The 60948-nt window shown below is 41.4% G+C and overlaps 1 protein-coding gene and 1 pseudogene across 7 annotated transcripts; both read right to left on the bottom strand.

The window, feature by feature from the left end:
- Positions 1–2303: 2303 nt before the first annotated feature.
- LOC104017611 (3-hydroxy-3-methylglutaryl-coenzyme A reductase-like) lies at positions 2304–24458 on the bottom strand. Of its 7 annotated transcripts, none has more exons than XM_087762591.1 (21): positions 23018–24458; positions 22208–22347; positions 19285–19480; positions 18962–19073; positions 18321–18408; positions 18138–18222; positions 16608–16713; positions 15392–15498; positions 14858–14974; positions 14233–14384; positions 13142–13386; positions 12830–13002; positions 12065–12259; positions 11313–11471; positions 11008–11165; positions 9809–9914; positions 8667–8837; positions 5113–5253; positions 4853–5011; positions 4400–4554; positions 2304–4248 (listed from the first exon to the last, which is right to left on the bottom strand). In XM_087762591.1, exons 2-21 carry the CDS (start codon positions 22231–22233, stop codon positions 4194–4196), a joined length of 2706 nt encoding a protein of 901 aa, XP_087618717.1. In that variant the 5' UTR covers positions 22234–22347; positions 23018–24458; the 3' UTR covers positions 2304–4193. The 7 variants fall into 7 exon arrangements, with proteins under 7 accessions (XP_087618717.1, XP_087618720.1, XP_087618719.1 ...); XM_087762594.1 differs by having other exon boundaries at positions 22208–22284; XM_087762593.1 differs by having other exon boundaries at positions 23053–24458.
- A 20777-nt stretch (positions 24459–45235) lies between these two features.
- LOC148055138 (beta-1,3-galactosyl-O-glycosyl-glycoprotein beta-1,6-N-acetylglucosaminyltransferase 4-like) lies at positions 45236–46634 on the bottom strand (annotated as a pseudogene).
- Between the last annotated feature and the right edge of the window lie 14314 nt (positions 46635–60948).

Raw genomic sequence — 60948 nt, 5'->3', positions numbered from 1 at the left:
ATTGGATAATGTGGGACCTGAGCATGACATAAATGGTATGGAATAAGGGGTGGATACTGTCCTGGTTTCAGCTGGGATAGAGTTAATTTTCTTCTTAGTAGCTGGTAGAGTGCTGTGTTTTGGATTTAAGATGAGAATAATGTTGATAACACACTGACGTTTTAGTTGTTGCTAAGTAGTGTCTACACTAGTCAAGGACTTTTCAGCTTCCCATGCTCTGCCAGGTGCACAAGAAGCTGGGAGCGGGCACAGCCAGGACAGCTGACTCAGACTGGCCAAAGGGCTATTCCACACCATATGACATCATGCTCAGTATATAAGCTGGGGGAAGAAGGAGGAAGGGGGGGGATGTTTGGAGAGATGGCGTTTGTCTTCCCAAGTAACCGTTACGCGTGATGGAGCCCTGCTTTCCTGGAGGTGGCTGAACACCTGCCTGCCAATGGGAAGTAGTGAATGAATTCCTTGCTTTGCTTGTGCGCGCGGCTTTTGCTGTACCTATTAAACTGTCTTTATCTCAACCCATGAGTTTTCTCACTTTGACTCTTCTGATTCTCTCCCCCATCCCACCGGGGAGGAGCGAGTGAGCGCCTGTGTGGTGCTTAGTTGCTGGCTGGGGTTAAACCACGACACAAGGACACCACCTGAAGCCCAAACCATCATCATCTTGTTTCAGCAGGTGTCATTATGCAGTGTAAGCCTTCCCTAACTAAAGCCAAAGGGAGCAAGCGAAAAAGCACAGAACCTCAAAGATGGTAAGCCATGTCCCAGAAGAGATGGAGATAAGATGATGACATATCTTAAAAGCACTATGAGTATTAAGAGCTCTCACTCCACCCCAAAAGGCAGCTGAAACGAGTGGGAGGATGGGCCATGTACCACAGATTTTCTGAGCGCTGTATTTGCCTTATGAGCAGGGTTTATGCCAAGAATGAAAATCATCCAAACAGTGCTATGGATAGATATACCCAGAACTTGCATATACTTTAATGCTTCTATAAGAAAGCTGGCTGAGAGAAATCAAAGTGGACCAAAATTGTGTAATTAGATACAGCTGGAGCTGCATAACTTCCAAGCCTCACAACTCTGAAACTTCCACATCAGACAGCAAGACTAGGACTGGTGTGTAGCAGGGGGGAAGTAGATTCAGGACACGAAAGGAAGGAGGTAATCTAGGTAGAGAGAGAAGCAAACTAGTTAGAGTCACATATACCATTTTTTACAGTTTTAAAATATTTGAAAAACTATATCAATCAATTGTAGTAGTATAGCATTTAGGGTGCTGCAGCTCTAGAAACTTGATTCCAGACAGCTGGTTTGGTTTTGCCAAGGACTCAAACCAAACAGGACTTCTTGTACTGAAACAGTCTTGCTACACAAATTTTGCAGTGATGTTGAAATACTCTACTGGAGTATATGCAGGTAAATAAGAACCCTTCAGCTCCCTAAACTTTCTAACAAACACATATGAAATGGTAAACTCTGATTCTGGTATAAAACCTGTAGTGCTGAGGAGACTGAAAAAGAATGCAGACTGCATTGTATGTCAGATTACAGACTGATGGACATTACCAGGATCAAACATGGGAGTTGAACTACAGGCAAGGAGAAGAGGGAAAAAAGGGAGGGGGGGGGGGGGCAGGGAAAGAGTCATATTTGTTCTTTTAGCCTTTTACAGGAAATGCAGTTACAGGCTGGTGAATCTCTGTCCTGGATTACAGCTCCAAATTTTTGATAGCTTCCAGGATTTGTAGTGGGGTACCGACTAAAAGCTTAACCACATCACTGCTAATGTGCACTATGATATTAAAAGTTCTGATAAGAATTTCAAACAGTTCTTGGTATGTACTAACAGGTTCTTTTACTCTTCCAGCTTAACCTGTCTTGCAAGAATATATAGTACTGTGTATTTTGATAAAATTACATTTTCCTGGTGAAAGCAGTGTTTAAAATTCAGGTAGCAAGTTAACAGATTAAAAAGCACCTTTGAAACTTTGGTTTTGGCAGACATGTGAGAAACTACCAAAAGTATAATTCAACAATTTTCTGGAAGATAGGAGAAATGCTCAAATAGGCCTCAACAGAAGGTATCACTAATGGTGAAGTGAATTAGTTCTCCCATTTGGGCAAAGTGCATAATTCAGCTTCGAGGAGAATAAATGTGTACAGGCTTCTGCAAACAAGGTGAGAGGTTCTGGTATCATATCCCTGCTGCATTTAGTACTGTATCCTTAACCTTCTTATTTTATGTTAAAATATTTCACTAAGCCATGAAGTAAGCTTAAAATATCACAATTAAGCCAATATGTTTTCCATTGTTTTACTGAAACTGAAAAAGTAGTTCTGTACCAAAATGTACACAATTTAGTAATAATACAAAATGTTAATTCTGCAAGACAATGTCAGTTAAATCCACCAAAATGAACACCGAACCACTTATTGCTAGTACAGTGTTACTTTAAATAAGATCACTGAATGAACATAGAAACAAAGTAGCTCCAACTTAAATAAAATGGTAGCTATTAGCAACAATACTTCAGGAAGATAAACATTAATGATATTTACATGCTGTCATAACATATCCAGCATGTAGTATGTCTTCATGCTTGCACATTAGCTTTATGAGCTCATTACAGTGGTATTAGTGTGTTGATGTACTACAAAACAACCCATCATGATTTATATCAAATTTGCACATTAGAAGAGCACCTCTGCTAGTCACCCCTTTAGGAATGCTACTGCATTCCTGTAAGAAACCCAGTCCAATCCACTAATTCCCTCCCCCCCCCAACAAACCCCAAAACAAAAAACAAAACAAAACAACCCATCATCAAGCATATTAACAATTTTCCTCCTGTAATTAACTAGGCAGGGTGATGCATTTAGCAATCTTCCCAAAGGTGAATCAAACCAGAATAAACCTGGGTTTTCTGTATTACATTAAGAACACCTGAGACTGCTTCAGTGGTCCAAGTACAGTATTTTAATACAAAAACTGCTTGTTGCATTAACATGTCATTTCACTGAATTCCCTTAATTAGTACTTTTCATTGAAAAAAAAAAAAAAAAGGATAATATTTCTTCTTCACATAAATACTCCCCCCTACAAAAGAAAGTTTAACACTTTTTTTTTTTATGTTTTAATTCCTTTTAAAGAACAGTATGATTTTCTGGCTTCATTTTATCTCAGCTTAAGCAGTGGATACACACTTATTCCTGGGGAATAAGTGTCAAACAGTTAAAAAAAAAATTAGGAATACACAAACACACTGTACCTTAAGAGACTTCTTTTAATAGAAGTGTAAACATCTGTTCTTGATTCCTGGTTTGTTTTTTTTTTTTTTTGATAGGAGTGCATTCAAACAATTTTGAGAAACTTCATTTGCTTAAATTACTAAGCTGTCTGACCTGTAATTGGTTTTGGAGTTACTAGTTTCAAAATCTGTTATTTCTACCTGAACAAAATGACAAAACAAGTTGAAGACACTGTTTTTCCCTACTTCAGTACAGATTATATTTAACAGTTTAGCACTTTGTAGGTCACAAGTTTTCCATGAAGGAATAACCTAAATTGTGGAGTTAAAACATTGAATACTAAATTGCTGCTGCTTCAGCTAAGTAAGTACTATATATAGATAGAGGTTTCTATAAAACTAATATGATTCAATAAAATTGTCTCAAAGCCTAAGTTTTACATGCAAACAAAATTAAAATTGGGAGTTCATGGAAAGTAATTAGGATTGCCATCACTTTAAAAAACATACTTGGCTAACCAGAAAATAAAGATGGCAAGGACTAATGCATTCAAGCCAAGTTTAGACCAATTTTTTTTTTCCCCCAAATGTACAAAGCACATTACATCACTTTTCACCTTGGTAGTTACCAGGAGCTTACTAGTCAAAATAATTTCAACCTGTAAAAACATAAGACGAACCCTTCAGAAAATTATGCGCAAGAGTAAGAATTCCAAAGCCGTGTTCAAGACATCTGACAGGACTTCTTTCATGAAGTCATCTCTAACCACTGAAGAAGGTCAAAGGCATAAGTAGTCTCACACAAGTCCATTGATATCTCAGTTTATCTTCCACAGAAATCATTGAGTTGAAGGTGATTTTCATTCTAAACTTCACAGATCCTCGATCCTCCCCCCTGGTCAGCTGCTAGAACAATTCTTCATTTCAAAGCTGCTTTAGTATTCAAGCTGCCTTCTTAGCGCGGGTTCCTCGAAGATCTTGTAGATTTATTTTTGACCTAAGAAAAACAGTAAGATAACTACATTAGATAGTTAAAATGATACACTTCTATTATATTTTACAACTATTCATGTAATTATTATTGAATCTTGTTTACTTGGAAGGAGGGCAGAACTGCAGAGAAAGATATGAATTTTTCCATTTCTTACCTGTTGTGAATCATGTGGCTTTTAACTAGATGCCCAGCTGCAAGAGCTGCCATTAGTGATAATTCCCCTGCCATCACTGTAGCACATACAATTTTAGCAAGCCGACGGGCATTTTCACCAGGGTTATCTTGGCTTGCACCTTGAACCCCTAACATCTGAAGAGAAAAATATGCAATATTATGCTATGGAATCTAAGTAAATTTATGCTAAATTTTAAAGTAAGTCTTTTCAAATTATATCCAATCAACTAGCTTTAAGTCTCTCTTAATATTAAAGATCTTGAGCTTTAAAAAACTAGATATATGAAGACAATTAGATAATTCTAAAATGTTCATGTCAAATCCACCAAGTTTCAAGAAGCCCCATTCCCACATTACTCAGACACAACATACACAACATGAAAGCGAGCTTTGATTTAGGAAGTTAAATTGCTTTAAACTTTCTACTTTATACCTGCAAACAGGCCTGCTGCGGAAGCAAGTTGGTGCCTCCACCAACAGTTCCTATTTCTATAGAAGGCATTGTGCAGCTGATGTACAGGTCTTCGTTGGTGAAACCAGTTCGCTCCATCAAAGTGATGCAATTAGAGCTGCCCACGTTCTGTGCAGCATCCTTTAGATCAGGAAGAAGAAACAAAACAAACAACTCAACTAAGTGTTTGGTTAATAATTACTGAATTTAAGAAAAGTTGAGTTGGTGTAAAACAAACCTACCTGACCACAGGCAATGTAGATAGCTGTCACAATGTTTGCTGCATGTGCATTGTAGCCACCTATGCTACCAGCCATTGCAGAACCCACTAAATTCTTGTTTATGTTGACTTCAACTATATCTTCTGTAGTGGTCTTCAAGACCTAGGCAGAGTGATACACTTTTACTACACCATTCCTTAGGCAGGAATAGAAATACCTCATTTCATGTTTAATAAGCCCCCGCCCCTTGTTTGCTTCCATATAGAATTTGGCTCAATCATTGTCCTAGATATCTACTTTTATGTTTGTTCAAAAGGAACCCTTTCAAATGCAGACTGCATCGTCCAAGTAACAATGGAAAAGTCAGTGCAAAGGGTTTGAACTTGCACATGCCTTTAAGAAAAATTCATCAGCTACCTTCTCAGTTTCAAATTCTCATTTATCTTCAGTATGAAACAAACAAAACCAACTTGGCAGAAACGTCCCATTAATTCACCTTGACATGATAGTGTCTTTCCTCCCAAGTTGCTCCAGACAGTAAACCTTCCCCAATTTTGCTCTGTATAAGAATACAGAGCTAAACTGAAGAGCTTAAACACAACACTGCTAAATAAACATTGTGCACAGTAATATCAAATTGACATATTTATACTATGCTGACTGTATTTTGAAACCTTCAGATATTTACATTGAATTTAGTATAAAAATGATCAAAGAGAACAAACAAGATAGTGCTGCGAACAAAATTTAAGATATTCCAATGCAGTAGGAATAGCGACTGATGACAGAGATCTGCACAAAGTCTACAATACTTAAAAAATATAAAGTTTAATATATTAGAGTTCAATGTAATTAAGTTTAGTGATGTACATAGTTGGGGGGTGGGAAAAAAACATCCCAAATTTACTTAAAAACTATCAGTGCCAATTACCAAAGGATGGGCTCCCCATTATTACTCTGGGATGAAGTCTTGGGGTTATAATAGATATTGCCACTGAATCAGCATCAAAAATGCAAACAATCTGAAAGTTAGGAAACTACTAGGAAGCAAAACCAAAATACATAATTATGCCAATGTATAAATCCAGCCTGCACACACACACTTTGAATACTGTGTCCAACTCTGTACTGAAAGGGTTAAAGCCAAGATAGACAAAGCCACTGCCTCAAAATGCCTCCTGAAAAGCCTAGGGGCAAGGAGGATATTTAAATATCTTAGTCACTTAACTAAACAAAAGAAAGGCCTTTGTCATTTAGGGAGTAGTTAGAATGGTTGTAAGATAAGGGGGCTCCGGGATAATCCCATCTCAGACAACTGGGCCTTGGGAGAACAAATGCACCGAAAATAGGAAGTCACAATAGGATGACTAACAGCCTTTGAAGGACACCGTTTACGTGATCCTAGGACTGAGTTTGCCCAGAAGCAAAGGTCAATCAGCGACCACAGTGAAGAAAACTAGGAGCCTTCATCTGAAGACCCCCAAAGACCACCTGAAGACCACTGCGCATGCGGATCGGACATTTGCATATGTTAATAAGTTCCAGGAAATCTCATGTTTATGTAAATGATTTCTCGGAAATCCTGAGAATATGTAGGATTTTATAGTATATAATCTCTGAAAGTCTACCAAATCGGTGGAGCACTTATGGTGGAGAATCCCCAGTGCTGCCCAGCGCTGCAATAAAGGATACCTGCTTAATAGTGACTTCGTTGCTATTGAGTTTCATTTCAGGGACTCTCTGAATATTCTGTTTCTCCCTTGGGGAGATTCAGACTGAGGAGAAGCATCCGTGAATTTTTGTATCAGTACCCATAATTTTAGAAATTTTATAATTGAAAAAGATCCAGAGAGAAGGACGTTCAAAGACATGCTAGGATAGTCTTTTTGCTCATTCCTCATGGAGAAACTAGTACTTTTCAGTCTGAAAATTAGAATAGTTGGGAAAGTGGAAGAACTTTCTAAGAGCTATAGAGCTATAAGATCTTGAGCAGTAGAAAGAAGATAAGAGTCTTAAGTATTTCTTCCAGTACAAACTAGGGCATCATCAAACAATATCAACAACAAAAAGGAGGTAGTTCTTCACACAAGGTATAGCTGCACCGTGGAATTCTGCTTGGTGTATTAGTACTAAAAGTTTATGTAGTTTCACAGAAGGGACTGCACAAATTACTGGGGGGGGGGGGGGGGAAATCCATCTGTCCTGGTATCAGCTGGGATAGAGTTAATTTTCTTCTTGGTAGCCGGTATGGGGCTGTGTTTTGGGTTTAGGATGAGAACAATGTCGATGATACACTGATGTTTTGGTTCTTGCTAAGTAGTGCTAAGCTGTTGCTAAATAGGTGCTAAGTAGTGCTCTCACTGGTCAAGGACTTTTCAGCTTCCCATGCTCTGCCGGGTGCAGGGGGCTGGGAGGGAGCACAGCCAGGACAGCTGACCCAGACTGGCCAAAGGGCTATTCCATACCATATGATATCGTGCTCAGTATATAAGCTGGGGGAAGAAGGAAGGGACGGACATTGGGCGTGATGGCGTTTGTCTTCCCAAGTAACCATTATGTGTGATGGAGCCCTGCTTTCCTGGGGATGGCTAAACACCTGCCTGCCGATGGGAAGTAGCGAATGAATTCCTTGTTTTGCTTTCTTTGCATGCACGGTTTTTGCTTTATCTATTTAACTGTTTTATTTTACTTTACTTCAATTATTAAACTGTTCTTATCTCAACCCACGGGTTTTCTCCCTTTTACCCTTCGGATTCTCTCCCCCATCCCACCAAGGGGGGAGTGAGCGAGCAGCTGTGTGGTGCTTAGTTGCTGGCTGGGGTTAAACCACAACACCGTCAAATAATAAAGCACCAATTCACACAATCTTGAACATGTTGGTGGAAGTCTATTCCGAGTATGGTGTAGTAAACTCCTCCCTAGATATTGTCTGTCATAGCCAGTGCTGGCAACCAGGTAACAGGCAATGGGTTTGGTCTGACACACACAGCCAATCTTCTGAACTCAGGTGGAAGAGAATCTAAGATACCTCTTATGATGTAGGACAAGTTTGCCAGGGGCTAGGACTGGCACTGATTATAAAGGTTACCCTTCATCATGCAAGAAGCTAAGGCAGCTTTGGAATTAAGTAAAGCACCTGATTATCTGTTTTCATTGTAGTAGGGGGCATATAAAATTTGAAGAGAATGCCAGGTTCATGCAAGAGACAATAAATGAGTGAAATAATCAAAATGACTGGGTATAATATCAGGCAAAAACTTCATGTATAAAAAAAACCCCCCACACTATCGAACTGTAGCATAACTTTTTCAAAAGTAAAAAGGGAAAATCCTCATGCCTTCAACTAGATATCCATCATTAAATATATAGCACATTATCTTAGAAGAGACAGTGAAAGGAGAAAAAAAAAAATCTACTGTAAGAGGTTCTCAGGAAAAATGACTTATCCTACAGCAGTAGTCTAAAAATACATGTAGGGATCATCCTTACATGGAACACAACTTACAGTTAATATCTGTGATGGAAAATGTACACATTTTTATAAACAAATTAAGTAAAATAAAGCAGACACTTACTTCTCTAACAACCTTAGCTGGAACAACTGCTTCACAGACAACAGACTTCCCTCTTCCTTCTATCCAATTTATAGCAGCAGGTTTTTTGTCTGTACAATAGTTACCACTAATAGCTATAACCTGGAGATCAGGAAACTCTTCATTCAGCCTTTCCAGTGCTTTTTCAGTACCCTGTTAAAAGAGAAACAGATATAGGGCTAGTATATCATTATGGTTGTAAAACAAGCTACTCAAGGACAGTAGAACAGCAAGATTAGATTAAGTCTAATCAGATCATCAGTTACAGCTGAAGAAAAGAACATGATTTCAGGAAGGAACCTGAAACAGGGGGGGAAATCTATCACTACCCTTTTTCTAACCACTTTGGGAATTATATGGGGAATAATTGGTTCTTCCCAGTACATATGGACTCTCTGGATACGTTCTAGGTGAACGGACATATGCTTACCATACTGAAGATACAACATGAACCAAGGCAGACACTACAGGCATGAAATGAATTCACTTTGAACGTAGTGGAAAGAGCTTCTCCACACTAGGAAGTCAGACAAAAGGTCTGCTATATTTATTACCTTTCTATAGCCAGACCCATTTATGTAATGGTTCTGATAAACTTTAATACTGATTGCCTATTCTATTTACAATTTATCATCTCAAAAAGCACAAAGCACCCCCCAGTCTATGGGTCATGTCTCGGGTTCTTCCACATGTTTGCATAAAAAACAAAAACAATCAAACAAAACTAGAGAACATCCCCCTACTGCCACTCACCAGATTTCTAATCCCTTATTTACAAGGAGTGATAAACACAGTAACAGATTAATTACTGCTGGATAAAAATCTTTGGCCCAAAGCAACAGAGCAAACAGCTTAACTTCCATATTATCAAGAATACTTTGTTTAACAAATAAAAAAAATTAAAATACAAAGTTACTTTAACCTTTTTTCTTTCATTGTTCTCATCGTATTCTTGTTTACACTTGACAAGGTCAAACACTATTATTTTATAGCGCTGCTTGCAGTACTATTGTCTTGTCTTTCCATCTTCACATGCCAGGTAGTCACAGATTGGTAGGATACAATTTATTTATTTTTAAAAGCAATACAAATTTTTAGAGAGACTTAAGGGGACTGGACCTTACTTTTGAAATCATATTCATTCCCATTGCATCCCCTGTTCCAGACTGAAAACGGATATAAAGGTTACGACCAGCCAAACTGATGATAAGTTTTTGTAGGCGGGCAAACCTGCAAGAAAATTTAATTACTTCAATCCTCAAGGAAAAAGATTAAATTAGTTTTAAGTGGCAAAATGACAGTAAATCATTGCAGATAGCACTGTTAACTACACTGTGCTATCTGTACTCCTCCCTCAGTGCAGGAAAACAATGTCACAGCTACCATGCACATAGTTCTCTCAAGTAAATACTTTAAAATGTTCACTTTAAAAGTGTTCACTGCCTTTTTATGTTTTCTATCCCTGGACTTCATGAAATAAAATATCCCAAAATGCTAACATAAATTTAACTCCTTTGTATTCCCCAAAACATCTGGCTACCAGGTATAAACTAAAAATGAGGCCTTTGGAAATTCTTATGTCAGTTTTACAGCAAGGCAAAACCCATGCTATCTTCAACAACAGTGCAAGCTCCACAAGTCAAAGCTTTATTCATACAGAGTAAGAGTCAAACAAAAACCAGGAAACACTGCATTTAAGCAGCAGGAGTTGATTCTCACCAAAATATACATATGTCCTTCGGTGCCACTTGTAAAATTGGTAATAAACATAACTGATAAGGAATTCTCTTTCCAAATCTTCCTAAAGAAAGCAGGTAATCTTAAGTCTTAGAAGAAACTCTAGGGCTTAAAATAAACTTACTCTTAATACTGTTTTACATTTTTTAAGCATTTCAGTTCTAGCATTAGTTTATCCTGTATTCTCTGGAATCTCACAAATTAATTCAAAGTTTGGAATCTAGCCTTTCAGATGATATTACTAATGTTAATAATTACTTTTTGCATAATAACTACTAAAAATCAAAAAAAGCTTTTATGTTTATTTTTAAATGCTTAGATAAAATTATGAATTAAGTATTACACAATGCAAATGTATTTGTTGCTATGATCTAGTTGTTTACCACTTATCATCAGAAAACGTTTATTACTAGTCTTGGTATATAGCCAGAGTGACTTTTGTTTTCTTAGATTCACACTACATGGGATAGCTCAAATGAGCATATATTTTCCTGTACTGCAGTACGCAGAAATACAATTAGGAGCTTTCTACCATCCACAGAAGTCTTATATCAGGAAATAAGGCTGGAATAGCCATTGTACTAACCTACTTGTGTTGTCAAAAGCTTCCTTCATTATTTTAAAGCCTTCAGGGCTTTCAAGCCAAACTTTCACTTCTGCAGCCTGGCAAGCAGTGGGCAGTCTTACAACAGGTCCTCGAGTCATTCCATCTGCCAGAATGCGGCTACTTGCTCCTCCACCAAGCTAAAAATCAAAGCAGAAGGGAAACAAAGTAAGATTACTGAAAGTAAATTTTATTTTTTAGGAAGTCAAAAAAACCCACACCTTGTATCACCCCCAAATATGTTTTATAATATAGAAATTTTTTCAAGCTAGCCAAACAATACTTACACATATTGCTCTACATCCTCTGTTTGTGCTTGCTACAAGACATCCTTCTGTTGTTGCCATTGGAACGTGAAACTCTCTGTTATCCAGAAATAGTGGTCCTGCTACACCTACAGGAATAGGCATATATCCAATCACATTTTCACAGCAAGCTCCCATAACCTTACAAAAATAATAGAAAAGGTATCATTAAGGTTACGTGTACAGTGATACAGTACAGCATGCTACATACTATGCACGTGACAACAAGGTATCTTAGCAAAAAACCCACAACCCTACCCATAAAGCAACCAATTGCCACCTCAAAAAGTTACAGCTACAGCTATCAACAGCTAATACTGCTAAAGTCTAGTATTTGGCAGACCTATTGAATCTTATTAAGTCTTAAACACTATTAAATAAAATTAATTTAATACTGTTAAATTAATTTTAAATAAACTTCCATTTTAACTTAAGCTCAAGGTAATATTTTCATTCAGCTGAACTCAGGCTCAGTATGAGTAGAATTCTGCATTTAGGAGATAAGGCAACTGCATACCTTGGTAGGAAATATTTTTTGGGTAAGCTACAAAACTTACCTACCTCTCTAGGTTTAAAAACCTCAAAAACAATAAAAGGTAGTGCCTTATGTTTGCTTCCCCCCACCCCTTCTACATCAGGCTCATTGTTAATTCATATACATCACTTCGAGCAGATATTTCATAGATTTGGAAAATGGTTTTACAGTGAGTTTTGCTTGTATGCCTTTTACTTACCAAAGAATAATTGTAATTCCTATAAGGAAGATATTGCAAAGATGAAGGTTCAGGGAGTTTCTTAGATAACATCTGTCTGCGAATGGACACACCTCGCTCCTGAGTTTCCATCACAGTTTCCAGTTTGTATGCAGGAATATGCTTAGCATTAACTAAGCTGATGACCTCAGCATCAGTGAGGAATTTTGCTCCCTTCTGGAAATGTAAAGGGTGGAGAGAAAAAGTATAGATTCTGTTGGTGAAAATCCTTTTAAATGTTTCCAAATGAAAAAGGGTAACAACTTCACTTTGACAATATCAGAGAACATCTAAAAGAACCAACTGCCAATGCCAGGTTTTATAGTAGGACAGGATAGGATAAAAAAATTTTTACTCAGACACCAACTTATATGCATACATAATGAAGCTTCAGTTACTTGGTACATCATGAATGATGAAGCTGCTCCCCCCCAATCTTGGGGACAGAGGGAGACTCATAATAAAAGATTATTTCTTTACAACTTCAAAAACATACACCTATCTGTTTTTCTCATCTGTATTGAAGAAAAAAACGCAACAGAAACTGTCTAGAGCAGAAGTGACTTATGAAAGGGTGTTGTGTTGTTGTTCTCCCCCCCCCCCCCCCCCCATTATTAAAGCCATATAATTCTCTGAAAAATGAAATTACGGTCAATAGGATCATTTAAAAGCTGGAAAATGAACTGTAAGAATTTTTAAATCAGATGTTGCAGTAGAGGTTAAAAAAAAAAAAGTTATTTTTCATACCTCTGCATTTTCAAGTATGCAAACACATTCCGCAATAGAACGTGGTTCTTTAGGTAACTCAACTTCTTCCTCTTTTCTATTAAGAAATGAAGAAGTTTCCCCAGGATTGCAACTGCCAACTACAAATGTAGCCTTGGTTGATGACTCTGCTAATACAGGTTTTATGACTTCAGCTGCATAAAGACAATTAAAATGAACTTTGGTTTACAAAAATCTTAAATTTTGATTCCAAATACAACATGCTAACACAGATTTCGCTATTTGTTCCAAATATTCAGGAATAGGTTCAGATTTTAAAATGCCAAAAATTACCATTTCTATCTTTGGGAACTAAAGCTTCTTCTACTGTGTTAGATATCTGATTGTTTTTCAGAAGTCCAGATTGCTTCCTATAACAGTTCTCAGGGACCTTTTTCTGGACCATCACTGGAGATGTTATGGGATTCTTCAGTGAGAGTGTGGATTCAGTCTCTGCTTGCTCAAAGAAAATATATTTCACAGCAAGGAGAAGGGCTAATCCAAGAGTGATTACTTGTTCAATATCCATACTGGCCATTCTAAAAAAAAGACAAATTAAGAAGTAAATACATGGTATATACAATTTGTTTGTTTATAACAACATTCTGACATCCCTTTGCTTTAGAAAGGGTAATAGTTTGATCATCATTTATACAGTTACTGAAATTCCTGTCAAAAGGACATTCAAAAATATGCTAGGTTAGGGTAGGGTAGAGAAGTCATTCTTTGTATTAAGTATTTTTAGATTTCATTAACTATTTTCTAAATCTTAGTTAAAAAAACAGTCCCAGTAAGAGAAATGACTGAAAAATATTCACTATTTAACAGCTACATCAAATTGATTTAACATCTATCTCCCAACAATAAAGTAGAAAGTTTCAATTATCATCTTCTACCAATAATGACTACTATGATGGAAGCTGAACTGCTGGGGGGGGAATGGGACACACCTAAAAGACAGTTCCAAGTTTTCAGAAGTAACATGGAACCACAGCTGCCACTAACTTCAGTTGAGCTGAAGGAAAAGCAATAATGACATGGCTTTTGCACTCGTATGTGAATGGTCAGAAGCTCTGCATAAATGATTAGTGCAGTCAGAAAATTTATTTTCCAGTGTGCTCTGAAAGGTGTCAGTGCTAGTGGGAAAAGATAGCATTATGATGCATACAGGACAGCTGGCTCCTGATCATGTTCTTATTACTTCAAGGAGATTGAACAAATGGCATAATATTGAATTATTTCTTATGAAATGCCATCTCTGGTTCCAAGAAATCTTACAGTGGTCAGATCTGCAAGTTTACAAGTGTTGTACCCTAGGACCACAGCTTAGCAGCACTGGAGAACAGACCCTAATCGAGGAAATACACTTCTGTGAAGTTGCCTACCGAGAAAGGTAGAACTGCCATAATGAAACATTAGGTTCAATTCTCTTCGGTGCATTCTCATCCAATCCCACTGCATTTTCTACAGTACTGTTTTGAGCAGCTGGTTCCGCTATCCAGCGACTGTGGGCATGAACAAGAACCAAACCCAGCGACTGTATTAAAAACACAAAACAAATATTAATTTTTCAACTGTAACCTACCAAGATTAAACTTTTAGGGTTTTTTTGTTTGTTTGTTTTGTTTCCCATGACTCGAAAGTCTAAACCTAAAGGCTGATTTTCCACACCTCTCATCAACACCATTTTTGGCCATCATAACACTCATAGCTTTGAACCTGTCCCACTACATCCTTCATCTTGGCTCAAGTAATAAGCAGAGGAAGCTGAGGGCACTGTAGGGCTAAGAGGGAAAGAATTAGTACACATGAAAAAGCCATGAGCGTTTTGCACAGAAATGGCATACACAGGAAGTCTTTAGGTATAGATACAGGGGATGTTACTAAAAATTACCATGGTAACCTAGACTAATGGGATGCAGAACACAAGTCTATAGAAAACAAAAGCTTTATTCATTGCACCAGGACACCTTACTGATTGCATAACTACAGGTGAAAAAAGCCACAAACCATAATCATTTTGACCCTCTGTGTTACAGGATTTGGTTTATTTTCTTCTTCTTCCAGAACACGAGCAAAATGGCTAAGCTGCCATATAGGACGCCCTTCACGACTCTCTCTCGAAAGCTGCAAAAATAACAAAATTAAAAAATAGGTCCTATTTAGTACGTATTAGAAGAACCAACAAGTGAGCGTCAACGCTGTATTTTTATTTGATCATTAAGAAATTACCAACAAAAGAGTTAGCCTACAGTCTACTGTTTAGCCTATGTTAGACTTCAGTGAAAAACCCTGGACAGCCATTAATTTAAAATAGAATTTATTTACTCTGCTTTAGATCAGAACTCATACTATTGCGTGTGACTCATTTACAGTGGCATTAACAAGTTACTGTCAGCTGAGCCACCATAACTCTTTCTGTGCATTCCCTCTGTTCACCTCAAAATGAAGACAAACATGCTGGTGTATACCTCAGTGAAGAAATGCATAGCCTACAAGCACAGGGTCTGAATAAGCTTGATGTTGTCTCAAAGTTGGTCTTACCTCTAATACCAAGGACACGCAAGCTGGAAAGAAGGTCATAAAGACAAAGTAGTTGGCAAGAACAGACATACAGCCAAAGCAGCACATAATTTCAAGTTGTCGTACACCTACATAAAAAAAAAAAAGTTTTAAACATTTGAATATGCATCAGGCTTTCTATATACTTGAAGAAGTGTTGCAGAAGGAAGAAAGAAACCATTAAACTGACACTGCAGACTATAGAGGGAACTGTCTAGATTAAAGAAAAACAAGCATGTTAAGCCCTAGTCCTTTTGTATTAGCTTATTCCAAGCACAATATGTATTTATGGTATAGTATTTACAGAAAATTTTTAAAGTGTAAATCTAAATAAATATAAAATAATTACAGTTTACTAAGATTTTAAAGCTTCACAATGAAAGCTTGAAACTCCCTCCTTATCTAAGCAAAGAACAATTAGCCAACATTATGTATTGAAATCCCTTGTGAAAGATGGCCAATTAAACGTTCAGGGAATAAAACAGTATACACCCCACCTACTCTTTCACAAGTCTGGTATCCAGAAAAAGTCAATATGCCATGTCGCACATGCATTACAGAAGCCCCTTAATAAAGATGAAAGAGCTAACAGTATAAATAATTAAAAAAAAAATAAATCAACTACATGCTACACCAAAACGAGTGTTTTTTTTCCCTCTAGATGTAAACAGGAAAACAGCTTATTAACACGCATTTCCCCCCCAAAGGTCCAAAAGAATTTAAAAAGCAAATACTTTGAAAGATGCCTTTAAGGTATGCAAGGTGGTTTAAAAAACAAACAAAAAACCAAAACACACACAAAACCAGACAAACAAACAAAAACCCCCAATTTAGTACTTACTATGGAACTGCAATTTATTTTACAAAGAAATTAGTTATTTGCACATGAAAATCCTTTGCTTATTACATTTAACTGTTCTCTTTTTAAGGAAAGACAACTGCTACCGGATACAGAACTGATGAAGATCAAAGATGGGGGGGAGGGGAACAGCACCACAGTAAGGTTGGTTATTTTTAATTGAACTAGAATAACTTTCCTTCACCTGGAGTCATTTTTAGAAACACTAGTTTTTGCAAGAATATGAAATAGGTGCACATGTACTGAAAGTGTCATTCATTTTTAAGAATGCCCAAGAGAAAATTTTAGCAGCTGCTTTAAGATGTTAACAGGAACGATGGGAATGATACAAGGTCTCACCTGACATAGTACCAACACCAATCACAAGACATTCCACAAGTGCATCCAGTGTAAACGTAGGGCCTAAAATTGCCATTCCACGTGAAATATTTTCTCTTACTTCATCCTAAAAATAAAAATTTCTGTACATTATCATAAAGACAAAAATCAAAGGGAGTGCACATAACACGATTAGTACATGATTAGTAAATGGAGTAATATTATGGTGATAAGGCCTTATAAAACAGACGTGGAAAATGAACTATTATGAGAGAACACATTAATTGCTTCATTTCCCATAAGCTATTATACTTTGACAGTCTTTATCTACACAACAAGATTATTTAATTTTGAAAGTCTCCACCTTTGGCTCATCAGTATTCTAAGCTCCTACAACACTGATGGGCACAGACTTTAAAGTACATTCAGAAGAACAGGACTTCTACACTTTAAGATATAAAATAGAAGCCACTTATGTCATGGCATCTCAAAAGTTCTTGCAACCACATATCTGTACCCTAACTTTTATTTATTTATTTTTTTAATTATTTAACTCTCTAGACTCAGCTGTCAGAAAAGAGGACATAAAAGACACTAAAACTTTCCCCTGGGGAGAAAGGGATTTCCTCCAGAAGCCAGGCATGGAAAATTCTAGAGGTCTGCTGCTGTTTTGTTGTTGTTGGTGGTTTTGGGGGGGAGGAAGAGAGAAGTTATGGTGAAAACCTATTTGTGAAATACTTTCTTGAAAATTAATAAAGAATTCTGTACTCGTATATTATTATATAATAATATACAACACACTATAATATCGCATATATAGAGAATGTACAATATACTCATATATACAATATGTTATAGTATATTATTGTATGTTATATTGTATTTTTTGTCACAATTATTATGCTCAATTACCATGTACAGTATTTTGTAGGTATAAATTAATTTCACTAAAAATACTTTTCAGAACTTCGAATATTAGATGACCATTCCAATGTATGATGGGCGATCCTTCATGCTGTGCTGTGTTAATTGCATTACAGCATGAATATGTATCTATCTACACATATGCCATGTTTGTTCTGCTAAGACTTTTGTCTAGAAAATATGCTTTTTTCTGTATTGGCATTATAACATTAAACGTCTATTTATATACTGCTCCTGAGCCCTACAAATTAACTTTTTTCTATCAATAAATGGAAGACAGGTCTAGGAACTCTAGCCTCCTTAATAGAGCTTATAAGCATTGCTGTTTAAAGTTCTGAACCTATAAAGTACTCATACGTGTAATTAACTTGGCTCACATGATTATGCACACTAATTTTACAGTGTTGTTATTCACTTGAACACTGATCTGAATAAAAGACAATACAGAATATAGAATATGGATTAAATCTGATCCTTTTTATGTATCGCCAATACATTATTCACCTGTATGTGTCTCCACCTGGATTATTCATCTTTGAATATTAAATTCAAAAGCTCCATTGCAAAAACCAACCAAACAAAAAACCCAACTAAACAAACAAAAAACCAAACAAAGAAACCCCCGACCTGTGAGTTGGAACTGAGCGCAAATTTGGCTAATGCACTTGCTCTTGAAAGATCAATCAGAAGCAGGAAGAATGGTAAAGCTTCACTGAAAGAGAGGCATATGTTAAGAGTAAAATTCAAGGTTTACTGTACAAAAGAAAAAAAATTCAAGCAAGAAATCCAGAATAACAATTCATTACTTACTTTAAACCTGTCAATTCTTTATCCAAGAAGTGAATTACCACTGTACTAAAAACAAAACTTGAGAAGATTGTGAAGAGGCCAGCAATACCTTTTAAAAAAAAAAAAATTGGAAATTTGTTTTTTATATATATTGGGAGAGAAAGGAGAAAAAAAAAAAAAGGAAGAAAGTAATGCTATGCCTTTAGATCAATTCTGAAGCAAACAAATGACAATTCTCAGAGTGCATAAACAGCAGTTGAGGTACAAACTGATGAGGATGCTATTTTTACACAGATATTTAAATCTAAAATTTGTACTGCATTCAAAGTAAGACTGTGAGAAATAAAAGCCACAAATCTTCTCATTTATCAGCAAAAATGAAAACTGGCTTAAACAGCTCTATATTTTTAGAGTTTCACACAATAAACAATTACATTTCCAATGTTTATATAATCCTACACAATCTCTCTTAAAAAAAAAAAAAAAGAATTGCACTTTGATCTATGCAGAACATTTATTCTGCTATCTAGCAAAGAATTAAAATAACCCTGTTCTGTACATAAGTATTAAAACTCTCATATTTATTACCAATTTATATCTAAAAAAACCCAACTAAAATGCATACAGCAAATAAAAAAAAAAAAAAAAACCAGATACAGTACCTAAAATGTATTTTGATCCAAGCTGCCTTAGGTTCTGAAACTGGAAATATATATAAAGGATTGCTATACAGCGCGTGATTGTCAGGATGATGACGTCACTGCTCAGAACATTCTGTTTGAAATACAAAGTGATTTAGTTTTCCTTCTGTAGGCACATCACTGCTTGCATGCAGCTTTAATATCCAGCATGGGAAAAGAAGGCAATAAAAAAGTTTCTGTATAGCTACTTTCCTCCTAATACATCACAACCTGATCTTATTCTACAGAAAACCCTTAATCTACAGATTAACAGTAAGTACTATAACATGAATTTAAATTCTTACTTCTTCAAGTCTGGGGCACTCATAATTCCAGCCACATATCTTATCATTCCCAGTGAACATCTTCATGGACATCATACAGATGGTGAGAGTCACTGTTCCCACAATGACTTCCCATGGGTGAGAGGCTACAAAAAGGCCATGCATTCGAAAGAGTCTGGACAACATTTTCAAGACTGTTTTTCTATACTTAGCAAACCTGCAACAAAAGAATATTTCATATAAGCAAGTATGAGATTCAGGGAAAAAGGATAGAGCTATCTGAATTCTTGCAAGTCATCTCAGGAAAAAAAAAAAAACAAAAAACAAACCAAAACCGGTTAAGTAACAGATGAGTAAGGAAACTCATCTTCACCTTTCAACTCTCCATGTAAAACACATTAGTTTCTAATCTTCTGAAATACAATATGATCTGCTCCTGCCTTCTCAATCCTTTTTTTTAATACACATCTCCCTTGTTTCTTCAAAAAGTTTTACTAATAAGACTCCACCACTTTCATGACATCTCTTAGTATCTTCCTGTCACACAATTTTGATAATACCACTTCGACTCCAACTTCTTGTTTTTACCACCTCTTTATGTAAGCACTCACTAAATTCTGTTACTTCTTTCTACTCATTCTTCCTATCAAAAATATTGATTAACTTTATTTTAACTATATAAATTACCAACAAACCATTGTTGGTAATGCTCAACTTCAACAGCAGGAATTGCAATGTTATCTTCCTCTAATTGTGTCTTCTCTACTTTCTGCTCAATATTCTTCAGTGGTTCAAGTTAATCACATTTAAAACAGTTCTTTCTTCATCTGAAACACATGAATCCTTCTCACATATAGTATTCTGTGACAGTTTTCTTGTACCCATAACTAATTCCCAGGTTACTGATGCATTTCATCATCCCCTTTGATTTAAATAGATAACATTCAACAGAAACTCTCACACCTTTCTCTCACATAACTGAGAGCATAGATATTCTGTACAAAAACTGCATCCTAGTCTTTGCTCTGTGTTGCACCTTTAGACGAGTTCATCAAGGATGTTTACTCATGAAACATAGATAGAAACAAAATGCCATAAAACACTCTCTTAAATACATTAGTACTGGGACTTTGCTTTTCTCATTGCACGAATTCAACAACTTATAAGACTCTCTGATGAATGTTAACTATATAACTATATCCTAGAGTTCAAAAGATGCTTAAATAGTAGTCTGACTTATAGAGACATTCTGTAGTTCAGTATTTACATGTACGAACCTAGCACTGCGGAGATTTCCATAGAGGACTGAGGGCTCTACACACTGTCACTTCAAAGTGCCTTAAAAGTAACAATCAGGCTTCTGGGAAGACAGTCTTTCTAGTATTACTTCTTTTGCTTGGATATCATAAATGAAGCTGTCATTCAATGGAGAAAATAATAGACAGGGCAAATCTATCTGCTTAGTGTTACTGAAAATACCAGAATCATCTTGATTCCCTATCAATGCCAATCTTGATCATATGAGCATCAATAGCACCAATATATTTTTTTTGTCCTTCCATGGTGAAGGTGTGGCAGGATTTTCACGGCTGATGGAACCAACTGGGGAAAATAATTGAGAGGACTGCCTTCCTTATGAACAAATTCTTTCATTTCCTGACAGAAGGCTTTTTTAAAACAAAACAAAACAAAACAAAACCCAAAAACCAACCAAACCACCCCCCCCCAACAACAAACACAACAAAACTCCTTTTAAAGTCAACATTATCCTTAGTTTTTCCCTGTGTAGTATAATCTACATACTGTTTTGTAAATTTATGTTCTGTTCCAAAGTGGTATTATGGTTTTTCCTTAGCAGCATAGAAGGTATCTTTTAATTAGGAGAACTAAAATAAGACATAGCCAGAGGAATATCTTAGTGCCAAAGATTTTGAAACAAAGCAAAAAATAGAAAAGGCATAGCAATATCGTATGAAAACACTAATACTTTTGAATACCACACTGTTTCAGGAAAATCAGAATTAGTACTTACTACATGACTATATGGGGTCCTACCAGTCCTAAAATTAGTAATACAATTCCTAAATTCTGACAGTTGGAATTATTATCTAGGCAATTAACAAACTGTTATTAGATCTAGAAAGATTCCAAAATCTTTCTTCAGATATTACTTCTCACATTTCTAAGCAAAACTAGTAAGTGTAAAATGGCTTCACAAAAATCAGTTACGGAAAAATACATTCATTTGATGATGAAAGTAACTCTCCATAATATCTATTATTAGCCAATGTTTTATAATTAACTGCTGCTATGAAATACAGGATGCCTCACTGCTGATGCTGGGGTTAACTGAGTAGCAGTAACTCCTAATCTAAAAGGGTTCTTTAAAGCCTTCATGTTCATTTAACCTGCCTGAAGTGCATCTTTTATTTTTTTGCTATGCAATTGGCATTTCTAGAAAATATTGATGAAGATTTCATATACTCATTCTGCTCTACTGAGTGCTGTAAAAGAAAAATTCAGTGCATATTATCAGCTCGTATTCTTAATTCTCTTTAAAAATATTTTTATAGCTACACTGACTTATAGCTTGAAATTAGCAAGACATAACTTTATATTTAAAGCTGAAGTTTATCATTAATATAATTTGTTAAATTTCAAAATGGTGGTTCAAAAGGGATACTTTATAAATCCTATCCATTTCCTGCTTGCCTTTGTTTTCAATCAAAAATTTCCAGGAGATTTACATAAAGCAATCCATTCTGGGAATCAAAACAAAATACAAACAAAAAAACCCCAACTGCAACCCCTTCAAAAACCTAACCAGAGTGTAAAAAGCAAACTAGATTGGTTGTATGTAATGCTTATAGAGCATTAATCTGCCACTTAACTGTATGACTATTCAGCTTAAATAGCTAAGATTTATCACACAGCTCTCACTAACCTCAGAGCAATCCTCTGCAACACCATCTATTAGTTCAGCACAAATTTCCCATCTCTTGTTGGCTGAGTCAGCAATATCTGCAGTATTATAAAGGAATCGAGTAGCAAAAATAGCTGAGCAAAAACCTGTGCGGAGCCCACCTGAAAAGCATATGACACCACACAGACCGTGTCAAACTGTCAGGTAGCGTTGTTTGTTTTTTTTTAAAAATGGAAACCACACTCACGCAGGCCCATCACTGTAGCCCCTCAAACCCCTTGCGAAAGGCTGGGGATACAGCCCTCCAGTGTGACCTAGGCTGGGCCGCCCGCAGCCCGCTGGAAGCCAGCACAGGGGCCGGAGGGGGGGCACAAGGAAGACTAAGTTTTTCCCCTACAGCCGCAGAGTCCCCGCGCGTTGCCGGGCAGAGAGCTGGCGAGGCCGGCGCAACTGCAGCCCACCCAGGGGCGCTGCAGGTGGCAGGCACCGCAGACAGCCTTCCTCGGCTCCGCGGCCCACCCCGCGGGGCCACGCCCTCCAACGTCAAGGAGAAAGCACCGGGACAGCAGCTTTGACTTTTCCCGCCCGCCACTCAGGGCAGCAGGTAAGACAGGCCGGGACGCAGGGCCGCCGCCGCTCCCTAGGGGCAGCGATAGCGACAGTGCCCGCGCCCCCATTATCCGGCCGATCTCCGAGGAGCCGCTCGGAGCCCGGAGCCGCAGCCCGTCCCCCGGCCACGGAGGACCCGTGACGAAACGGCGGGCTGTCCGCACCGCGCCTGACCCAAACGCGGCCCTCATGCCCTTCCCTGCCCTGCTGGTCCACGCTCACCACCCTGGTACTGCACCACCGCACGCAGGCTACACCTTCTTCCTTCCCGCCATGCTGCGGACTGAGGCTGCCGCTCCTCTCTGAGCAAGGACACCTGGGGCACGGCACGACACACCAGCCGCCGCCATCGCCCGATCGCGCAGCCAATGGCGAAGGCCCAGCACGCCCAGCCCGCGCCGCGTCACTCGCTGCGTCGCCGGGGCAACCACCCGGTGAACGCTGTATAGCTCGAGACTCGATCAGGAGCGAAGAACACGCCATCTCACCATGGACTGTCCGCCAATGGGCCACCGCGCTCCCCTCTTCTTATTTCCTGATTGGGCGGCAGGATGCGGCTTATTTACATATGCTGATCGACCGACAAGTTAGCCGCTCCGAGCTGCATATCCGGCGCTCAGACTCCTTGCTGCCCACGGGTGCCCTGCTCTGCTTCATCTCCTGTTGGTAGCTTGGTACCCGTGTCGTTCCGGGCAAAGCAAGCAAGCAAGCGGGGCGCCGTTTGTAAGCTCTTACTGTCGTGGTGCATCTACGGCTCATACTGATGCTAACCCACGCTGTGTGCCTGTAGTACTGCCCGGGTGTGCTTTACCAAGGCATTCAGAAGTACCATAATAATTCACAGCTCTCTTATGGAAAGCAGTGGTGCCCCCTGACATCCAGAAAAAATGCAATATACTTACATTTGTGGCTTTTGGCCAAAGAGGAAATACTTTCTGGGATGCAGCTATGCATGGTCGATTTTTCTTTGCTTGTGAAGCATAGGAGGCTCCTTAGTCTCTTTGGGCAGGTATTGCCCACTCTGACTCAGGTGTGACATACTATTCTTGATTAAAATACATTGTTCCCGTTTTGTGTGGCCATTTTGTGTTTGCTGAGTCTGAGCTAACGTGTTTAAAATACAATAACGTGTTTAAATACAAACAAACTATAATCTGCAAGGATTTTACTGCAGATAATTTACACTCCAGCTTTTCTAAAAATGTCTTGCATGCACCATTTCATTTAGAAATGTTTCAAGTAGCTCCACATGGTACTGTGCTGTGAAGTGTTAATGTGATTCTCAAAAAAGTACACGCTGATGAAAATGGCTTCCTAAGAACTCCACCCAAAGTAGTTGTTGTCAGTGATGAAATCATGCCACCTCAGTCGTTTAGCATGTAAATATACTTCATTCTCATCTTCAATGGGATGCATATAAATCCTGATAACTTACTACTGTGTATCCATCTTCCCTGCTAGCTTCTTTCTTAACATTTTTGTTTTCTTGAGTATCTCACCTTCATTACCTGAAAAGAGTAAAAGATTACCAACAAGATTTCTGGAGTAATTTGATAATATGCACAGCAATTGCTATAATTGCATATGGATATGACTAAGTCAAAGCAAAATAGCAATTTATACACAGTTGCAACAATTATGTATAGTTGATACATAATTTAAGATGACCTTTAGTATCTTGCTCTGTTTTTATCACTTTTTCTGTAGCAGTGTTGTTTTTTATTTTCTGTGATGGAATATAATCTCGCAAGTAATAAAAAATGCTAATTTTATCAAGTTCACTGGGAGCAGGAGCATTATGATTATTTGGAATTTGCAGTCTGTGCAAGTATATGGCATGATGCTTTCTGCCATCAAAAAAATTCATATCTAGCTCTCTCTGAAGCCTGCCCGCAGCCCAGCTTCATACTGACAGAGGCCATGGGAGCAGCATTGTCCCCACTGCTGCAGAGATGGAAGGCAAAGCTGAGGAAGAATGGTCTGTCCAAGGAAAACATTGCTGTTATTAACAGATGATTGCAGGGTTATGTACAAGAGTGCTATTGTAAATACTGTGAAAATATTGGCAACTAATAATTTATCTCAAACACATTCCTGCTCTTGAACACATGAGCCAATCATTGTGCTCAGGACAACAGATGAAGTTAGCCGCTTAAATGTGGCCACGGAAGTGTTGCTCGCAATTGAGAAAAACCCTCCAAATGAAAGACAAAGTCTGGTTTAGAGAGTGTCGTGGTTTAACCCCAGCTAGCAATTAAGCACCACGCAGCCGCTCGCTCACTCCCCTCACAGTGGGATGGGGGAGAGAATCGGAAGAGTAACAATGAGAAAACTCATGGGTTGAGATAAAGACAGTTTAATAGGTACAGCAAAAGCTGTGCACGCAAGCAAAGCAAAGCAAGGAATTCATTCACTGTTTCCCATGGGCAGGCAGGTGTTCAGCCATCTCCAGGAAAGCAGGGCTCCATCACGTGTAACGGTTACTTGGGAAGACAAATGCCATCACTCCAAACATCCCCCCCTTCCTCCTTCTTCCCCCAGCTTATATACTGAGCATGATGTCACATGGTGTGGAATAGCCCTTTGGCCAGTTTGGGTCAGCTGTCCTGGCTGTGCTCCCTCCCAGCTTCTTGTGCACCTGGCAGAGCATGGGAAGCTGAAAAGTCCTTGACTAGTGTAAGCCCTACTTAGCAACAACTAAAACATCAGTGTGTTATCAACATTATTCTCATCCTAAACCCAAAACACAGCACTATACCAGCTACTAAGAAGAAAATTAACTCTATCCCAGCTGAAACCAGGACAGAGAGCCAACATTGCTTTATTCTACGCAGGGTGCTCAGTGGAAATTCCACAAATCAAGTACACTGTCATACAAAACTACAACATATTTATCAGGTTAAATGATTAGTATAAACACGCCTAAATCTACACTTAGTGATTAACATTTCACATGCTATTGGTTAACTGTATTTAAATGAGTCTCGCTTGCTATGTAAATCAGCACGCATACTCATTTAGGGTGTGTGGGGGGCAAGCCTTTTCGGTCCTGAATTGAGTCGGTGGTCACGATCTCCCCTCACCGGATTTATCTTTCACCCAGTTTCTGCAGTTTTATCAGACTTCATGCTTCACTGGCCGTGGTCCAGTCTTTGGTGCCAAGATGGTCCCTTTTATCAGCTTGTTAGCTCTTCTTCAAGGTTAGGGCCGTTAATTTTCCACAGTTCGTTACTTATACAAACACTTCCATATCTTTTAGCTCCCTCCCAAATTCCTTTCCCAAGGCACAGGTGGTTAGTAGTTTTGCTAATTGGAAAATTAATGATGTACTGTAGGACATCATTTCCCCCCTTTAGAAGTTTCAAATATCATTATTTGATACTTCCATATTCCTGGAGTGTCATTATTCTTCTCGCAAACAAAGTTCGTATTATTGACTGTTTTAAACATCCAATTATCATCAAAACTGTAATGGTGATCACGATTATAATTATAAAGCTTTGTACCAGACTTGCCAGCCATCCCATTAAAGACCATCCTCCCAGATGTTGTAAAATTTTGTTTATCCAATTGGTTTCTGCGGATTTCCGTAGTTCCCTACTACTCCTTGCCACGTTCCTTATTTTGTCGATTTGAGTCTGTAGATCTTCAGTTACATTAGGGATATGTACACAACAATGTTCCAAATCCAGTTTAAGATATCCACGTAGTCCATGTTCTTGAGCTAAAAGTAAATCTAAAGCTAATCTATTTTGCATCGCCATTTCCGAGTTGGCTTGTACTTACTTATTCACTGCCAATAGCCCATGCTCCGTAGCATTCGCTAAGGTTTCAACTTGCCATGTTAGATTGGTGTCGTGGTTTAACCCCAGCTAGCAACTAAGCACCATGCAGCCGCTCGCTCACTCCCCCACCGGTGGGATGGGGGAGAGAATCGGAAGGGCAAAAGGGGAAAACTCGTGGGTTGAGATAAGAACAGTTTAATAACTAAAGTAAAAAAAAAATAGAACAGTAGTAATAGTAATAATAATAATAACAATAATAATAAAAAACAAGTAAGAAGAGTACAATAGTAATACAAAGCAAGCGATAACTGTACAATTGCTCACCACCCGCCGACCGATGCCCAGCACGTCCCCCAAGCAGCGATCGTTGCCTCTCCCCCAGCCAACTCCCCCCGCTCATATACTGAGCATGTTGTCATATGGTATGGAATAGCCCCTTGGCCAGTCTGGGTCATCTGTCCTGGCTGTGCCCCCTCCCATCTTCTTGTGCACCTGGCAGAGCATGGGAAGCTGAAAAGTCCTTGACCAGTGTGAGTGCCACTTAGCAACTACTTAGCACTACTTAGCAAGAACCAAAACATTAGTGTATCATCGACATTGTTCTCATCCTAAACCCAAAACACAGCCCATACCAGCTACCAAGAAGAAAATTAACTCTATCCTGGCTGAAACTAGGACAATTGGTTAACATCATATGATTCCCATAGGCCATTGTACCCGGGGCAAAGAACACCTGGAAACCCCATCCTACTCTGGTTGCAGTTCTTGGCTGCCATGGCTCATCTATTTCCCTCTTTGTCTTTCCCCACCAACTGGCACTTAAAGGACTATTCCTCCATAAAGGACATAAGGTAGGTGCCCCTAAAGTGATTTGGTGATCTGGTATATTCATTGGTAATCAATTAGTCCACGTTCCATCGCTTAAGACCCATACACTGTATCCTGGTGCAAGTGAAGTAACTGTGCGGCATGGGACTTTTCCTGCAAATCCCACATCACATCTTAAATTTCTACATGCGTAGCCAATTGCATCCGCATCATATACTCCCGGTATATCCTGTAACACACCTATATGAGTACAATTATATACTCGAGAGCAATTCCATTTAGAGGTGAAATTTCCTGGTTTAGGGTGGGTAATTACTCCTTGGTAGGTGCTTGCCTATGGCGATCCTATTTCTCCTTTCTATTCAAAACACCAAGTATTATCATTTATGCATTTCCATTTATCTCCTAATGGTCCTTTCCACTTTGTAAGGGGAAGGCCTTTCATAGCTTGTTCTCTGGTCCAATTGCTCAGCATGGCTAGATGTCATTTGAGTTAGTTATTACTCCCCACTCAATTGGTTCTTTGGCTGATTTCAACAGTGGCAAACAGGCAGTAATGCTCATACTCTGAGTTAATATAAATCTTATCTACAGCCCATTGAAATCTGTGGAAATTTTTCCTATCGCTGTCATTTCCTGATTTTGAACCTTTCATAGTTGCTCAATAGTTCTGTCTGAGGAGAGAAGCATAATTCCCTTTTGAACTTACCTGTGGTTATCCACTGGAATTAAAACCTGGCAACATTCAACATACATGGTTTAAGGCATGTTTATTTGACTAATTGTTCAGTTTGTGGAGTGGAGATTTGTCTGAGAGTTAGGGGGTTTTTTGTTTCTGTAAATGTAATAGATTATGGTATTTTTAGCATTCTACTTGTGGTATTTTATATTCACTAAGTTGGAATTAGTATTTCATTATTCATGCATTTGTGCATACCCGTATAGTAGCAATTTGGTGATAAGGTACATACCATAAATATTAATTTGATGGATATTTTATTAATGTCAGTAGCAATGTTTTAGTTTTAAAGCCTAAGGGTCCAACCTTAAGGGCTTCTCTTTTTTTTGTTTTTTTCTTCTTCCCTCAGAGCTGGTTTTATTAATTTCTGACCTCTCCTATATTGTAGTTTCAAAATCTAGTTGGATAGACTGATTAACCACTTAAGTCCATTGCATATCAGAAGCTTTGATACGTATACCTCAATTACTGAGTTATGTAAAAATTTATGTAGAAACTTATGGAGTTATGGAAAGTTATGTAGAAATGAAGGCAATCAAAACTGCTTTTAATTACTGTATTTTTCTTCTGTTTTTTTTTTCTTTCTAGGAGCTCCCTCTCCAGAAATCTGTTTTATACAGAAATTTTGTGATCACACATATGTCTGAAGGAAAAACAGATAAATCCAGTAGGTATAGAAATGATACATCTCCTGCTACACATATCTAGCTATTAATTATTAATAAACTCACTGGGCCTTCCATTCTTTATGTGCAAAAGAGCCTGGTGGCTTGCAGCTGAAATGAATTTTATGGCAAGACAGTTGTCACATGTGTAGCACATTCTCTCTAGGAATGTATCAAAGTCTTCCCTGGTATTTCATGAGGGTATAACCTTTCAAATTTGAGGAACAAGCCCATGACAAAGATGAAGAAGTCATGGAGCACAAACTTTTTAGTATGATGTCCCCTTCAGGAGCTGAAAGATAACCACCTGGGTTAACCATGCCAGAATATACTCTTGGTTACTCATTATGAGATTAGCTGTGATCCAACGATTGGACAATTGTTTCTTTAAAAAAGAGATAATAATCTGAAATGCAGAATAAAATGTCTGTTTGCATGATGATGGGGTAATTATTCTACTCTATGGATAATTCTGAGTTCCCTAATCTACTAATTAGCCTACCTTTTAATATATTTGCCACAGTTGTTAGCTAGCCCATAAAGTTCTGTTCAGTTGAGCAATCAGCTTTCCACCTGCATATGACATGCTCATGACATAATTAGAAACAAACAGATTCCTACTCTTTAACTGACATTGTTTTAAAACCTGTGACTATTATACTGTCTATAGTGCTATGGATTCACCAGTTCAAAGACCACTATGTATGTATCCTTATTCCAGTATAAGAGGGTTTTTTTGTGTTTTTGTTTATTAAAAAATTAAACTGCTTCCTAAATGACAAAAACTACACTGAAAAAAGACACTCCATCTACTGAAGTGAATGTTTTTATAGAGGGTTACAGAATTGCAAATAAATTTGGCTCAACTGACAGTGTGGGAAACCGAACAAAATCAAAAAGATGCTGTTATTTCAAAGGCTTTTCTCCATAAGTTTATTCTGCTTTTTGCATGTACCAGGGTTGTCTTGACTGAAGTTTATCAGTTTTCTAAGGACAGAGGGAAGGAGAAGAATGCCCGTTTTCTCTCCCTTTCTCCTCTGGGAGCTGATCCAACTATCTGCTGCCTGACCTAAGTCTTTGGCTTTGTGGCTTTCGCCAGAGTAGCCAGTCTGCAATCCCAGTAAGGGACCCAGGCTGATTCGTACAAAGGGTATATTTAGCAAAGTCAAGAACTTTCTGCCAACTATCCCATTGCCATATTTTGGAACTAGATCAGTCAATAATTGTTGCACAAACTGTTTCTAAAGAATCTGTTCTGTTCCAGGGAACCTTTAAGCAGTCCTTCCTACTGGGCAATCTCCACCTGTTGCTCTTCAGGTCATTGCTAAAATGGTTGTTTTTATTGTGTGGCTAATACCTTGTGCAAGCCAAATAAGTCATCATTTTGTGTCCACACCAAGATGTTCTTTCCCAGTGTTTTCAAAATGCTATGCATGTTCTCCACTGTATGTCAATGATTTGTTTGAAATTGCAGCCAGTATGCTGATAGTCCACTAGTAATCCCCAGTCGTCAGCTCATCTGAAAGAGAACCGTTCTGCAGTTCACTTGCCTATCTATCTTAATCATTCCTAGGTTGCCTTAGACTGTGCATAAAGGCTCCTTTTTCCAAACTTGAGGAGATCTCTCCCTTTCCTCAAAGTACAGTCAGAGGCACAAAGCTCCTTTTACTAAAGAGTTTCAATTTGGCTCCTGCTCTGACGTTAGCTCTCTCCTTACCCACGTGCCCTTTCCTATGGCCTGACTTGTCATGCCACTTAGAGCTTGCTGATGTGCTGGTCTTGTCAGCTAAGAGGTTCCTTGATTCTTCCTTTTCCAGGGATATTGAGAGCTGTGTACTAAACTCTACAGTCTCTGGAGTAGCATCCTGACGTGTTTAATTAAAAGAGGGAATTGTTACAAAAAAAGATTAAAACTGGGAGTTGAAATAAAATAAAAAATACCTTGTGTTTTGGTCTTTTGATGTATAAACCACCTGAAATTTAAAGCAATCATATCTTACTTTCATAGGTATGTTTTCTTTCTGGGTGATTGTTGTCTTTCCTAATCTTGATTTTTTTTTCCAACATTTTTTTTCAAATAGCGCAAATAAAAAAAAAAATTTAAGTGGAATGGCTTTTGTATCATATTAGTAAAGTATGTAAAGATCTGATCTAAAAATTTCATTTCCCAACTCAATTACAGAAGATGATAAGCATGTAGTAATGCTGAGAAAATAAATAATGAAGTACTTTGTTTACTAACTTGTTAAAAATTTTTTTCCATTCAGATACCTCAAGAGACTTATGCATCTGACCAGTCTCAGTCTCTACTGCAGTGAGTATAATACATTACACAGGAATTCCAGTCAGGCATACTGTAATTAAACAATTCCCTTATATCTCCATTTGTACGTTATTTTATTCCCAGTGTTCTATTGAGAAGCAGTTTTCTTGTTTGCTTAGTGAAGGATGTATATTTATGTCAGAGGTAATTCTGTGTTCAATATGGGTCAAACTGTACCTGTATTTGTTTTCATTGATGATATTACCTTTAACGGTATAAGGACATAAGCAACAGAATGACAGTAAACTACTCAGGGAAAACCATTAGACAAATAAACAAAAATTTGTAATTAAAAAAATAATTATTAGACCTTTTGTTCTTAGAAACTATGGAAGGATTTCAGTAGAAGATAGATTTATAAGAGAAATACAGAAATAAATAATAAAAATAGGAAGGGGTATTTTTTTAACTTAGAGAATGAATGTACAAACATAGCTAGCTCAACTTAGGAAATCTGGAAGTCCTAGTTACTGCGTATCCTTGTAAATTGGAGAAGTATGCTTCTAAAATAACTGCAGTTGTTTCCACAAATAATTGTAAGTACAAAACTGCATAAATAAATTCAAACTACTTCAGAAATTTTCTTAAGCTGAGCAGATTACAATTCTTTCTGAATAAGAACTTTTTATTGTATTATTAAATCCTAGGGGTTGGATAAACTGTCCATCACTTACTGAAAATATTTCTAAGCCTGTTTTTTCACTAAATGCTACAGTAGAGGGACAGCAAAATAATTCTCTAGGTATGTTGTATTTTTTACAAAACTGAAAGTTGCTCTAGCTGTGGCAAAATCATTTGAGAAGCTGAAGATGAGTATCTGTATAATTTTATTTACAATTTGACTATATGTGGCCTTGTTGTGGTTTAACCCGTTGGCAACTAAGCACCACACAGCCGCTCGCTCACTCCCCCTTCCCCAGTGGGATGGGGGAGAGAATGGGAAGAGTAAAAGTGAGAAAACTCATGGGTTGAGATAAAGACAGTTTAATAGGTAAAGCAAAACCCACACATGCAAGTAAAGCAAAACAAGGAATTCATTCACTACTTCCCATCAGCAGGCAGGTGTCCAGCCATCCCCAGGAAAGCAGGGCTCCGTCACGCATAACGGTTACTTGGGAAGACAAACGCCATCACTCCAAACATCCCCCCCTTCCTCCTTCTTTCCCCAGCTTATATGCTGAGCATGAAATCATATGGTATGGAATATCCCTTTGGTCAGTTGGGGTCAGCTGTCCCAACTGTGTCCCCTCCCAACTTCTTGTGCACCCCTAGCCTACTCGTTAGTGGGGTGGTGTGAGAAGCAGAAAAGGCCTTGATTCTGTGTAAGCACTGCTCAGCAATAACTAAAACATCCCTGTATTCTCAACACTGTTTTCAGTACAAATCCAAAACATAGCCCCATACTAGCTACTATGAAGAAAACTAACTCTACCCCAGCCAAAACCAGCACAGGCCTTTATAACAGTTGTTTAGTTTTCATAGCATTACATGCTTCTTACTAACATATCCAAGAATCAAAGATGTCTCTAAGAAAGGAGAAGAAAAAATGCTACTGGTCCTTCCCCACAGCTGTCTGTCACCTGCTGCTACTTCAGTTGTACTTCTGTTTATCTGTGCTCCCAGCAGTGCAGGACTGCCCCATCTGTTTTGCTGGCTCCCTGTTTGAGCAAATTTTTGCTAACCCGATAGAGAACCATTCACTTTATTTCTGGTTAGTTTTCATTAAGCTGTGCATCAAATCAGTTTCCCAGGGAGTCCCATGAATGTCAAAACAGGGTGATGGGAGAAGGGAGTGTGGGACCAGCCCTTTTCAGAGGCAGTAAATTATTGGATTGTATTAGCTATATTGTCTAATTATATTGTAATTACAGAGGGCAGGGGATAGGTCTCATCCTCTGGAATGGGTGGCAATTCCATCTGCTGATAGTCTTTGAAAACACAGGGCTCTAAATCATAGTTAAGAAATGTGACAAAATAGCCCTGGAATATAATTTGTTGACTAACAGAGCCTAAGTAGAAAACATATTGTCAGTTCCACTTAGGGAACATGAATATAGTCATTTTTAAGAATGTTTGAAACTTCAGCCTTAATCAGAAAGTGAGGCTGTTTTATTAGAGATGATGAGAACTTTCAGAAGTGAAATTTAGTGATAGTATGACTGAAATATGTGTTTACTCTCTTAGATTTAGATATCAAAGTGACTGGATTTCAGAAAGAATCAGAAGAGAAGGTTAGTGTATTTTTACAACTGAGTGTATATAAAATATAATTTAATTGAATTAGCATTAGAGAATATTTTACTGAAAAATACCAGGTTCTTTTGTTTTACAAAGCAGGCACATAGCTGTTGAAACCAACACTGAGCGCATTAGTTGAAAACAACTTAAGAGCTAACCTTTATTCAGTTTTCTGGTTTTTGAGTAGGAACTACAGTTATTAAGCTTGCAGGGCACAAGGGTAGAAGCATAGCAGTAACAGTGAAGTATGAAAGACATCACCATGACACAGAATCTATAAGGGCTGTGACTTAAGCTAAAGTAGCGAAGACTTTTAGTAGCTTAAAACACATTTCCCACCAATGAAAATTATGGGAGAGGCATTAGGAAGGTCTCTAAGGAGGAACAGAGTATCTGTGACTGTCCTGTTTGGAACTAATGACTCACTTGTGGCCAAAAACAGGTAGTACCAGTCCTTTGTTACATCTGTTTGGTAATCCTAAAGCTGCTCATGAGTGACAGGTGTCACTTCTGATCAGGAAAAAGTGAGGGAATAGCTTTGGAGCTGCCATTTTCCCTATTTGTCAGCTCCTTTCTTGGTGATTTTGAATCGGGGATGATTCCACTCCAGTGTGAACCTGTCTAATTGAGTATTGCAAGGTACTGCCCATTTTCCTTGACAGGTGTTTCTGCTGCTTCCTTTGGGCCAGCACTAGCACTTGTTTTACCCCCACTGTGAAGCCAGTTTTGGGGAACAACTGTCAGACACTGTTCAATTTTTTTCAGTTGGCTTAGTTTTCAGCCAGGTTATCTTTTCAAGCCAGCTCCCCAGAAGATTAGATAAGTGCCAATGCAGTGCAAGAGAGGATGTGGAAATGCATAGCTGAAGGCAAGTGGAAGGACGGGGACTGTACCAAGACTAATTTAGATAAGCTGAATGCAATCTGAATGTTACGAATGTAGCTCACAAACAATACTGATTATTTTGGTAATTATCTGCTTGCAAGCACTGCTTTTGCATGTAAAAGAAAGAAAACCTTGGAGGGAAGGACGAGGGAATTCCCTGACAGCTTTCAGAAAACACAATAGCAAAAATTAAACAATATATTAATGTGAAACATCCAACCCAAAAATATATCGAGCAAGAGTTTAAGGTTCTGCAGCCACCGACATAAACATCCAGTGGTCAAATGTTCCCTTGATTCCCCTCCACTTCCCCTCTCCCCTTTTTCCTTCCAGCACTCTCTCCAGCCTTGGTCTGCAGTCAGTAAAGTCCAAGCAGCAGTGAAGGACTTGAGCAGATTTCTCTCTGGTTAGGAGAGGAAGTGCTGGCAGCATTTCATGAAGGGGTTCTTGGCCTTTGTCTCTGTATCGTCTGTCTGTATGCTATTGTCTGCAACCACGATGTTACTTGTGTCTGCTCTGCTACCTCTGCATTGTTATCTGCTTCTGTTGCTCCTCTGAGGCACAGTGCCCTCTTTGTGCTTTTTGATTTTTAGTCTCGGTTCATCCCTGACCAGTTTATTGCTTTCAGGTCCATGGATGTTGGACAAAGAAACTCTCATTGACATTTGCTCTGTTGCTGTTTCTGCAGCAAAAGGTAACTGCTATTACCAACTCCTATTGCAATGTCATGGACAGTTGTGAGGATTTCTGCAGCACTGGTGACATGAACTGCATGGGTCCTAGAGAAACGAGAGGATCTTACTGGGCACATGTAATGCTTGCTGCCATCTGCAGATTCTTAGGAAACCTCCATTTAACTTACAGCAGGATACCAGTTCCAGTATTTCTTTGACATTCCAGTGTGGAGCAATTTACATCAATATGCAGAGTAATTATCTGCTGAAATAACCTGCTTAATGCAGAGACCATAGCATTATGACTGTTTTATCTAATGCCATAGGTTTGTACCTATAAAAAAAAGTTAGAATTCTATATAAATCAATTTTATTTTTCTCTTTTAAGGGAGCCTGATTAAGGTTAATGTTGGGGAAAAAACAATACTTGCTAAAATTCACCAAAGACAATTTTGAGACTAGTATGGCAAATTGTACATATCTTGTAGCAAATATGATTACATGGTCAACTATCCCTTGTCTCAGAACAAAGAAAAAAACTGAAATCCCCATGGCTATTCATTTTTGAAAAATATACAACTACCAATATACAACTATAATACCAAGTTGATTAAAGGAAGCATTCCCATTGTGCAGAATTGGTTAAATAGAACAAAATCTAAATGCCTTGAAACAAAGATTACCTGTGATTAATAGCCTCTGGAGAATGGTCAGATCAAGTGCATCGAGAAGATCTCCAGAGAGGATATTTTAGAAGCCTGGTTAAGAAGGTTGGAATTAATCACTACAGTGAATTATACTTTTTGCATATTGGCTGATGTTGGCACTGCCAAGATCTGAGTGCTGCAGGAAGACCTCTTGTGAGAGGAACCTATGGCTATTACAGGCTTCCATGTACTGATTTGAAGAAAGGGCACGACAGACACCTTGACAACCAGCAGTGAGTCATTGGGCATGTTAGTTTTGTGTATCTATTCCTGAAAATACAAGAGGAATTCATTAATTAACATAATCTCTGCATAGAAATCCTGACACCATAAAATGAGTCTTGCTGGGTTTTCTTGATTTTGATGAAGTAGCAGCTCATTTCTGTTGTGGTTAGTCTGTCAATAGTGGGGCCAATACTGTTCAACATCTTCATTAATGACCTGAGAAATGGAACAGAGTGCACCCTCAGCAAGTTCAGAGATGGTACTGGGAGGAGTGACTGATACACCAGATAGTTGTGTTGCCATTCGGAAGGACTTGGACAGGCTGAAGAACCGGGCAGAGAGGAACCTCATGAAGTTCAACAAGGGGAAATGCAAAGTCCTGCATCTGGGGAGGAATAACCCCAGGCATCAGTACATGCTGGGGACCAACTGGCTGGAAAGTAGCTCTGCAGAGAAGGACCCAGGGATCCTGGTGGACAATAAGCTGGCCACGAACCAGCAATACACCCTTGTGGCAAAGAAGGCAAACAATATCCTGGGCTGCATTAGAAAGAGTGTTGCCAGCAGGTCAAGGGAGGTGATCCTTCCTCTACTCAGCACTGGTAAGGCCACCTCTAGAGTACTGTGTCCAGTTCTGGGTCCTCAGTACAAGAAAGATATGGACATACTGGAGTGAGTCCAGCACAGGGCCACAGAGATGACTGAGCTGAGAGAGCTGGGACTATTCAGCCTGGAGAAGAGAAGGCTCGGGGGGATCTTACTGATGTGTATAAATACCTGACGGGAAGGAATGAAGATGAGGGAGCCAGACTTCTCAGTGCCTGTGGCAATTAATCACGGACTCCGCGTATGAGTCCAGGCGAAGGCAAGCGAAGAAGACAAGCGAAGACGACAACGGCAATGATAATAACGACGACGACTGTAGTAAAGATAAGGGCTGGCGACCGGAAGATCACGTGCTGTACGGAAAGAGTTAAGGGTCGACCCTCCCTTGTCTCCGCCCCTTATAACATGACACACCTACTGCTGGGGGTATAAAGCCCGGGTCGGCTGGAGATCTAGGGGGATAACCTTGATGTGTAGTGTTTGCTACACAGTGGTGACCCCGACGTGATCAGGCAACAGCGATGGAGCTCGCGGAACTCATAAAGGTACTAAAGTCGGTAACGACAAGGGTGCTCAAGCGAGGGTTTGCGGCAAGGCGGCGCCGACCTGCTGCACGTGGTGTGCTGATGGGGCAGGAATCTCCTGGGAACGAAAAGCCAACAAGTTTAGTTTCGGAGGGGACCCAGGCTGGCTGGGAAGGAGTGGCCTGTGGGACACAGACGGAACCGTTGTTACTGGGGGCTGAGCCAACGGAGGAAGGGGAGGTGCAGGGAGACTATGGTGCAGCAGGAACAAAGGAGTCGGGAAAGGTGTTCCCGATACAAGTGGGGAGTTTAGAGCGGCCGCCCACGGAACCTTCGGCACCTCCTGCACCGGCGGATCTGCCACTTCCTCAATACCCCTGGGGCGAGTTGCAACAATGTGTGGAAAGGGAGCTGACTGATAGGTTGCTGGATTGGGTCCCGGGGGCTGATGTGGGATCCCAGCAGTATCGTGAACTACGTGAAGGAAGATGGCGGGAAGGAGAAAAAGAAGGCAAAACACCTGAGGACGCCCCATTGTATCCCAGTGATCGACGAGTGCTGGACACACAGAGAGCGGAGCGCAGGACATCGAGGGGGGGTGGTAGGGCTCCCCCGGCACTGTCAGTGATACCTGAGCCACCAGAGGGAACCCCTATCCCTGGGGCAATGGGAAATCAAACTGGTATTCCCTCACAGTGGAGGGAGCCTGTACACGATTACCCCATGAGCTCTGATAGCAGTGAGGGCGAAGGGGGTGACGAGGGATCCTCGATTGTTGCTCATCCGCCCCCGCTTCCAAGACGGACTAACGAGGTTTCAAGGGAACTCGAGGCATTGATCAGCCGATTGAGAGGGGTGGTGGCAAATGCGGAAAGTCTTATGCCAGGGGGAATGCCGAAAGAGAGGGCAAATGGGACGGATTGGCAGATGATTGCAAAAAATTGTGTCTTGGAAGGAGTGCGATTCCAGGCCCCTCCGATTCAAGCATTTCCTATCCGAGCAGCCCCAGGTGGAGGATATGAGTGGCAACCGTTAGATGCAAAGTTGGTGAAAGAATTGGTCACAACGGTGAAAAGTCATGGATTAAATTCCCCAGAGACCCAAGTCCTATTAGACTGTGTTTTTGCAACGCCGCTTGCACCTTTTGATATCATTCAGTTGATGCGGGCCGTATTGACCCCCTCGATGATGGTATTGTTTAGGGAGGAGTGGAGGAATCGGTGCACCCAAGTTGTTATTGAGGCGCAACAGGCCAACCATCCCATGGCAGGAGTGACTTTAGAGCAGCTGATGGGTGAAGGGCAGTTCGCAACTCCTCAGGCACAGGCTCAGCGAATGCGGGGGCGCGATTTTGCTGCATCTTCGAAAGCTGCCCAGGAAGCAATCTGATGTTACGATTTATGAACCCTTTAATCCACGTAAGTATCTGCATGTCACAGTTGATACCTGCAGTGGAGTTATTTTAGCGACTATGCATGCTAAACAAAATGCTCTCTCAGTTATTTTACATTGGCAGGACTGTATGGCGCAACTTGGCATCCCACAAAAAATTAAAACAGATAATGGAGCGGCATATGTCAGCAAGAAGACAAAGGACTTTTGCGCGCGCTGGGATATTCAGTTGAGTCATGGCATTCCCTATAACAGTACGGGCCAAAGCATTGTAGAACGCGCGCACCGCACATTAAAAGAGTTACTCGACCGACTTAGGGAGGGGGAAAAGATAAGCCCAGGAACAGGGGTTCCCCCTCCCCTTGACCCTCCCTTATTTCGGGCACAGCGTCTGTTGACAACGGCACTAATTACCTTAAATCATACCATTCGAGGGAACACCTATAAAACCCAGACTGCAACCCAGGCACATTTCCAGCTCGATGAGAACGAAGGGCCTTACCCTTTGGTTCAAGTACGGGACCTGCAAACCCGTGAATGGGGGGGCCCTTATTCCCTCCGTTGCTTGGGGCGTGGGTATGCGTGTGTGCAAACCGAGAAAGGGACGCTAGAATGGATACCCAGTCGAAATATTCGACCGTATAGACATTAATCAATCTATTGAGTCTTATCTTGACAGGTTACCATTTCCCTATGCATCCTGATGGTGTGGGGGAGTAATGAGGGAGCCGCGACGAACTACTGGCTGGACTGGGCAAAATCTATGAACGTAACGGATGCGTGTCTGTATAAGTCTTACCATATATCGATTATTTTACACGCAGCTTCCCCAGCAAGATCCAGAACTACTGGAGCTAAGGGAGGGGGAAATGTAGTAAAGATAAGGGCTGGCGACCGGAAGATCACGTGCTGTACGGAAAGAGTTAAGGGTCGACCCTCCCTTGTCTCCGCCCCTTATAACATGACACACCTACTGCTGGGGGTATAAAGCCCGGGTCGGCTGGAGATCTAGGGGGATAACCTTGATGTGTAGTGTTTGCTACAGACGACGACACTTTATTTTTACAATCTATCCCTTTTATAATATGATCTAGTGTTCACGAGCAAGCAAAACTTATTTCATTGGCTACTGTCTTTTGTCCACGCGTCTCTTCAGCGTTACTTATTGGTTCTTCAAGTTGGTGCACGCAAATTCCTCTTTCAGGGATGTATCCAATCTCATCCTTATTTTTCTGCCTCTAAGTTTCACAAACTTGTTTGTAACAAGCCTCAAGGCCACAGCTGCATTCCTGTGAACCTGTTTGTAACAAGCCTCAAGGGCACAGCTGCATCTCGTCAAAGTAAAACACTATCTCATTTATTCCCACACACAAGCCAGGACAGCTGACCCAGATTGGCCAAAGGGCTATTCCATACTGTACGATGTCATGTTCAGTATATAAACTGGGGCAAGTTGGCTGGGGGGCAGTGATTGCTGCTTGGGAATGGGCTGGGCATTGGTTGGCAGGTGGTGAGGAATTGTATTGTGTATCACTTGCTTTGTATATTATTATTGTATTATTTTATTATTATTATTACTACTACTATTCTATTTCATTTTACTTCAATTATTGAACTGTTCTTATCTCAGCCCATGAGTTTTCTGACTTTCACCCTTCCAATTCTCTCCCCCATCCCAGTGGGGTGGGGGGAGTGAGCAAGCGGCTGTGTGGTGCTTAGTTGCCAGCTGGGGTTAAACCACGACACCAGTGATCACACCTTTTCTATTTGGTGCCTCATACAATATGTCACTTACTGTCACTACCAGAAAATCACTGGCAACAGGACACCAGATTGCTTTTAAGAGCCATCTCTGTGAAAAATGTGAAGTATCATTCATTCTCAACCAGTGAACGGATTTCTGCGTTGGGAAAGAAGAGGGGAGTTGTTGCAAATGTAAGGAATTAAATTCTCATGTTGTTTGACATAAATCTTCTTAATGATTATAAATGTGTATGACTAGCTGGCCCATATTACAGCACCCTGTTCTCATTTTAATGTAATTTTTCATTAAATTAATCATATCTTTCTGGTTCATTTGTTAGAAGTCCTAATTACTGTGGGTTGGATCACACAGAATGGGAAGATTTTCTTAGGTCAATAGTTATCTCTGCAAATAAAAGTGTCCTGAAAACGCTCTACAGAATATCTGAATACCTTTTGTATGTAACAAATGGATATTAAAAGCTGGAGCTTAATGTTTGTTTGTGCAATGGCTAATGCAAATGGAATCACATTTTGCTCCCAACTTCCAGGGCTTGCCTACACAAAATGTCCACCATCACAGTGATTTTCCCACTGATTGAGGCAGACTGCACAAGTCTCTCTTTCCTGAAACCATTGCACCCTGGACTGTGAGTCTCGTACTGTATCAGTATTTGAAACAAATGTGTCCTAGGAATAACCAAGTACCACAACAATAACAGTTGGGACCTCAGTAGGTTGCACCTCTTTCCTGTGAGATGTTGCTCATCTTTCCTACTAAAGAAGGTGCAGCAGAGCTGCAGTTGTTCAGGTGAGAAAATCAAACATGTTAGCACTTGCACTCATGAAGGATCATGTATCTTTTTCACATGGGAGTGTGAGGTAAGCCCTAACGTAATCCCCAGAGAATAGAAAATTAAGAGAGGTTGAGCTCAATACTCTAATTGTGGTGAAAAAGGAGAAAAACAAAAACTTTATATGAATTAAAGTTTTGTCCCTATGTTTATAATTTTTGTGCTTTGCTTAGGGGGCGGCATATTATTATTGTGGTACAGGAAACGTGCTGTGAGGCGAGTGGGTTACACTGAAATTCTGTAGGTAGCAAAAGTGTAAAGGCTCATGTCCATGGAGGCAGAGGAAGGAAGAGGCTCTTCACCAGAGCCAAGGAGATCTGCCAGGGCAGCAGACTGAGCTCTCCCAGGGCCTGGCCTGGCCAGGGTGAGCCCACAGCAAGCCAGACCCGCGGCGGAGTGGAGCCGCAGCTGCAGAGCCAGAGGCAAAGCTCATACCAGGGAGGTATGCGAAGGCACAGGGCCTAGCAGAATAAGTGTCTCTGAATTTGAGCAGCCTGGCCAAGCACAGCCACCCTTTTCCTCCATTTGACAACACCCATAAACACAGCTCTGAGTAGCTGGACGAATGGTGAGCCATACATTGATATTTCAGGTGAGCCATAAAGTTTTCAACAAAGCAGCCCTGATGACCAATTTGAGTGGCTATCTCATGTACTGTACAAGGAAACCACAGCCCAAATGGCTGAATTTCAATTTTGCTTAAAAAAACCCAAAAAACACCAAAAGAACAACCCCATATAAATCATCAAGGTCACTGACACACACGGGCACCTTTACCCCTCCCCATCTTGCAGGGAAGCTGCTATAACAAGAACTTTTTTCCCCTTTGCCACAAACTTTGCAGTTACAAACCTTCCTTAAGAATCGCTGTGCAAACCATGCAGGTGCTTTGCGCAAGTCACATGTTCACCACTCAGAAGCGGTGCCTTGGGTGTCCAATCCCACTTTTTTTTTGTCCTTTATGAAGCACTGCCACTCACAAAAGCAAAGGCAGCGATTTTATTAAAAGGAAGGCTCTGTTTCTGAATTGCTTCTGTCACTGGCTGACTCACTGTTTTGAAGGTCACTGTCTGAAAAGATGACTAGATGAGATTAGGTACCAAAGCTCCTCCCAGAGCTCTCACGAACCATCAACAAAAAATAAAACCATCACTGCAACACAGAGTACATAAGTGACCTTCACTATTTGTCTTCTTTGCAATAAGGCCAAGCCTAAAACAATCTTTCAGCAGCTCTTTCAGGTCATTACCACATGCTTTGGGAAGGCATGGTAAGTAACTTTTCCTCAAGTGGTTCTATACAAAATATGACACATCATTGTTTTTCAGGGAGTTTTCCTAATAGCTTTTTATATCAGGGCTGTCTGAGATGAAAAGTTGAACATTAGGTTTGGTAAGTCAGTAAACTGTTCCATGATGCATTTGTTCTACTGCCACTACAGAAGCCAGCAAACTAACTGAATTTTATATATAGTTTCTTACTACAAATTCTACTGCTTGCAGCTTCTGGTTACACAAATTGCCCTGAATGCTGTGTGTCACAGCTTCCCCCTCGTATGAAATTCAACATTATACACAAAACTCAAGTCAGCAATTTTCAAGAATTAAAACTTTCTGATATTTTTCACTTCTCCTTACTGTTTATCTGTATCATTTTGCGCAGTAATATTTCCAAGATTTGTTTTCACCCCAGTTGCACTGCTTCCTGGGCCAGCAACCAATGTCACTGCCTGAACTACACGGCTGTATTCTGCGTGCTTGCAGCAGCTAATTTTGCAGCATGACAGACCGCTTGATATCAGCAAACACAAAACACACATTTTATTAAACAGTAAAAAAATCCATTCAATAAGATATATATTATACTAATTTGAAGGAGAGCACTATATTCCTGTTCAACCCGTACCTCCTAGCCTATAAAACCACGGATAACTTTTATAAGTGCATATGAGTAAGCTGAAAGCAAGCTACTATAGAAAGATAATGAGCAAATCGCCATTAGGAAATTACTTTGGCCATAACTTCGGTAGTTCTCTAAAGACAGTCTCTAGGATCTGCCAGTGCGATGCGAACAGTTGTAGCAGGATTTAATGCATTTCCTCTCTTACTTGCATTTCTCAACAGACCTCATGCTCCCAAGTTCTGCTGGCCCCAGATTCTGAAGCATAAAATCACGTTTATTCTAGCCAAGCTCAACCTTATTAGAGTCTGCTGCTCAGCTGCTCTGTCCTCACAAGCAGCACAAGAACTGCTTTGCAGGCTTCTTGATCACTGCAAGAAAATTATGTAGGCTAGAAAGGAAAGAAGCACAAAATAAACAATAGACAGGTCAAATAATGACAGAAATCCCCCAATCAGGATCTGTGAGATCACAGTGAAAACACACGCACACATACACACATTCCTCTATTTATACCCGTCTATATTAACTGGCATAATATACTGAGCAGAGCTTTTCTCTTTAATATTGTGGGAGGAAGCCGGTATAAAGCAATCAGAAAAGGATCCTCAGAATGACCTTCTGGGCTGATGTATGCTGCAGACATTCCCAAAGCTGATGGAGACAGCATGATTCATTTTCATAAATTATTGAACCAAAACCAACTTTCAGCATCCAGAAATAAATATCACATTGGTAACTGTTGTATTATGCAACATACATGGGCTGATTGAAAATCTATGTGCCAAGCAGTGAGTCAAATGTTTATACATGGCAGAGAGGTAACAAGGACATACATACACATACACAGACCTACAGAGTGTTTGCAGGCAGCTTACTTCCTAATAGAGGTACCACGCTTGTTTATCATTTACTGCTAGCTTGCTTTGCAAGAATCATTTACACTTTTAATACTAAAGGTGACATCAAGTCTCAGAATTTCAGTACATATTCTGAACACTCCAGTTCTGTGCGAGCTGTGTGGGTGGCCAAGTCCAAAGTCTTCGCTCCTGTTCATATTGCTTTCTTACTTCTTTTAGGCCACAGGTTTGAAGAATATGACAAGGAGGTTTTCCTTCCCCCTGTCAAAGTCAGTATACACCTTAGTAATTCATTCTTCTTCAGTTTATCAGGACAAGTGGTATCCCAGACAGGCTGCAGAGTAGAATTTACCCAGCCACAAATGCAGAAAAGAACACCACATAGGACAAGCCAGAAGGGAAAGATGAGAAAAGGAGCCAGCAGAAGGAGGAATATATTTTGGAGGGGATTTGAAGAGTTTCTATATGCCATCAAGTTATTAAGATTTGGTCAAACCGCACCTTGAGATTTGTTTGCATAACTTTCATTATCACTTCTGTTCTTCAACACATTTTGTAAACAGTAACTGTTCGCTTCCGATAGCATGCTACGTATTACAACCTCACAGCAAATAGATGTATTTGCACTGAGAAAATGTTTCACTGGGAAAATGTTTCAGCTGAAAACCTGAGTTTTTCATATTCAAGCAACAACAAAATCAAGGAGAATCTTTCATAGAATCATAGAATCATTAAGGTTGGAAAAGACCCTTAAGATCATCGAGTCCAACCATTAACCTAACACTGCCAAGTCCACCACTAAACCATGTCCCTAAGCACCACATCTACACATCTTTTAAATACCTCCAGGGATGGAGACTCAAACACTTCCCTGGGCAGCCTGTTCCAGTGCCTGACTACCCTTTCAGTGAAGAAGTTTTTCCTAATGTCCAGTCTAAACCTGCCCTGGTGCAACTTGAGGCCGTTTCCTCTTGTCCTATCACTTGTTACTAGGGAGAAGAGACCAACACCCACCTCCCTACAACCTCCTTTCAGGTAGTTGTAGAGAGCAATAAGGTCTCCCCTCAGCCTCCTCTTCTCCAAACTAAACAACCCCAGCTCCCTCAGCCGCTCCTCATAAGACTTGTGCTCTAGACCCTTCACCAGCTTCATTGCCCTTCATTGGATGCGCTCTAGTACCTCAATGTCCTTCTTGTAGTGAGGGGCCCAAAACTGAACACAGTACTCAAGGTGTGGCCTCACCAGTGCCGAGTACAGGGGCACTATCACCTCCCTGGTCCTGCTGGCCACACTATTTTTGATACAAGCCAGGATGCCATTGGCCCTCTTGGCCACCTGAGCACACTGCTGGCTCATGTTCAGGCGGCTGTCAACCAACACCCCCAGGTCCTTTCCTGCCAGGCAGCTTTCCAGCCACTTTTTCCCAAGCCTGTAGCGTTGCATGGGGTTGTTGCGACCCAAGTACAGGACCCGGCACTTAGCCTTGTTGAACCTCATACAATTGGCCTCAGCCCATCGATCCAGCCTGTCCAGATCCTTCTGTAAATAGAATATATATGCAGAAAATATTTATCAGAGGACAAATAAACCCACTCTTTCTGTTGTTCTGCCAGTTTTTCTGCCAAGCATTTTACCAGGACAGGGTCTATTTTGGAGTCAAACTTATTGGTGAACCAGTGCCCGTAATTCATAAGCCATCTTAATTCTGCAGCCCCATAGATGCAGACACTGCGAAGGTGGGTACCAGTGCATGGAGGATACAAATGGTCTTCAATATAATTCCATTTCACCAAACGAGTTTTGCTTTGTAGGTCTGTTCTATCCTGGGCCGACCTTGAAATTTCCCCAGGGACCCCAGGAAGACATACCAGAGTGACCCAGAAATGTTCATCTGGAGAGTACATATCCCTTGACCATTCAAAAAAATCTTTTGCAAGAGAGCTTTCAAGAATATATCGAATAAATGCTTGACTTAAAACAAAATAGGCACTGCCTACAAATACCTCAATATTATGAGGTGGCAGATTCTTGGGAATGTTGTTTTTCACAGGCATCTGCATGTATTCATAAAGCACTTTCATAAGTTCATAGTGATAAGTAAATCATTCTCTTTTGCTACTGCTTGGCTTTACAGTTTCTAGCATGTTTCCTCCACCAAGTTTCTTCAGTTCAGTGACCAACTGGAAATTCGATCTCAAAGGGAAATCTTGGCCTCACAAATTAATAACATACTTCCAGGGAACTGAAGAGTCCATCAAATCAGACAAACAATTGAAATCTGCTTGCAGCCTTGAAATATGTGCATAGTCCACTGTCTCCAATTTTGATGCAATGAAAATACTAGGGAAACATTTAGCTAGATTATTCAGATTTGAAACTTTTTACTGCTTTTTGGTCATAATGGATGCAGTAAATATTTTGATGACTGTATAGAGAATGTATGAGCCTTTCTACCATTGCTGCATCTTTGTGAACAACCAAGGAACAGGCTATTGGAAAATTCTCTTCCTCTGGAGAAACAGGTTTTAGGTAGTATTTCCTAAGTGAATGATACACGTGGCAATCACTTGTCATTGCTACAACATCTTCATCATCTAAATCAATTCTCTCTTTTCTTCTTATCTCTAAACTCTTGCCATTTTCACGGGGATCTTGTTTGTATATAGATGAACAATTAATTTCATACTGGAAGTCATTTCTAAGATAGGAATACCTGTTTCTAACATAAGAAGAAGTGCTCAAGAAGTGCTCAACCAAATAAATGCCCTTAGGTGGAAAAAAGTGTCTTTCGACATGGAGGAGTTTCAGCAGTACAATCAGCCACCCCATAACACACAGGATCAGAATCTTCCTTCTTGCGGGACATTTGCAGGGACACTTACATCTCTTCATTCTGTAAGAAAACAGAGATATGATGGTATTTTAAATCAGGAACAATGCATCAGAGACAATTCCAGCTTCTAACAAAGGCATGTGCACACCTGTCTGGCTACAGCATAAGCACCACCTTACAGAGCACTGTAAATCTGCAGTTTCTTCTTAATCATCATATTAATTCAAAGACAGATTTTGCCACAATAATAGGCAAAGATTTCATTCCCCTGAATTAGATGACTGAAGGCAATAAACCAACTCAAATTTCAGATAATTTTCAGCTAAATAAGAGTGTTGGAACAAGACTCCTACTGTTTATTTTCCAAACCTTTTTTTAATTTCTTATGAATCACAAACGAAGGTACAGCAACCCCTGCATTGGCAGAAACATGACTATCCTCTAAGTGAATAGGAAGGAGAGTTTATTTTCCTGAGTAACTCCAGGGAATTCAACGTGAGTAGCAAGGGAATCTCTTGTGAGTCTGCAAAGAATGTGTACTTAGTAGTAGGTATTATTATTTTTAAAAAATTAAGCATTAAACTGAAAGCTTTAGAATTCAGTCAGAGCATCCTCGTTGCCTCTAACACTGGGGCTGGCCCATAAAGATGTCCAAGGGGAAATTAATTTCCTTCCCGCCCTCTCCCAGCAGGGTCTGACGTGCCCAAAGTCCTCTCTGTGCCCAGATTTCTTCTGGAAAATACTGCTAACCTGCCTTGAAGAAAGAAACAGGTGAAGACGTAGCACTTCCATCCACTGGAATAAGTATATAATGTAACCTTTTGAAGGCAGGAGGGGGAGCAGTGAGCAATAGCGCACCTATCCTGTTCTCTGCTGTGTGACACAACCTCGGCTGTGACTGCAAAAGCACAGACATGGCCCCTTTTTATGCAACAGGGTATTTAATAACATTCTTGTGTAGCAACTTAACAACTGAGGTATTACCACGATAAAAGCTAAATACAGTGATTCTCTTTCCATATAGCTTTGCTTTACCAGCTGAGTGCAAGCAGCATTGTTGCTATCCCTGAATTAAAATTAGACCGGAGTTGACATTAGTTTAAGCTCTACTTTCTCTCTAAATTGAACAGCTCCCAATATTTTCTTTTGAGAAGAAGCTGTTCCAGAATGCTTCAGAGTGAAGGAAATGCCTTCCCACTTTGCCAGCTTATGTTCAGACCTGTTATGGGGTTTGAAACTTTGGAAGTGCACAATCAGCAGAAGCATTCATGTAACCTGCTGCAAATGTTATGCAATGCCGTTACAAGGCCAGAGAGGCTTCAACTCAGAACATAATGCTACAAAACAGTCATTTGCAAATAAAATAGATGGTTCGGGAGGATGGTACATAGTCTCAAGGACAGGAGGTTCCCTGGACAGTGGGCAGCTTGTCTCTAGGTCTCCCCACATCACTCACTCCCTGCCTCCCCCTATGTCAGATGCAGGACAGGGGACACAGACAAAGCACCATGTGCTCTCTGGTTCCTGAAGCTACGCAACAGGTGATGATGCCATGACAAAACAGTCCCCAGTCAGTCCCAGCATTATAGCAGGGTGGATGGATGACTCAACACAACCTTTCTTCAATTCCTGCAACAAGCGTAAGGCAAATGCATGTAACGCTGTGACTTATTCTCCTCAACTGTACCAACTTCAGCAGGAACTATGCTTCCACATGCAATACCAAAATGAGTCCTTCAAACCAAATGTTGGGGCTTCCCTGCCCTCTTCCCCAGTTTCCAGGTGCAGTTACTGGCAGGAATAAAACGGTGGGACCACCAGAAGCAGCTCAGATGTCTGCAGATCCCACATACACGTGTAAAATCAAGTACTGACATGTGCATGCAGCACTTACTGCAAGACTAACTTGGGCATCTTTAGCGTTCCCACCAATGTCAGGTCTTGCAAGCAATAGCTTCACAGTCAAAACTCAACTGATACAAAAATTCACGGATGCTTCTCCTCACAGTCCAAATCTCCCCAAGGGAGAAACGGAGTATTCAGAGAGTCCCTGAAATGAAACTCAATAGCAACAAAGTTACTATTAAGCAGGTATTCTTTATTGCAGCACTGGGCAGCACTGGGGATTCTCCACCATAAGTGCTCCAACGAGTTGATGAATTTTAGAAAATATATACTATACAATCATACATATTCATAGGATTTCCGGGAATTCGTTTACATAAACATGATATTTCCAGGAACTTATTAGCATATGTAAATATCCAATTCGCATGCGCAGTCGTCTCCCGTGGTGGTCTTTGGGGGTCTTCAGATGAAGGCTCGTAGTCGTCTTCACTGTGCTTGCTGATTGACCCTTGCTTCTGCGCAAACTCAGTCCTAGGATCACGTAGACGTTGTCCTTCAAGACTATTGTTGCCATTCTTCTGTTTCTTCCTATCTTCATGGTTCCGTGCATCTGTTCTCCCAAGGCCGAGTTGTCCGTAACAAGATTATCCTGGAGCCCCCCTTATCTTATAACTATTCTTCTAGCTACTCCCTAAATCACATCAAACTGTAAGGCATTCACAACACCCTTAAATCACACCAGGGTGTCTTCTGAGCTAATTAAGTGACTAAGGTATTTACAACATCTTTCTTGCTCTTGTGGTTTTTAACCCTTTCATCTGAACACTGTTTTTTGGTTTGGGGTGTGTTTTTTTTTAAGGAGAGGCCATCCCTACTTTCATGACAAACCTCCTTCTCTTGATGGCATCTGCTACATGTGACAGTTTTGCCCTCACTGGCAATTTCTGTGTTGGGCTGGTTGTGGCAGCTCAGCAGCTCTGATATTTTGTGCAATGGTACTGAAGGGAGAAAGTGTGGACTAAAGATGAACAAAATCAAGTAACTCTGAAAACTACAGTTCCAAGTGCCTTTTGGAGTCTGTGCTGTTATGGAGAAAATGTCTTGTAACATTTGTTACTGCTGGATCTATACAGTGTTACTTTGTTACTGATTTTAACAGTGAAAACTAAAAGTTCAGCTTCTCCTGCAGTGACACAAGTGCCTTATGTTTATGCAGATATTTAAATATTGCAAATACCCATTGTTCAATCCTGCAATTTCTTGTATACAGGTGTATGGCTTCCTTTTTATATAGTCCATTCGGGGCTGTAGGAAGGGCATGGTGAGAGGGATTCCTTAATTTTTGGGAAGTACACTAAACTCACCCTTTTGTGGACATAGTATGTGAAATTCAAGCAATGCTGAAGAACTGCGTTTTCTATACCTCTTTCCACAGGGGGACATTATATAATTGGAAATGGCTGGGGAGGTTGACTTCTCACCCTGAGCATCACAAAGTGTAGTACTGCCCTTGTCTCACTGAAGTCTGGGTGCAAGTGAGATGCCAATAAGATGGATGGGGTCTTATGCTAGAAGATTTCTAGGACACATTACAGATTCCTAGGGATCTGTAATGCTTACATGGTTCTAATGAGCTGTTAACACCTCTCTAGATAATAGTGCCAGTGATTGCTTTCCATTACTCTAATATACACTCTGTAATCATTTGCATTCATTTTCAACAGGCTCTTCTTGCCTTATAAGTGTACTTTTGCATAAAAATTTAAGCTGTTATCACAGGTCAAAGATAGGCAGCCATTAGTAATCCTAACTACAGCAGAGTAATGAAGCTTCTGCTTACCAGTGGCAAACAGCAATAGTTAGTCCTCCCAGCCCCTCCTGCTCCTTTTGTGATTCAGTTGTCTTATTTAGTAAACCCCTTCTCCACTCCTAGGCTGTGTGTTAGTGCATATTTTGTGCGGTGCAGGCTAAAGTAAAAAGGACATAAAATGCAAAGAATACAAACCCCCTGGCATTCTGCCTGCTGTTAATATTCAGATGAGGAATAAGAGGAGAAAGAGATGATTCAGTGAACAAAAGCCATGAATTCAGATTCATATTTCCACTGATTTATTTATTTATTTATTTATTTATTTATTTATTGCCAAGATGGAGTTTAAAAAAAATAAAATATCAGTGGGAAGATTAATACCAGTGAGGAAGAATGCAAGGCACAAAACAAAAGCATGAGAGCGAGAAAGAAGATAAGCAGCTGGGAGGCAGACAATACAACACAGATTCATAGATTTTTAAGGCCAGAAGGGACCAATGTGATAAGCTGATCTGAATAACACAGGCCATAGGTTATGAAATGGTATAAGCAAGGGAGACACGGGGAAAAGAGAAAAGAAACAAAGATGTGGATAGAGCTAAATTCACCCTAGGCAGAAGATCAGCACAAAACATTATACCTTCTTGCCGGGCAAAGCTGAACTATAACCAGCAAGAATAGGTAAAGTAAGAGAAATGTGGGAACGAATGCCAGCTTTGGAAAGGTATTTAAAGTACTGTAAGGTGCAAATACTCCTTGGGTTTTTGATGGTGGAAATTCAACTAAGGGGGAGGGGAGGCAAAAGCAATACCAGAATAATGTTGCCATAGGAATTTTAATAAATTCTTGGAGCAGTTGGAGCTGGCAAGTATTTCATGATTATAACACAGAGGCAAAGACTTTTTTTCTGTTTTTCTGGTTTTCAAACCTTAATGTTAATTGGGGAAAAACACCCTGTTTAAATGATTGAGAGAATGAACAACTTCATATATGAGTTTCAGGCTCTTTTTCTGGTCACCAGTAGTCAAGTAACCAGCAGGGTAAGAAATCATACAGACTATCTGGAATTTTAATGATTAAGTTTCTGGCCGTATCAAGAAAAGAATAAGCAGCTTAAATGTGACACAGGAAGGGAATAAAATATTTCAAAGATGGAACAGGATTCAAAGGACTTTAAGATTTTCATATATATATATTTTGTTGCTAAGGCTTTGGCTTCATCTCTGGGAGAAAACATTACTGCTTACACCAATATTATTATAGCAGTATGAGTTGTCCAGCAGCTGTGTCCTTTTGTTTTCACTTATGTTATTGTGGAAGGAGCTCAGACATACGGTTACATATAATTCAGTTCTAGTGGCTTAAGCCATTAGCAACCCTCAGCTGAGCTGTCACAGCCATGCCCAGCTGCAAGGTCTGCTCTACAGGAACGGACAAACGCGCTCTGCTCCAGTGGCATCTTCCAAATTTCCTACCGAGTCCGTGCACCAGGCATACAGGCCCTCAGAGAGCAGAGCCTAGCAACTCAGCCTGACCCTAAAACACTGGCCTTTGTCTGGAAGTCATTGGGGAACTGCAATATTCCAGTGCACTATTAGCAGTGGTTTAAAGCCAGACCGCAGCTTATTTGTTTAAAACAGCAGCCGCAGCCGGCCCCTGTGCTCACCCACCGCTCGCGCCGGTGCCGGTGCTGCTGCAGATCGTCTTTGCACGTCTTTTTTACAGGGCAGCCGAGCAGAGGCCGCCGCCGCCCCGATGGGGAGGGCGAGAAGCCCAGGCCGCCCCTGGGCCGCGGGCGGGGCGGCTGCCCGTCCCCGGAGGCGAATGCGCCTCGCCCACACCCGCAGCGGAGCCGGCGGCACTGGGGCCCAGCCGAGCCCCGTTTTGTCGCCTCCCCGAGCCGCAGCGGTTAATCCCCCCCTGAGCGCGCTCCCTCCCGGGGACTGCCTCGGCCGTTTGCAAAGCCGCAGCGTAGCCCTGCGCTTCCGCCTCGCCTCGCGTCCTCGGGGGCAGCAGCGGGGCAGGTCCGCTCCGCGCCGGGTTTGCACGGGGCGGGGGGGCAGCGGGGAGGCGACGGGCTTCTAGCTCCTAGCTCCTCCCGAACCCAGGTGTCGGCTCCTGGGAAGGGGCGGCTGCGCCCGCTCCGCTCCCGGAGACCTTGCTGCTGCTTCCTCTTCCTCCTGCCCGCCAGGTTGGGGGGCGGACGGCGGCCCCTTCTATTTCCTCCACGTCATGGGGTGCCGTTTCGCACACATGTCCGTGCACACACACATACATACGCCTCCAAACAGAGGCGCGCGTCCTGCCTGCAGCTGCCGGCCCGGGATGGCCGCGCTCTGTTCCGCCGCGGTGAGTGCGCTGCGAGCAGACGCGTGCCCCCAGGCTGTCCTGGGACAGTGGCAGCGGGGGAGTCCGTCTCAGCCTCGCGCGGCCCAGTGGCCGCGGGGGGAGGCGCGCTGGACACAGCCTCAACTTTTTGCGCGGAGCGGCGCGCTGGGGCCGCAGCAGCTCCCGCCTCCTCTCGGCGGTTCCGCCACAGGCGCAAACTTGGAGGCTTAGCCGCGGCGGTAGAGTTGGGAGAGGAGGCGGGAGTAAGAAGGGGCAGCGGCTGCGTGGCGCGGCCGCTGGTGGCGGCAGGCGGCCGTAGGAGGAGTGCCGGTGCTGCCGGGGAGCTCCGGTAAGAAGTTGCTGTGTGTCTTAAAAGTTAATTATGGGGGGAATTTTACGGTTCGGGAACAAAACGAGGCAGCCGTTAACAGGCTGCAGACGTTTGAAGTTAGGGCACACACCTCCCTGTAGCCTGGTTTGCAGTAGGTGTGCCCAGCTGTTGCAGCCACATAAGTTTTTCTTGAGTAGCAACAATTACATCAACTTAACATGTGGTTTGGTAACAGGAACCAGGTTTGTTGTGATGTTGGCTGAAGTCTCTCGTGTTTTGTCGTCTCTCAGTAAATTGCTAAAAACGTACGTGTTAGCCTGTAGCTGTGTTTAATTTGCCAAGTGCACTTAGTCATTTCTTTAGTATGGAAAGATGTTCTTTTTCCTTGTGGGGAAACAAAAAGTAACAGAACAGCAAAGGATCTGTTAGAAATACATGTTTTTTTTCCTCAAGGAGAGATGGTAGCAGCTTCTCTCTCTTTATGGGGTGAACAGACTTACTAATATTGGAGTAAGGCTTGTGGAGAGAGGCCTTAAAGGGATCTTTCCTTGAGGTTAACTTGTCTGATGCGTTCCACCTGAGGATCTGCTCTGTTGAACATCCTCTGACTTGTTCCAAAGATCTAGTCTGTTTCATTTTGAGTTAGGCAAATTTCCTTAATAATAACAACATTTTAAAATAAATACATTTCCTTAATAATAACCTTTTTGCATTTGATAGCCTGGGAGAGAAACAGCAGAGTGGTAGATAAACTTGTGACTGGAGTGGAGGCAGTGAACAGGAGAGTTGCTTGCTGTCTTTCAGACCAAGAACTACAACAGTCGAGTGATGCTGGAAGATTGAAAATGTGAAAGATTGAAAACAAGTAAGAGAAAGTGGATTTTTACACAATACCCAGGTCAGCTGTAGAGTGCTTTGCCCCTCTGGTCTAACTGGATGTCAGAAATTTTACATGGGTTCAAAAACAACCAGACAAACTCATCCAAGAAACTGAAATTTCATGTGAAATGGAAAGTTGTAACCCCTGGCTTTGGAGACTGCTGAGCTGTAGGAAATGGAAACTGAAGGAATATGTGGAAAAGATGTTGCAGAGTATTTGTTCTCCTTCTGCTCTTTCTCCTCTTTCTAAGCATTTGCTTTTGGGTACTCTGAGACAACATCATGGGATGGGATGGGATGGGATGGGATGGGATGTGTCTGTTCTTCCATGCACATAGCTTTTCCAAGATGGTCATAGAAAGGGATGTGAGATGCTACTGTATTTGTGCACCTGTGTTTTTTGATCTTATATATATCTGATGCCAGTGGGTTTTGGTCTAGTTCTTGTGCTTTTTTCTGTATGCTGCCCACCTGTAAAGGCATTTAAAGATCACTAACAACACTGGCTAATGCTTTTTGACGTATGATTAATACATACAGTATGATTTCAAGAAGCTTTATGTCCATTAACAGGACAGAAACAGAGCATTTTCAGACTTCAGCAGAAAGATTTCAGGAAAGGGAGATACAGGGATTTTGGAAACACGTTAGCTGTTGATCAGAGCCCTAGCTCTGGAGAGGTGCTGACATACCTGCTAGTGTTGGTGGTTACTGTGTACATACGCAACAAAATGACTTCAGGTAGGACGTGGGTAAGGAGCGTGGGCTGTCCTGGTGTGTGCTGATGAAGTGAGTTTGGTCTCGCTAACAGATGATGCTAAGAGGACTTTAGCAGGAGCTTACGGTGTTTGCCTAGCTGTTACAGCTATGGAAAGGCGTCAGGAATCATATGGTGACTCCAGCATTTGAGGTCTCCCAGGAAATATCAATGAAGGAACTAAGAGATAGAGCAGATGAGTCACAAAAAGCTCATTTCTGGAACATAAACTGCAGGGTGCCGAATCCAGCAAGGGAGGTAAGTTTTGTGTAACTCTGTCAACAAGTCAAGCCTCATCGGATCTCTTGCTGAAAAACTTAAAAAGGAAGAAGGGTTTACTGGGATTTGCAATGTGACAAAGTGTGATGTGAAGGTCACTGCTTCGAGTACAAGAGGGACAATTGTGAAGAAAGAGGAGTTCTCAAATCACATAATGCCCAGACAGGTGCATCACTGAGCAGATGATGGGGTACATACCAGCCTGCTGGAGACCCAGACATCCTCATGCTCTTTTGTATTGTTTTAACTGTGATGTGACTTGCATGGTGTGTCAGGAAGCTAGCTGCAGGCCCAGGCAGGATTCCCTAGCACTAATAAAAGACCTTTTCCTTTTGGATTGACATGTGCACAGTGCAGTTGGCCTGAGTGCGTTTTTGTGGTGCAGCACTGTTTGATGGGAGGGGTTGGTCTTTCTGCATGCTTGTTTTTCAGGCAAGAACAAGTCGGCACCCTAAATCTTGTGCAATAGGTACGAGGCTCTGCAAGTGGAACTGAACAATAATGAGGATGATGGTTCATCTAGGCTGGAGATGTCACCGAGGTTAAGTCGGCCTACGCCCTGCGTCAAAATTGCTTCCATAAAGAAAAAAAGATGGGTCATTGTCATAGGAGACTCTCTCCTGAGGGGAACAGAAGGCCCAATATGCAGACTGGACCCACTTCTTAGGGAAGTCTGCTGCCTCCCTGGGGCCCAGGTTAAAGATGTGAAGCGAAAACTTCCTACCCTGGTCCTGTTCTTGAATTATTATCCATTATTGATTTTTCAGGTAGGCAGTGATGAAGTTGCAATAAGAAGTATACTGTCCTGGTTTCAGCTGGGATAGAGTTAATTTTCTTCTTAGTAGCTGGTATAGTGCTGTGTTTTGGGTTTAGGATGAGAATAATGTTGATAACACACTGATGTTTTGGTTCTTGCTAAGTAGGGCTTATACTAGTCAAGGACTTTTCAGCTTCCCATGCTCTGCCAGGTGCACAAGAAGCTGGGAGGGGGTACAGCCAGGGGGGCTGACCCAGACTGGCCAAAGGGCTATTCCATACCATATGACATCATGCTCAGTATATAAGCTGGGGGAAGAAGAAGGAAGGGGGGGACATTCGGCGTGATGGCGTTTGTTTTCCCAAGTAACCGTTACACATGATGGAGCCCTGCTTTCCTGGGGATGGCTGAACACCTGCCTGCTGATGGGAAGTAGTGAATGAATTCCTTGCTTTGCTTTGCTTGTGCGCGCGGTTTTTGCTTTACCTATTAAACTGTCTTTATCTCAACCCACGAGTTTTCTCACTGTTACTCTTTCGATTCTCTCCCCCATCCCACTGTGAGGGGAGTGAGTGAGTGGCTGTGTGGTGCTTAGTTGCTAGCTGGGGTTAAACCACGACAGAAGTCCAAGGGCAATCAAGAGAGACTTCAGGACCTGGGGCGCCTGGTTAAGGGATCAGGACCACAAGTAGTGTTCTCTTCTGTCCTTCCAGTTGCAGGGAATGATGAGGGAAGAAACAGGAAGAGCCAGCAGATCAATACCTGGCTCTGAGCCTGGTGTCACTGGCAGAATTTTGGGTTTTTTGATCATGGGTCGCTCTATGCGACACCAGGCCTGCTGGTGACAGATGGGGTACGCCTGTCTGAAAGGGGGAAAAGGATCTTTGTGCAGGAGTTTGCAGAGCTCATTGAAAGAACTTTAAACTAGATTGGAAGGGGGAAAGGGAGAAAACCAGGCACGCTAGAGTTAAGCCTGGGGCGACATGCCAATGTTTGATGGACACTGTGCTAGCGAGTTCCTTCGGTCTGCCATCTCAGTGGAGGTAGGGCATGGAGATCCACACGGCAGCAAAGACACAAGGGTTATTGATGTGTTGGTGTCCTGGTTTCAGCTGGGATAGAGTTAATTTTCTTCCTAGTAGCTGGTATAGTGCTGTATTTTGGATTTAGTTCAAGCTGCTTCGGAAGTGGTTGGTACTGAAGCACAGCTCCTCCTGGCACCCCAACTCACAGTGCTGGGCTGGATGTTCAAAGGGAGGATCCCCTGTACACATCATGCAACTGATGCTACATGGAGTAAGTGGGTCACGTTGATCACACAACAGGCTTGAATAGGAAACCCCAGTCGGCGAGGAATCCTGGAAGTGATCATGGACTGGCCAGAAGGCAAAGATTTCAGAATATCACCAGAGGAGGAGGTGACGCATGCTGAGGAGGCCCCACTGTATAATAAACTGGCAGAAAATGAGAAGCAATATGCCCTGTTCCCTGATGGGTCCTGTCGTCTTGTGGAGGTGGAGCATCTGAGGTGGAAGGCTGCTGTATGGAGTCCTGTACAACAAGTCGCGGAAACTGCTGAAGGAGAAGGTGAATCGAGTCAGTTTGCAGAGGTGAAAGCCATCCAGCTGTCTTTGGATATTGCTGAACGAGAAAAGTGGCCAATGCTCTATCTCTGTACTGACTCATGGATGGTGGCAAATGCCCTGTGGGGCTGGTTACAGCAATGGAAGCAGAGCAATTGTCTGCACAGAGGCAAACCCATCTGGGCTGCCACACTGTGGCAAGATATTGCTGCCTGGGTAGAGAACCTGGTTGTAAAAGTACGTCACGTAGATGCTCATGTACCCAAGAGTTGGGCCGCTGCAGAACATCAAAACAACCAGCAGGTGGATCAGGCTGCTAAGATTGAAGTGGCTGAGGTGGATCTGAGCAAGCCAAGCAGTTCAAGCCTCTCTGGTATGGAGGACGATGGCTGAAATATCAATATGGGGAGGCCTGGCAGATATTGATTATATCACACTCCCACAAACCCGCCAAGGCAAGCGCCATGTGCTTACAATGGTGGAAGCAACCACCGGATGGCTGAAAACATATCCCGTGCCCCATGCCACTGCCCGGAACACTATCCTGGGCCTTGAAAAGCAAGTCCTATGGCGACATGGCACCCCAGAAAGAATTGAGTCAGACAACAGGACTCATTTCTGAAACAACCTCATAGACACCTGGGCCAAAGAGCATGGCATTGAGTAGGTATATCACATCCCCTATCATGTACCAGCCTCCAGGAAAATCGAACGATACAATGGACTGGTAAAGACTACACTGAAAGCAATGGGTGGTGGGACGTTCAAACACTGGGATACACATTTAGCAAAGGCCACCTGATTAGTCAATGGTAGGGGATCTGCCAATCGAGCTGGCCCTGCCCAATCAGAACTTTTACGTACTGTAGAGGGGGATAAAGATCCCTGTAGTGCACCTAAAAAATATGATGGGGTACACAGTCTGAGTTACTCCCGCCTCAGTCAAAGGCAAACATATTTGTGGGATTGCTTTTGCTCAAGGCCCTGGGTGCACTTGGTGGGTGATGCAGGAGGATGGGCAAGTCCGATGTGTACCTCAAGGGCATTTGATTTTGGGTGAAAATAGCCAATGAACTGAATGGTATGATGTTAGTTGCTATATAATACTGGATGTCATCACTTCTGTGATTACTATATGCCATATCAACAGTATACAGTAAGAATCACCCAAATTAATGAAGCATGAACTTTGAGGAAACCGAGCAAAGTGCAGTGGTGATGGAACCAGAACTGGCTTCAGCATGCAACAATCCAACACCACACACCATCTCTCCTGCCCTGAAAGACTGTTATGAGAGATGGAGCCCAAAGTCATGGCCTAAATGAACTCAACGAACGTTTTAGAGGGATAGCCCATAGACTAAGGAAATGATACGTATGTGTGTATATATATCAAAAGACTGGAAAAGTGGTGGTGATTAATTGGAATGTATTGGCAAGTGTAAGACCTGGGCATGACATAGATGGTATGGAATAAGGGGTGGATAGTGTCCTGGTTTCAGCTGGGATAGAGTTAATTTTCTTCCTAGCAGCTGGTATAGTGCTGTGTTTTGGATTTAGTATGAGAATAATGTTGATAACACCCTGACGTTTTAGTTGTTGCTGAGTAGAGTTTACACTAGTCAAGGACTTTTCAGCTTCCTATGCTCTGCCAGGTGCACAAGAAGCTGGGAGAGAGCACAGCCAGGACAGCTGACCCAGACTGGCCAAAGGGCTATTCCATACCATATGACGTCATGCTCAGTATGTAAACTGGGGGGAGTTGGCCGGGGGGCAGCGATCGCTGCTCGGGGCATCAGTCGGTGGGTGGTGAGCAATTGTATAGTGGGGTGGTGAGCAATTGTATAGTGTATCACTTGCTTTGTATATTATTATTGTATTATTATATTATTATATTATTATTATTACTGCTACTATTCTATTTTATTTTACTTCAGTTATTAAACTGTTCTTATCTCAACCCATGAGTTTTTTGACTTTCACCCTTCCAGTTCTCTTCCCCATCCCACCGGGGGGGCGTGAGCGAGCGGCTGTGTGGTGCTTTGTTGGTGGCTGGGGTTAAGCCACGACAGTCCTTTTTGGTGGTGTGTTTTTGGTTTTGGTGGTTTTTTTTTTTTGCTTTGGGGCGGCATGCCAATATTTGAGGGACAGTGTGCTGGTGAGGTCCTTTGGTCTGCCATCTCAGTGGAGGTAGGGCATGGAGATCGACACGGCAGCAAAGACACAAGGGTTACTGCTGTGTTAGAAACCACAGAAGTGCCCGAGAATGGTCATGTAGGAACCTGGGCTTCTCCCCCAATAAAGGTGGCAGGCTCAGTAGCCCAACTGAAGTGCATCTACACCAGTGCACGCAGCATGGGCAACAAACAGGAGGAGCTGGAAGCCATCGCGCAGCAGGAAAACTATGATATAGTTGCCATCATGGAAACATGGTGGGATGACTCGCACAACTGGAGTGCTGCAATGGATGACTATAAACTCTTCAGAAGGGAAAGGCAAGGAAGGAGAGGTGGTGGAGTAGCCCTGTATGTTAGGGAATGTTTTGACTTTCTAGAGCTTGACGATGGTGATTAAAGGGTCTACTGTTTATGGGTAAGAATCAGGGGGAAGGCCAACAAGGCAGATATCATGGTGGGAGTCTCTTATAGACCACCCAACCAGGATGAAGAGGCAGATGAAATATTCTGTAAGCAGCTGGGAGAAGTCTCACGATTGCTAGCCCTTGTTCTTGTGGGGGAGTTCAACTTACCAGATGCCTGCTGGAAATACAACACAGCAGAGAGGAAACAGTCTAGGAGGTTCCTGGAGTGTGTGGAAGATGAAAACTTCCTGACACAGCTGGTGAGGGAGCCAGGTAGGGAAGGCACCCCGCTGGACCTGTTGTTTGTGAACAGAGAAGGCCTGGTGGGTGATGTGATGGTTGGAGGCTGTCTTGGGCATAGCAGTCATGAACTGATAGTTTTCGATTCTTGGAGAAGTAAGGAGGGGGGTCAGCAGAACTGCTACCTTGGACTTTCAGAGGGCAGACTTTGTCCTGTTCAGGAGCCTGGTTGAGAGAGTCCCTTGGGAGGCAGTCCTGAAGGGCAAAGGAGTCCAGGAAGGCTGGACTCTTAAAGGCACAGGAGCAGGCCGTCCCCATGTGCCAGAAGACAAGCCGGTGGGGAAGAAGACTGGCCTGGCTGAACAGAGAGCTTTGGCTGGAACTCAGGAAAAAAAGGAGAGTTTACGACCTTTGGAAGAAGGGGCAGGCCACTCAGGAGGACTACGAAGATGTTGTGAGGCTATGCAGGGAGAAAATTAGGAGGGCCAAAGCCCAACTAGAACTTAATCTGGCTACTGCCGTAAAAGACAATAAAAAATATTTCTATAAATACATTAGCAACAAGAGGAGGGCTAAGGAGAATCTCCATCCTTTATTGGATGCGGGGGGAAACATAGTGAAAAAGGATGAGGAAAAGGCTGAGGTACTTAATGCCCTCTTTGACTCAGTCTTTAATAGTCAGACCGATTGTTCTGGGGGTACCCAGCCCCCTGAGCTGGAAGACAGGGATGGGGAGCAGAATGAAGCCCCCATAATCCAAGGGGAAATGGTTAGCGACCTGCTACACCACTTAGACCCACACAAGTCTATGGGGCCAGATGGGATCCACCCAAGGGTACCAAGGGAGCTGGCAGAAGTGCTCACCAAGCCACTTTCCATCATTTACCAGCGGTCCTGGCTAACCGGGGAGGTCCCAGTTGACTGGAGGTTAGCAAATGTGACGCCCATCTACAAGAAGGGCCGGAAAGAGGATCTGGGAA

The sequence above is a fragment of the Nipponia nippon genome, unplaced genomic scaffold, assembly GCF_047370975.1.
Source record: "Nipponia nippon isolate SJK-2023a ecotype South Korea unplaced genomic scaffold, ASM4737097v1 scaffold_26, whole genome shotgun sequence".
Taxonomy (NCBI): domain Eukaryota; kingdom Metazoa; phylum Chordata; class Aves; order Pelecaniformes; family Threskiornithidae; genus Nipponia; species Nipponia nippon.
The sequence above is the reverse complement of the archived record's forward strand: the minus strand, read 5'-3'. Positions and strand labels throughout refer to the sequence as shown.

Coding starts and splice junctions, on each gene's coding strand:
- LOC104017611 (XM_087762591.1), bottom strand. CDS start 22,233: ATGGTGTTGCAGAGGATTGCTCTGAG. Junction 11,166..11,312: donor GAGGATGTAGAGCAATATGT/GTAAGTATTGTT, acceptor TTTGATTTTTAG/CTTGGTGGAGGAGCAAGTAG. Junction 8,838..9,808: donor GAATGAATATGATTTCAAAA/GTAAGGTCCAGT, acceptor CTCTTTTAACAG/GGTACTGAAAAAGCACTGGA.